Consider the following 72,089-nt stretch of genomic DNA (forward strand, 5'->3'; position numbering starts at 1 on the left):
AGTCTATAATCTAGAGGAAGAATGTGCACACATTAACAGATAATAGGATATGATTGCATGGCAAATTGAGAGTAACAGGAATGCACAGAAAACAGACACTATGCCCCCTTCCTGGAAGATTTTTAATCACCCAAAATTAATAGAAACATCTCCAGCCACAGGCAGTTCACAACTCACCCTTACCTGTCAAACCTTAGAAACAAGATCTCTGCTAGTTTGGTTTTTCTATTTACCCAAGCCACCAAGCTTTTTGTTCTTTATTGTAGGTTTCTTCTGATGGACTTAATTTAAAAATTCTTGCCTTTACCCCCACCCCCACCCCTTGTTTTATGCCATTTAATTTTTTTTTAATTTTTAGTCTTCCTTTGCTTTTATCCTAGAGCATCTTTCAACCTTCATAACAAAGAGTATGAATAAATAATTACATAGACCCTTAGAGACTATAAAATCTGCTTTCGAATCACCGCTAACACTTCTTCCACGGAAAGACTCCCCAGTGCTCTTTCTTGTGGTCCTTAGAGAAGACAGTGGCCTAATCTGCTGGGGTTGCCAGACTTCAGCCTTCCTAATGGGCTAGGAGCCCTGGGGGATCTCCAGATAATCCATTTCCCAGCCTTCCAGGAAAGATGAAAAGTAAGGGTGTGCCAGAGAGAATTAGGTTTCACTGCTGTGTAATAGGAACTGCTGGGGGTTGCAAGTTCTTTTGCTTTTCTAGTTTTGGTTCCCAACCAAGAACATGAAAGTATTACTGATAAACATGACATAAGGAAATCTGGATGAAAAAGACTAACTTGAAGGATTAATTCGAATTTATATAGCAGCAATAGATATGTTTTGTTTTAAAGAAATACATACATTTCATGTAGTAATTTGCAAGTTCAAATGAAAAGCTCTTTACCACATTAAGATACAGGTTTCCAAGGTAAATAAGCCAAAATGTACACATAAGGTACAAGCCACCATAAAATTATATACATTTTGAATCATTTTTGTCACATAAAATTGTATACATTTTGAATTGTTTTTGTCACAAAACATTACAAAAACAATAGAGAAAATCTACAAAATAAAAGGTCACTCATAATCTCATCACCACTTAAAATATTTTCCATGTATTTTGCCTGTGTGCAGAGCTTTTTATTCAAACTTGATTTTTTATTCAAAAAGTTTTGCATAAGACCCTATGTTCCTAAGTTAGTCCTCATGGTATCATATGATATTCCATCTGGTTACTGTGCCATAATTTATTCTCCTATTCTTGCTCATTTAGATTATTTCTGATTTGTTGCTTTCCTAATTAGAACTGATGTGAATTCTTTGTAATTTGAATATGTTCTGACTCATAAGAAATGAAAACATACACTTTTTTTTAAGCTTTTCCTTTTAAGTGTAGGCACACCCTAAATACAGAGTGGGGCAAAAGCAGCTTTACAGTTGTTCATACAGAAACTAATACAGCAGTTAATAAATAATAATACAAGAATAAGCCCTGTGTTTTACATACTCACAACTGTAAACCTACTTTTGCCTCATCCTGTATAGTGCTAAACTCTTTAATTATGTAGTGAGTTCTGCTCCAGCCTGGACCAGACAGCCCATTTGATTTCTAGGCTTTGGATTCTTTTAAAAAAGAAACAAAATACTTTCCCCAGACTAGTTGAAATAGAGGCCTTTAAGAAAGCCAGTATGTTATCTCTGTTGCTCTGCCCCTGCACCTTCCTCCCACCGGCAGAACACACGAACTTGAACTTGAAGAGATGCTTTCACAGCAGCCACCCTGCTTTTTCCTGTACCTCCTGTCTAGACCCAAAGCAGATAAAAGTGAATAATGGGTGTGTGGGCTCAGAGGTACTACCCAGAGCCATTCTTGCCTCAGTTTTGAGAAGATTCTTAGTGGTAATGAACAGTGAAAGAAGGAAAAAAGATAAAAGACACTTAAGCTGCTCCCAGACTAAGATAATGGTTAAAATCCCAGGCTTTGCAATAAGACCAGAAGTTGAAAGCCACCTCTGCCACTCACTGTCACCTGACTTTAAGTAAGCTACTTACCTTCCTTACTCCATCAGCACAACGGGGATGATTAAAAAAACAGTCCCTGCATTCAGGGCATGATTGGTGCTGCATGTAAAGCTCTCAGCAGAGCACCTGACACAGCAAGCTCTCGATGACAGACAGCTTCTTTTGCTGTGTTATTATTTAAACACACCTGAGTCTTGGGTCCTTGAAATCATCCCTTAGACCAGTCCTCCCCAGACTTCAAAGAAAAGTCTGCCCTTTGTCACTTCCATACTCACTTGTGAGGCTGCCTTGCGTTGCTGTCTTGGCTTCTTCAAAGCTGCCTCTGATGTTCATTTCATCCGGATGGTTCAGGGCCAGATAGCCCTGTTGTATCTTCCTCCTGAAATCACAAGGGGGCTTGAGTAGGCTCTGAATGACAGAGGGAATAGCCAGCCATCACCAGCTGTCTGGGAGCTGCCTCCTTGCGGCATCCAGTTGAAAGCGCTCAGGTCCTGTGTCTCCACCAGGGCATGATGGGGGTTTGCCTCCAGGGTTCGGTTTCCTGGGGACTTCTCAATGACACTCTGAAAACCCAGCTCACCTGGTTTGTTGATCCTATTCCCAGATACAGGAAAGTTACCTAGGGCACCTGAAGCTTTCTTCAGACAATAACAATATCCTGGTCTTCCTCTGCGAAAATCCTTAGCGTCTGAGGTCCTGCTTTGTGGTTTCCTCTTTGGGGATGTGGTTCCTGCCTCTGAACCGTTAGCCTTGAAACAAGGGGTCGGCAGGAGGAAGCCAGCCACTGTCAGCCGGAGCAGGGCCTGGATATGGCAGGAGCCCAGCTTCATGGCTGTGGTTTTTGTCTCGAGAGGTTTGGGGTGTGGGGCCAGGCACAGGGAACCAGCCAACACCAGGAACCAAAGCCAAGTACCTGATCTGTGCTTTCAGGTCTGGTTGGTCAGAGTATCCGACACCAGGGAACATCTTTCCTTTCACATTCTATTGTCCTGAGGCTTCAATTACATTCTTGACTCAGAGCCCAGGAATGGGGATAGCGAGCACTCCAGAAATCCTCAGAGTAGTGACTCACTTGCGTTTTCAGTCTCCTTACCTGCTCACCATGCTGCACCCCCACTGGTCTTCCAGGTGGAGGGTCCCAGCACCACCACCATGTGAATGAGCGAGCGTTCCCAGCCTCACAGCTGGCGTTCCGATGGGTCCTGTGGGGCTGTGTGCTGAGTGCATCAGCAAAAGCAGGGCACCCCAAGGAACGAGAAAAAAATGATAGAATTTAATCTTTTATATTCCCTTCCCAAAAAAAGTATTGAAGAAGTCATCATTGGAAAAATTTGAATATCCTTGACCTACTTCCACTTACTTTATAGTGAATTTTAAAATTTTATTTTGAATTACAGATGTGTGAAGCGTGTCTTAAGCAGACTGCACCTCTCTCATCAATGCCATGGCCTGCCACCGTGACGTGCTGGGCTCCCCCATGAGCATGACTCTCCTGGGGACCTCACCCCACCTTTCACCAACACACATTCACACATGTCCACACCAACCAGTTCTATCTTATGTGTTATGTTTCATGAGTTTTTATGAGTCTGCGGCACTGATAAAACCTGGGTTCGATCCCCAGTGCTTCCCAGCCAACAGTTGGGGAATTGAGGCAAGTTACTTGGCCTCTTTGAATCAGATTCCATCTCTAGAAAAGCGTGTCCCTTGTGGTTGTGTTAAAGAATAAAAGATAAAACATGCCAGGGCCTGGCATATGGCAGGCTCTCAGCATATATTAGTTTTGTTAATACCCTTTCTTCATTCCTGGCTCATTCTAAAAGGAAGATAGAGTATATCCCTTCTCTTAAAAAAAAAAAAAAAAAGAGCCACCACCATCCCATAGGGAAACTTGACCCTGTGAAGTAGGCTCCCGAGTCTCCTGCTTCCACTGCCCCAAACTTTTAAAGAGGAGGGGCTTCTCTGTAGAGAGACTTTCCCGAAGGGTGGTGCTGTCATCATTTTCTGAATTCGGTGCCTAACTTTTTCTTCTATTTTGTGTCAGCCATCAGCTAGTGGCCAGGCAAAATGTGTCTAAGGAGTCCTGGGCTGAGCTGTCCTCAGGGAGCGAGGCCCATCTGGGAAAGGGCAGAGCCAGCCCTGAGCTTCCTGAAGTTTCAGCAAGTTGTACATTTTCAGGAACAGGACCTTGCAGTTGTGAAGTTCAAGGGCACCGGCGATGGAGATACAGTAGTGGGAGGGTGAGGAAAAGGTATAGATTTGAGCTTCCCACACTTAAGTGAGCACAGCAAGCACCTAGGGTTCTTGTCAAAATGCAGATTCTGACTATGGTGGGGGCTGGGTGGCGGTTCTGCATTTCTTACCGGCTCCCATCAATGCCAGTGCTGCTGGTCTGCAGGCCACGCTTGGATTGAAGCAGCGAGGCTTTGGATCTGGGGTGTGAGTTGGCTTATGACACTGGCATCCCTCAGACCAGGGCTGTCACATGGGTGGTGGGAAGAAATAGAAACCAACTCATTGAGCTCAGGAATTGCAGTCCAGGAAGGGACGTGTGATGCCCATGCCAGCCTAGGTTCTGGGAGCGTGAGGCCCCAGAGTGTTCCACAAGACTAGATGGTAAGAAAGAAGTAATTCCTCACCAGGAAATAGGGGCATCTTGGGAAGGAAAATTAGGAAGGTATCCCAAACCCACAAATGCCCACTCAAGCCCTCGCAGGACCGCAGCAGGACTTACAAGGAGCTAAGGCACCAGCCAGGACTAGGGGGAGGCAAATAAAGCACGAGGGGCAAAATTTAAGAAGGTGTTCATGCTCAAGGTCCTGCAACTTCTTGCACCTGAACGCCTGCTTAGCCTCTGTACCCAGCAGCCTCCTCTCCTCACCCAAGTCCCAGCCCTGCTAAGGCATTGGCTTTCCTCTTTGCTATTCCATCTCAACCCTCTGTGCCTTTTTTTTAATACCTTCAAGAAAATGAGATAACAAAGTGAAAGTGAAAAAGAAAACCACTTGTATTTTCAGAATTTATTTATCTAGGGACATCTGGCACCTACCCCAGGACCTGGCAAGAAGTAAGAACTCAAAAATGTTTTGTTCAATGAATGGTTGAATCCTATTACTAATGGGAAGGACCCTTCAATAATTAATAGCAGTTGCTCCCTGTGAGAGGGCAGGGGCTATTTTCATCATCTTTGCACTTGGTGTATTCCTAGAATATAACAAAGGTCAGTAAAAGTCTGCTGAATTTGGTAGAGGTGACACTTATTCCCCCTGAAGATAAAGTCAATAGTTGTTTACAAGCTGGCAATTAGGAACCTTCAAAACATTTTCCCTTATTCTTCTTGAAATTCCTGTGTTAAGAATGCATTCCTTTGACTTTCATTTTCCTTACCCACTTGCCTTATTTTAAAGTACCAGAGCCATCAGGAAAGGATTACATTAACCAGAAACAAAGCTGTACCTTCACTGTGTTTTAGCCTTGGAAGTTTTCTAAACCAGGCAAAGCATTGCCCATGGGCCAAACTAACCCACCACCTGTTTTTGTACAACCTGAGAGCTAAGAGTGGTTTCTAAAGTTTTTAGTGATTGGGGGAAAACTGAAAAGAGGAATAATAGTTCAAGATATGTTAAAATGATGTGGAATTCAAATTTATAAATAAAGTTTTATTGGAACACAGCTATATCCCCTCACTTATGTGATGTCTATGGCTGCTTTTGCGTCACAAAGACAGAGCTGAATATCTGTGACAGATATTTATGGTCCACAGAGTTTAAAATACTATCTGGCCTTTTACAGAAAAAGCCTGTTGCCCCCCTACTCAAAAGGGAGGCTCTTAGTCCTCATACTTATCTCATCATCTTGCTCTAGTATATTTTACAAAATCACTAGATATATCCTGATTTCGGTGAGAAAGTGGCACTTGCTATAGGGTAGTTGTGTGTAAGTAGAAATCTTATGAATAAAATCATATTTTAAATATTTTTTTGTATTTCTACTTAAAACAATTATTTAGGGTTAGAGAAATGCAAGTGTTCTCATCCTGGGTTTGCAGGGTCAAATTTTTCTGAAGTAGGCACTGTGTTACCCCAGAATCACCTCCTATCTTTTCACTCACTGCTCATAAATTTCTGGAGTTCAGACCATTGATGCTAGTGCACTCCATACTTAACCTCAGTCTCAGTTTACTGAAGGCAGATTGTTTGAATTATGATCCACGCAAGAGATATTTTTTCCCGGGGGTAGAAAAAGAAGTGATTCACTGGGTACTCCCAATAATATGACAGGGAAATTATCTGCAGCTAAGTAATGTCCATACTGCAAGAAGTAGGGAGTGGGAACACACAAGGATAAGAATTCCAGAACTGGTATTTCTTCCATTGTCCCCCACCCCACTTTCAAGTTTATTGGTAAACATGCGCTACCATTTTGGCCCCCCATTCCAGCCCCCATGTGGACTCTCCCTAAACTTCTGGGTTTGCAGCTTGTCAACTTCAAGGGAAGTCAACTTGGGCTGAACTGGCAGCACGCGGTTTTCAAGTTAGATGTCACCTCACAGTGGGAAAGTTGATGAGGTCTGATCTTGGTATGAAAGTTGTGATTTCCTCTGGCTCTTTGGAATTCTAGATTCTCCTGGATTTGGTCTCACGAATGTGAGTCTTCAAGCTCCCTTTTCCCTTCTCACCTCAGTCAGAGCGCACAGTAGGGTACTGCCAATAGCAGCATGGGAGCCTCCTAGCCACTCTTTGGCTTGCTGGTAAATTATTTAAAAGCCAGCTTCACCTTCAGTGCTTGAACTGAAGGGAGCTCGTGCAAGGCGGCAGACTTCCACTCTGCCTGCCCTGGTGATGTTTGCCATTTCCCCGTATTCATAGTGTAATGTGGTTCATGCCATGACACACCTTTAAACAAAGAATCCCCCAGAGCAGGGAAGAGCAATGGCAGGGAAATGGGACAACTGTAATAGAACAACAATAAAACAGAAAAGCAAAAACAAAATTGAATAAATCAATAAAAAATTATTTTGTAGGTTCAAAAAACAAACAAAGAATCCTCAATCTTTTCCCAATGTGAACAGACTTTCCATTTGCCCAGAATCATGAAATCAAAGTACTATCACACTCAAAACACTTCTGAGCCCAGGCTGCTGTGGCTCAGTGGATTGAGCATCGGCCTGCAAGCCAAGTGTTGCTGGTTCGATTCCCAGTCAGGGCACATGACTAGATTGCACGTCAAGTCTCCAGTTGGGGGCGCGAGTGAGAGGCAACCACACAGTGATGTTTCTCTCCCTCTCTTACTCCTTTCCCCTCTCTCTAATAAAATAAAATAAAGAAATTAATTAATTAATTAATTAAAAAAAATACTTCTGACACCACACATCAAGGAATTCTCTGACACCAGCTGGGTGTCCTACAATTCAATTCAGTTTTGATACTATCTACCTGGAGTTAACAACTGACCCCACAGCTTCAGGGCTCAATCCCACAGGACTACCCCCACTTCAGGCACCTGTACTTCTGACTGACCAGCTATAAATCGGGGTTCCCGTGACCCCCTCCTTGGGTTTCAGTAACTTATAAGAATGGCTCACAGAACTCAGGGAAACATGTTTACCGATTTATTATAAAGTACATAATAAAGCAGGAGCTTCTGTGCCTGTGGAGTTGGGGGTGCACCACCCTCCCAGCAAGGAGATGTAGCACCCAATTACCATGCTATTGGAATTTTTATGGTGGTTTCATGGGGTTGATTATAAACTTCATTTTCTGTCCCCTGCCCTCTCCAGAGAATGGGACCAGGGGTAGGGGCGAGCTGAAATTTCCAGCTTCTTACTATGGCTTGGTCTTTCTGAGGATTAGCCCCCATCCAGGATTCAAGAGTCACCTCATTAGAGCAAAAGACACTCCTATCACTCAGGAAATTAAAAAGGCCTTAGGTCTCTGTCAGGAACTGGGGTCAAAGAGTAAATTTTAGAACAAAAGGTTCTCCCAGTACCCTACTTACAAGAGTTTTAAGAGCTTTGTATCAGAAATGAGCGGTAGATAGACACATAGAAATTGAGATTTCTTTTTTTTTAATAATTTATTTGTTTATTTATTTTTAGAGAGAGGGGAAAGGAGAAAGAGAGGGAGAGAAACATCACTGTGTGGTTGCCTCTCACTTGCGCCCCCAACTGGGGACCTGATGTGCAACCTAGTCATGTGCCCTGACTGAGAATCGAACCAGCGACACTTGGCTCGCAGGCCGATGCTCAATCCACTGAGCCACAGCAGCCAGGAGATTGAGATTTATTATTATTTCACGAAGGAAGACCTAATTTTATGGACATGAAACTGAAGGCCAGATTGTTGAAACAAGTTGCCCAAGATCCTACAGCTAAGGGGCAACAAGGTTCACATTAAAATCCAGAGTCTGCCCTGGCTGGCGTGACTCAGTGGACTGAGTGTTGGCCTGTGAACCGAACGTCAGGGCACATGCCTGGGTTTCGGGCCAGGTCCCCAGTTGGGGGCGTTCGAGAGGCAGCCAATCCATGTATCCCTCGCACACTGATGTTTCTCTCCCCCTCTTTCTCCCTCCCTTCCCCTGTCTCTAAAAGTAAATAAATAAAATCTTTAAAAAGCAACCTAGAGACATGCTGTTTAAAAAGAAAAAAACCCAGGGTCCCTGACCTAGCATTTCCCACTATGCCACGCTGTCTTCACATGGCTGAAGGAGGTTGGGTTGCAGGTAGAACCATGAAGTCAGATAATTAATTGGAAAGTGGGACAAGTCATTAAAAAGAAAACTACTCTATGCCTGACAGAGGTACCAAGGACTGGACACACCCATCTTTGACATAAGCTATTGATATTTTTTTATATTACAAAAAGTAGAAAAACACAGCTTCAAGATATTCAGTACTCACAGCTATATGAACAGGTAATCAACCCCATTTTAATGGATGACAAAATTGAGGCTCTTGAAAGGACACAGCTGGGAAGTAGCAGAGCTGGGGCTGGAACATATGGTTGGCTGTGTGCAAAGCTCAAGCTCTTTTTACCATTTCATGCTGCTTCCCGGCTGAGAAAGCTAACATAGGGGAGGAGGGGCCCAGTGGGGTGCCAGTTTGAGAATGAGCCAGGCAAGGCTCCAAAGCCCTCTGATGGCCTGCCCACCTGTCCTGTGGGGAGCTGTGGGTTGAGCCTCAGCTGAGGTGAAAGTCCAAGGGAGAAAACAAACTTTCCCAGCCAGAGGAAGCTGATCCCCTCCCCACAGAGCAGGGCCCATGGCTTTGCGTCTCCCTGATGCTGAGGGCAAAGCTGTGTACCCATGCCCACTGACTTGATAAGAGATAAAGAAGCAATTTGATCCTAACCTGGGCTAAGTTTCTTGTGGTCGTCCCTTGTCAGGAAGGAAAACAACAGCTCCATATTCTGTGTGATATCTCCTCTTATGGAACATTCCCTAAGAGGACTGGGCAGTGGGACCCAAACCACGCTGACTCTGATGGCAGAATCAGCCTTTTAATTAGTTCATCTGGGTCACCTGGTGGGAGAGATGGCTGCTCATAGTCCAGGAGGTACCAGCTCTCTTACTCCCCTAGCAGCACAACTGTCCCATTAAATGGACTCTCACATGTGAAGTTCAGTCTGGAGACCCCTGCCCACCAGGACCACATTATGACTGCTGTGGACTCTGTACTCTTGCCTTTGTGGGCCCCCTCCCTCCATAAAAAAAATTAAAATTACATTTTAAGTCTGCATTTGTATGAAGACAAATACATTACCATTATGTGTTAAAACATTATCTTCAACCTAAAGAGTTTTGTTTTCTTTTAATTTTTAAAGAAATTAAGGCATTTTTGCGGGTGTCTGAAAGTATCATGGGCCCTGCGCACTGCACCTCCTGTGCCTGATGGAGGAGAAGTTGGCCCTGCCGCCCACTGGCACCCTCTGTTCCAGCCCACCCTCCAAGGCCCTTTTTGCCCATCCAAGCAGAGAGTCTGTATTTGCTGAAGGAAATTCACAGTGCAGTACATTTCTTCCCTGAAGAAAGCCAAGTATTAAAAGACAGTTGTGGGGATTGGGGGAGACACTGAGAAAGTCCAGGACTAGCAGTCCAGAGGCCTGTGTCTCACCTGGGACTTTCCCACTGCCTCCTCAGTTGTCCCAGGGAGATACAACTCTGTCTCTCTGGATGTGTTGAAGGTCAAAGAAGTCAGAGGCAGGACCAGGAGAAGAAGTAAAAATTCAATGAAACTAGAATTGAGATTGGCCTTATTACTTTCTAACGAAGAAAACAAGCAAAGGCAAGCCAAAGCATTGACCTGGGAGATGAAGAGGTCCCCGTCCTGGGTACGTCCAGCAGGGGCAGGAGCTCAGGGTGCCCTCAGGGAATGAGTGCATCAGATAATACTAAGTACATGAGAAAATTCTAGAGGTGCAGGGGTGCAGGCATTCCTGGCACACCTGCTATTTGAGAGAGAAGGAGCCAGAAAAGGGAAGGGGATCAGGTACATCGGCTCCCTGGAGAGCAGGGTGGCCACACTGCTGGCAGAGGTAGTTTGGAGCATGTGGAGTGAGGGAAGGTGGACACTGAGTGGAAAAGGGTGAAAGCAACCACATGGCAAAAGGCTGCGAGGTACATCAGTGACCTCTCTCCATGGCCCTCAGAACCTGTCATGTTACCAGTGTGTCCAGTGTGGTTGAATATTTTGTAGGAGACAATAAAAGAGCTGAGCTTTGTGGCTGTTTTGATCCCAGCTGAAACCAAAACATGAGCCCATATGCAGGAGCAAGGACTCGGCAAAGTGCTGGAAGTGAGGTGAGATGGAGCCAAAACCTTGGGAAAGGGCTTTTAACGGCCACCAGCAAGGCCATCTGGTCAGCAGTCCCCACTGGCACGGACCCCTGGTGCATGAGCTTTTGTCAAAGGCTCGGGAAAACACATGATGAGAAAAAAAATGTAGTGGATCCAAAACACAAAGAGAAAACCATAAAATTTAAAGCGATACATTTTATTTAAATGTCTATGAAACATAATTATGTAAACTTCATCTTAAAATTCAGTGTTATGAATTTTTCATATTTGAAAATAATACTGGAGTTTGATTTTCTCACTCTATAAAAACTCCTGTGAATGAATGATGACAGCCAGAAATCATAGCCAATCATATCATAAACGAATGGCTGGTAGCTCAATAATTTCAAAAGCAAAATTAATAAAACCCTTTTGATTAACTGTAACAGCAAAAAACATTATATTTAATGTTAAATATGGCTATATTCTAGTGTGTTTGACATAATGTGGAATACGGACACCATAATTAAAAGGCCCTGGGGCCAGAAATGATCTGAAACCTGCCCTGCTCACAGGCCTGGGAATTGGGGTTTAGGCCAACTTGAATCTGACCTCTCAGGGGTGAGATGGGGGCCCCAGCTGACAGCAAATTATAACTGAATTAGATGAACTCAGAACCTTCCAGTTCAGAGTCCATCTATACACAAGTACAATACTTTCACCCCTGAAGGACTGTTCAGATGTTTGAGCTTTTAGATGTTGGGTATGAAGCTCTCTGGAAGGAAAAAGCACCTCACAAGCGTAGTAAACTGTTAGGTCTCCGTTCAAGCTAATATAACTCATGAAAGACAAAATGAATGACAGTGAGTGGGTGATAAATTACTGCTTGGCTGGTGGCAGTCTCCTGCATAGGTCAGTTGGCCTGGTGTGAGGCAAGGGGCTGCTGGGGGTTTCTCTGGCCTGTTCCCAGGTTCATACCATTCCCTGCCCTTTCCTGTCACACTCAGCTGTGTTCTCCCCTTTCTCCAGCCCTCCCCAGCCAGGTTTCTTTGAATCTGGGTTTCTTCTGTGAGGTAGCAAAGGAGGCTGGTAGACACCCCCTCAGGACTCTCTCAGGCTGAGTGCAGAGCAGTAAGTGGTGGAGGGAGGAGAGGCCAGACTGAGGAGGAGGTCCAGGACTGACTATGGGAGAATTCGTACTCCTTTCCTCACCCTCACCTCGTGTCCTCAGCCCTGAAGTGACCAAAGAGGAAGTGTCGTAAGGCCACTGGTGTTTGCCTGCTTTCCATTGACTGTCAACCTGGAGTAGGCATTTTAATAGGTCTGTGTGTCTCTCCTCAGTGTCAGTGACCAGAAGGGCAGAGGCCAGAGAGCAAAGGGGAGGAATGACCATCCTGGCCCTCCTTCCCCAAGAAGATCCAGCCCCTCCCAGGACTACCTCCACCACACCCACATATGGTCACTGGGGACCCTGAGGTCTAACCATTTCAACAATGATGAGCTCGCATTCATCTAGCACTTCCCTACTCCCAGAGATAGCTTCATGTTTTATTTGCTCTTGACAGTGACGCTGGGAAAGGCAGGCATCAGAATGATGCCAACTTGTGTGGATGAGGAAACAGTTCAAGGGTGACTGGCCAGTGTTCTGAGGCTGGTAAGTGCATGAGCCAGCTGAGATTGGAATCTGGTTCTTCTGACTCCAACCCCATAGTGTGTAGGCTTTAATATTGAACCAACAGGAAAGCACCAGCTCTCACTTAGGAGCCACCCAGGCAGGCATGAGTGCACATTTGGAGTAAGGGTACACACACAGTGAGTATGAGTGAGCTTAGAACGACATTTTCTGTCAAGGCTCTTTAAATGCCAACATCATGGAAAGCCATTGATCTTTAGAAGGAAAGATCATTTTGTTTATGGCAAGATTCAGTGCATTCATTTATTCATCCATTCATTTATGTATTCATTCATTCAAGTATATATGTTAAGCACTATTCCATGTCCAACAGATACAAAACAATTTGACAAAAATCAGTACACCCCAAACCCAATTTGCTGAGTAATCATTCACTCAATTTACCAACTTAATCAATTTGTCGAATGACTAGTTTATTTACTACTTTTACCAAATCTACCCACTGTAATTATAACAGCTTGAACACTAATGTTTTAACAATTAAAATGTTGGCCAAACAGAAATATGTAGAAAGTAAAAATTTTCCCCATGAAGTGCTACTTTTCCAGGCAAAATTCCAGCCTATAACTATATGACAGGATTGTTTGAGCTACATCTGGATTACTTATGTGTTTTTGAATTTATGAGTATATTTTCAAACTTGAAACATTTGAATGTTTTTTTCATCAGCTCCTCAAAAGTGCTTTAAGCCTAAACTTTATAGAGGCAACGTAAGAAGAGGTTACACAGAAGAGCCCCTGCCTGGTGTGTACGCCAGGCTCTGCACTTTCTTTAGAAGCAGCACCTTAGTCAAGTTACTTGTACATATCTGATGTGCTGTCAGCCATATTACGTACAAACACATCACAATAATAATTTCTGGGTGGAGGGATTGTAACTTCACTTGCCTTTATTATAACTTCACTGTATGTCTTACCTTATGACATCGTTTTAGGCTTCATGTCTGTTGTTTTATTTAATCCTCATAATCAATGCACAAGTAAGATAATATCAGCATTTTACAAAGAAACTGTGGCTCTGAAGCATTAAGTAACTTGCACGTGTCCCACACCTCAAGGAAGTCTGCCTTCCAGTCTGCTTGATGTCAAAGCTTATGCTAATTTTTTCTTCCTCTGCCTCAACCTAAGAGTCCTTTTCTGTTAAATGGGTGTGATATCTGCATCTCAAAATATGGAACGAGGATGGAAAGAGATGATAGGCATGAAAGTCCACTGCAAATGATAGAGCCACTACGAAGACGGGCACTAACAAGTAGCATGAGTTGCAGTCACTGCGCTGCTCTGAGGCTGTGTGCGTATCGTGTTCCTTCAGTCATCTCAATGACCCCATGGGGCAGGTGGTCAGTATTATCACCATGTCACAGAAAAGGCTATCAAAGAACTCCAAGGGTAATATGCCAAGGTCACACAATTGTACATGACATTAATTATCTAGATGGGAGCCTTTTCATTGTAAATGACTTTTGGGCCATCTTTCCCAATCTTCTCCAGCATGCATTCCTCAGGGATACCCACTACAGGAAGACAGGAAGGACCCCTTGCTCAGTGGTGGGTAGAGGAGGGGTGGGAGCTAGGTACAGGTTGACCTTGCTTTCCGGGGACTGCAGGGAATAACCACGAACTCCAACGACACTGCTGCCACCTGCTGTTCACACATTCTGCATCCAAAGCATGCCAGGCAACTTTGGGGCAAGGCCTTTGCTTCCTTGAGACTTCATCTGTAAAATGAAGACAACAGTAACATCTGCTTCATACAATTGTTTTTATGATGAAATAAGATTCTGTTTCTTCCTGCAATCTATTTTCGTACCAGAAAAAAGATATGTAAAAGGCAAGCTAGGATGGGGAACAAATGTCCCTAAATGCCTAATCACCTCTGCTTACATGAACATTTTTAACAATTAAAAAAGCTTTTTTCTTAGCAAAGCATTTCCCTTTATATTTTTCTACTTATTTTGAATTTTTCAAAGTTAAGTCTAAAATCATTTTCTGTGCACTTTAGTAAGAGTGAACCAAAATGTGAAACAAGAAAATGTATCTGATTTTTTTTTTTTTTTAATGGAGAAATCTTTTCTAACTAAAATTGCCCCTTCCATCTGAGACTGTCAGAGTTATTTCCAAGATTCTGGTTCAAAAGTTTTACATCACTTCTTTCAGGCAAGGCGTCTAGCAAATGGGCCACATAAAACTGAGAAAACTGGAGTGGGCTTGTTCCACTCCAGTTCCCTTAGGAACTGATGTAAATAGCAAAGCTAAGAGGCCTGGCTCCCTCTCAGCAGATGTAAACATCACGCCAGATTCTGTTTGCCTGAAAATTCCTTCTGACTGGGTCTAGATGCCAGTAGTTGGATGATAATCAATTTTCACATTGCCAACCTGATATTCCTGACTGGAATATTTGCAATTTACATTGCTAATATTGTTCAGCAAAATTGAAACTTTTCATTGGTGAATTCTGGCAAGTATATGAAAGCTATTTCAGGACTATCCACTCTACTAGGTACTATAGACCTGGATGTGAGGTGGACTTGAAGGGCAGGTGTGGCTGTCCTCATTGTCTGAAACAGAGGTTGAGTACCAATTCACTCTCTTACCTTCTTGGTATGTGCATTATAACTACAGCTATCTTAAGCTATGTGTGCTTATGGTTGACAGCTGGGCTGTAATCGGACAATACACAAAGAGTTGTATTCGGATAGTAGGATTCTGGATTCTTTTTTTTCCAAATTGCCTTTAATATAGTTACATTATAAAAAGAAAAATGGCCTTTCAGGATGCAGGTATTTTCTCTCTCAGCTGAGTCTAGATACTCTACAGAGCATCCCTTTTTGGAACAGGGATATAGTTATGGTCTATTTGAAGAGGCTAGTGATTTTCCATTTCCATCTGTAGTAAGTTGCAAAAACGATTTTTATTAAGCACCACAATGTTCAAATACAATATATTGTAATTTGAAGAAACAAATACCATGCAGGAAAAAAAATGTTGTGCTCCTAAATCTTCACTATGTTGATCTTTGCTGAGATGACACTCTTGTCTAGCCTCAACAGACAGAATCATAAAGTGACAATTAAATATGTCCATGTCTGTCTTACTACCAACTTGCCTTTGACTAGCATTTTACATTTTTCGAAATACTTTCACATGCTTTATCAAATTTGAGTCTCACAACAACCACACAAGTACTACATATAGGATTATTTGATGGGTGGAGACATTGAGACCCAGAAAATTAAGCGATGTGCTCAGCTCACATAGCTAGTAAGTGGAAGAGCTGAAACTAAATATTGGACAATTGTTTTACATATGAGGACATGACCAGCCTCTCAGTGAGTGTCTACATATCAACTCCAAGGTACAGGGATTATGGAAAAAATACTGATTGACTTTTTAAGAGAAGGAAGGACTGTTTTGTGAGACATGAATGTTTAGTGTACCTGGGGAGAAGTACACAATGACCTGTTGGTGGTGAGGCCAGAGTGTGGGACAGTTGGAGGAAGATGATGCAGGACCTCTGAACCCAGAATAAGGAGGCATCTACTAGAGGGAGACAAGGCTTATGAAATGCCAGATGGAGACTTTGGAAAGAAGAACTAAGGGTAAATCTGGACTTAGATCTTTGGTCCACTGTTAATCAAGGAAGCTGAGAGGAAAACATTTCAAACTGAGACCCGGGACATAGAAATAAGAAGAGTAACTCTTAAGATGATATTTAAGTATAGCTTTTAAGAAACTATGATGTAACCACGTAATTGGTGGTAAGAACAGGACACTGCCGTTATCGCCGAGGTTCTTTCCACACGTGGCTCTGGGTCATTGTGCTTGAGCCAGCTTAGCTCAGGCTTCTCCAGTTGGGACCTGCAGACTCACCCTCAGGGTTCTGTGAGTGCCCCATAAGGATTTTCACATTTAACTTTTCATTTGTTGCATACTTAAACTAAGGTTATGTTTACAAGTTTGGGTCATCTGGACAGCCACTGAATACCATACTATGATTTCAGTGTCTACACTGGCACTGTATTTAGGTAATATTGGGGCCAAATAATATTATTTGAATTGTCACAACCAGATGAAAAAGAATAGAGATGCTTATAATTTGTAAATAAGTAGAGGCCAAAGTCCATCACAAAACACTGTATAAAGAAAACTCTCCCAGTAGGTCAACCAGAAAACTAGTAGGTATGCAGAATAATCACATAGTCCATGAGGCATAGACCTGCCAAATACAGAAGAACTCTGCTAAGAAAAAAATATCCAAGAAAGGTAGGCAGCATGTCCCTTCCATTGTCATATAGGGATGAAGAGCTACCTAAGGATGATCTTTTTGGTTTCAGGAACCATTTACACTCTTAAAAATTACTAAGAATCCCAAAGGGCTTTTGCTTGTGTTAGTTAAATATGCTGACCATAAACAAAGTATCAGTCAGCCAGGTAGGTATTTCTCCAGTATAAGTGGGTTTATTTGGGGGGAAAAAAGGAACTGCAATCTGGTACATGAAACCATCCAAGCCACATACAAGTCCACTAAACAAAGGAGAGGAAATTTTTTTTATGTAGAGGGGAAGAGGAAGCTACAAGGGCTATTACAAATAGCTCTCCCTTTTGTGCTTCATGATGGACATAAGGCATGAGAGCTCCCTTTCTGGCCTCCCTCCTTCCCTTTAAATGTGGTTACTGTTTATTAATTTTTACATACTTATTAATATTTATGTATTAGAAATTAAAACTGAGAAATTACTTCCTAATTTATTTTATACCCATTATATCTTAACATTTTTAATGAAAATGTATTTGTATGTTGAGGCTCTAACCCCAAATATGGCTATATTTTGAGATAAGGCCTATAGGGTGGTAATTAAGATGTACTGAGGTCATAAGGGTGGGGCCCTGATACCATGGGATTAGCATTCTCATAAGAAGAGACAGGGGAGACTGCCATGTGATCTAGCCAAGAAGAGGGTCATCACCAGAACATGACCTTATTGGCACCTTGATCTCAGATTTCCAACTCCAGAACTGTGAGAACATTAATTTCTGTTGTTTAAGCCATTCAGTCTATGACATTTTAAACTTTTTTAAGGTCTATTTTATTCTCATTTGAGGAAGAGGGGAAGGGAAAGAGAGAGAGTAACATTGATGTGATAGAGAAGCATCAATTGGCTGCCTCCTGCACTCATCCCAATAAGGGATCAAGCCTGCAACCTGGGCATGTGCCCTGACCAGGAATCAAACTAGTGACCTTTCAGTTATGGGATGATACCTCAACCAACTGAGCCACACCAGCTAGGGCAGTCTATGATATTTTGTTAGCAACAAGAGATGAGTAATACAAAGCACTTGGAGTAATATTTAGTACCCACAATTTATTCATTTGTCTCTCAATGACCTGAGCCTTATTTACATTCTCATTAATTTTGTACCTATATCTCTTAAATCCTCACCATCCAAGTAAGTGGATAATGATTTTTTTTTTAATGTTTTACAGCTAAACTTAAAATAACAAGTTATCCAGATTACAGAACAAAGGCAGAAAAGCCCAGAGCTGGGTGGTCGTATATGAATCACTTAACCTTTCTGTGCATTAATCTCCCTATCTGTAGAATGAGAATCATATTAGTTTCCACTTTACAAATTGCTTATAAGGATCTAAGTAGCTGCCCAAAACCCCCAATGGGAGGTGTAGGCACTGACCAAACAGTTCAGCATCAAGTTCCGGTTCCTGGAAGCCAGAATTAGGGAAAGCCAGAAAGGAAAGAGCCCAAAGGGTGAGTGAGTGTCCATGTTCTGAAATAGCATAAGGTTCCAGTGCTAAGACAAGGTATGGGGACTGGGCTCAAACAGCAAACACGGTTGAGTGCCTTATTGGTGTAGGGAGTGTGCTGAACCAATAGAACAGGTGACAGAACAGAACCTAAGTTGCCACAGCTTGCCTTACAGGCCATCAGGTAAGATACAAATGAGGTGAGTTAGGGTGACTCACATCTCATATGGTAATAAATTAAATCATTACCAAAGGCATTAGTTTGTTTAACACCCCCACCCACCATGATTCAGATTGAGAACCACAGAAGTTAATGTTGAAGTAGTGGGTGTGGTCAGAGTCAGGTGTCAGGTGTGCATAGATCTCACCTATGAGATGCTGGAGGCTTAAATGTATAATTGAACAAAAATAAGTAATGGCCCGGTTCAGAGCCCCCTGGCCATGCTCCTTGTTTGAGAGCCTTCAGCGCTCATCCCAGGGTTCATTCTCCTTTCCCCACTGTCCCTCTGCTGAGCCAGGAGGCCGGTCTCTGACCCTTGGATAGCAGAGTCTTACAAGATATTCCAAAGGGGCCCACTCACTTTAACAAGTGACTTTAATTAGAACATCCAGGTGGTGCCACCAGGATACTTAGGACCAGAGGCTCAGGTTTAAAACCTTGGGATTTCACTTCTAATGAAGCAGCTGAATACCTTGAAATAGAAAAGCATGTTGAGAAAAAAAAAATCTTTATGCAGGTTCTCATTATACCAGAGAGTGTTTCTAACTGAAAAGGGAAAAGGACAGATTCTGAGACATACCCATATAAGACATCTAATCTGAAACAAAGAGGCAGAGATTGTTCTGGACTCCATGGGTCTTTGCATCCTACAGTTATTTGATTTGAATGACTGCCAAATCCTAAAGTTCAAAAGACAGTCACAAGTGGGAAAAGAGATCAGCATTCTTGGGGTTGGATTCCCAAAATTCTCCAGTTGATTATAAGCCTCTCACTCTGAGGTCAGCCCCCATCTCCGCTTGCAGCCACACTAACCTCCAGCTTCCCATCTCTCCCCTCCACCCACCTGATGATCACATTCAGATGGCACTTCCTAAAGAAGTTTCCCTTGAGGACCCCCAATCTAGGGCAGATCTCATTGTTTTAAGTTTTCATTAACCATTTTTCCTTCCTGAAGAGCAATTACCTCCATTTTTAATTACACATTCATAAGTGTGATTATTTGATAAAGATCCATCTTTCCTACTGTTCTCTAAGCTCCGTGAGAGCAGGAACAAGTTTGCTCACCGTGGTCTCTCCAGGCCCTCACCCGTTGCCTGGCACATCATGGAACATTCTTGAAATGAATTTCAGAGAGGTGGATACTGAGAGGGAAACAGACATCTGTGAATCAGAAATTTTTGTTTCTAAAAATCAGCACATATGAGGATAAGTCATTCTCCCAACTTTAAGACAAGGTTATGCATAAAAATCAACACATAATGGATGAGATCATCTGTGCACAGAATGCAGAAGAAAAAGTTTTAACATCTTGTCAAAACCACAGAGAAAGGACAGAGTGAATTTTGGAACTCGAAGTACGTAGTTAAAAATCAGAGCAATAGGGAGAGAAGGGCAGAGAACAGAGAGGTCCTGAGTCGAATGCTGTCTCTAGAGACTGGTTTATGACATGGTCTGTCAGACCACGTTAATGGGCACAGTTAAAGGGGATCCTGGATAAGACAGATCCCATCAAGCAACCATAAAAGCTGATTTGTAAATGTGCCAGGGATAGGGAGTTGGGAGCCACCCGAATCTGTCAGTAAAGAGCAATAACTGATAGTCGGTATGTGGCATCTACAAGAAGGGAGGTCTAAGTGTCAGAAGTCCCATTCCCCATTTGTTGGATACAGGATTGTTGCCCAGCTGGCTCACAATTGGCTCCTGACCCTGTCCATAAAGATCATCCACACCCCAGTGTTCAGGTTTCAGGTCCGCCAGTCAGCCTCTGATCATAGGCTGACCTTACACAGTCTTTAAGGGACAGAAAAAAAAACTGGCCAACTGTGGTAGGTTGAATAATGACCCCAAAAATGTTCACATCTTTTTTTTTAAGTATATTTTATTGATTATGTTGTTACAGTAGTCCCTTTTTTTTTTTTCCCTTTGAGCTCCTCTGCCCAGCACTCCCCTTCCCTCCAGCAATCCCATCCCTCTTAGTTCATGTCCATGGGTTGTGCATATAAGTTCTTTGGCTTCACCCTTTCCTATATTATTGTGTGTGTGTGTGTGTGTGTGTGTGTGTGTGTGTTTAAGTATATTTTATTGATTATGTTGATACAGTAGTCCCAATTTTTCCCCTTTGCTCCTCTCTGCCCAGTACCCCCATTCCCTCCAGCAATCCCATCCTCCTTAGTTCATGTCTGTGTGTCATGCATATAAGTTCTGTGGCTTCACCCTTCCCTATATTATTCTTAATATCCTCCTGTCTATTTTGTACCAACCGATTATGCTTCTTAGTCCCTGCACCATTTCTCCATTTCTCCCCCTCCCCCTTCTCAGCTGATAACCCTCCAAATGATCCCCATACCTATGATTCTGTTCCTATTCTGGTTTGCTTAGTTGGATTTTGTTTTTATTTTTTAGATTCAGTTGTTGATAGTTGTGAGTTTGTTGTCATTTTAGTGTTCATAGGTTTGATCTTCTATTTCTTAAGTAAGTCCCTTTGACATTTCATATAATAATGGCTTGGTGATGAAGAGCTCCTTTAGCTTCACCTTGTCTGGGAAGCACTTCATCTGCCCCTTCCATTCTAAATGATAGCCTTGCTGGATAGAGTAATCCTGGTTGTAGGTTGTCTTTCATCACATTGAATATTGCTTGCCAGTCCCTTCCTACCTGCAAAATGTCCTCTGAGAAATCAACTGAAAGTCCTGTAGGCACCCCCCTGTAGGCAACTCTCCACCTCTCTCTTGCTGCCCACAGGACTCTGCCTTTATCTTTCACCTTTGGCATCTCAGTCATGATGCGTCCTAGTATGGTCCCCTCTGGGTCCAGCACTCTCAGGACCCTCCATGCTTCCTGGACCTGTATGTCCATCTCCTTCGTAAAATTTGGGAAGTTTTCCTCATTTTTTCCAATTCTTGCTTCCTCATTCTGCACTGGTTGACTGTTTTTTTCTTATGTTCTAAATCATTGATTTGAACCCTGGTTTCCTTCCCTTCGGCATTGGTTTTGTGTGGATTTTACTTCATTTCACTTAGCATAGCCATACTCAAGCATCTCTGTCAAGTCTGTGAGCATCTCTATCACCAGTGTTTTGAATTCTGCATCTGTTAGGTTGTCTATCTCCTCATCTGTTAGGTTGGCTATCTCCTCGTCACTTAGTTCTCCCACTGGAACCTTGATCCGTTTCCCCTTTTGGGTCATACTTCTCTGTCTCCTCATTCTGACAGGCTCCTGTGTTTCTTTGCCTCTGTGTCCCAGGTAGAGCTGTCACTCCTGTTACATTGTAAGGGGCAGAGCCTTAGGGATTCATCAGTACAGGGCAACCTTTTTCACCACGTTGTGGCGCTGTATGTGGGGGAGGGGTCCAAGAGGCAACATTGCCGCCAGCCCAGCACTCACCCCTTTTCCAGCACCTCTCTCACTTCCGCAATGAACTGGCGCCCCTCTAGTTGCTGCCCTGGCCGTCGTTCCCAGAATGGGTGGGTCTCAGGATGTTCTAGGACCGTGGAGACCCTTTAAACAAGCGGACTCTGCTGAGACCGGCAGTTTCTGCCTCCACCCCAACCCCCACTGGTCTGCACAGTCAGAAGCAATGAGGCTTGATTTTCCCCGGTGCTGGAACTATGAGCTTCAAGGTCCGGTGAGGAGCTGGGAATGCTCCCCAGGTGTCCCTCCTGACTTTTTAAAAGGTGTGTTTGCACTTTCTGCTAACACCACTGCCACCACAACACCGAGTCCTCTCCGCCCTGGATCCACCCTTCCTACCTGTCTGGATGAGTATTTCTCTTTATATCTTTGTTTGCTGGACTTTCATGTAGTTTGATTTTCTGGAACTTCTGGTTGTTTCTAGTTTTGAGGTAGTTGTACTCCTTCTTAGTTGTGGAGGGAGATGCAGCATGTCTGTCTACACCTCCATCTTGGCTGGAAATCCTCTCCTATATTATTCTTAACTTCCCCCTGTCTATTTTGTATTTAACAATTATGCTTCTTAGTCCCTGCACCATTTCCCCATTTGTCCCCCTTCCCGCCTCCCAGCTGATAACCATCCAAATCATCCCTATACCTATGATTCTGCTCCTATTCTGGTTTGCTTAGTTGGATTTTAATTTTTAGATTCAGTTGTTGATAGTTGTGAGTTTGTTGTCATTTTAATGTTCATAATTTTGACCTTATTTTTCTTAAGTAAGTCCCTTTGTCATTTCATATAATAATGGCTTGGTGATAATGAACTTCTTTAGCTCTACCTTGTCTGGGAAGCACTTCATCTGCCCTTCCATTCTAAATGATAGCTTTGCTGGATAGAGTAATCTTGATTGTAGGTCCTTGCTTTTCATTACATTGAATACTTCTTGCCAGTCCCTTCTTTCCTGCAAAGTTTATTTTGAGAAATCAGCTGACAGTCTTATAGGGGCCCCTTTGTAGGTAACTCTTTCCTTTTCTCTTGCTGCTTTTAAGGGTCTTTCTTTATCTTGAACCTTTGGCATTTTAATTACAGTGTGTCTTGTTGTGGTCCTCCTTGAGTCTAGCTTGTTTGGGACTCTCTGTGCTCCCTGGACTTGTATGTCTATTTCCTTAGCCAAATTTGGGAAGTTTTCCTTATATTTTTTCATTTAAACTTTCAATTTCTTCCTCTTCCTCTTCTCCTTCTGGCATCTCTATGATTCGGATGTTGGCACATTTAAAAGTTGTCCCAGAGGTTCCTAAGCCTCTCCTCATTTTTTTCAATGCTTGTTTCCTCCTGTACTGATTGACTGTTTTGTTTTGTTTTTTTCTTCCTTATGTTCCAAATCATTGATTTGAATCCCAGTTTCCTTTCCTTCACCGTTAGTTTTGTGTGGATTTTCCTTTGTTTCATTTAGCATAGCCTCCACTTATTCCCATATGCGTTTGCCATACTTATGCATATCTGTTAAGCCTGTGAGCATCTTTATCACCAGTGTTTTGAACTCTATGTTAGGTTGGCTATCTCCTTGACGCTTAGTTCTGCCACTGGAAACTTGCTCCATTCCCTCTTTTGAGCCATACTTCTCTGTCTCCTCATCTTGACAGGCTCCTGTGTTTGTCTGCCTCTATGTCTTAGGTAGAGCTGTTGCACCTGTTACATTGTAAGGGGCGGAGCCTTGGGTATTCATCAGTACAGGCGACCTGTTTCACCACATTGTGGCGCTGTATGTGAGGGAGTGGTCTGAGAGGAAACAATGCTGCTTGCTTAGCACTCACCCCTTTTCCAGGCACTTCTCCCACTTCCATATGGAGCTGGCGCCTCTCTAGCTATTGCCCTGGCCATCCATTTCCCAGAGTGGGTGGGTCTGCAGACATTCTAGGACCGTGGGGACCCTTTAAACAAGCGGAATCTACTGAGAGACAGGCAGTTTCTTCCTCTGCCCCAACCCCCACTGGTTTTCACAGTCAGAAGCAATGAGGTTCTATTTTCCTGGTTGCTGGAATCGTGAACTGCACAGTCTGGTCTAGCGCTGGATCACTCTCCAGGTGTCCCTCCCTACTTTTTAAAACATGTGACTGAGCTTTCCGCCCTCCTGCCACTGCCACCGCTGTCCCTACACACACCACGTTCTCTCCATCCCAGCTCTGCCCCTCATACCTGTCTGGATGAGTATTTCTTCTTTATATCTTTGTTTATTGGACTTCCATGCAGCTCCACTTTCTGGAATTTCTGGTTGTCTCTAGTTTTAAGGTAGCTGTATTTCTTCTTAGTTGTGGGTGGAGGTGTGGCGTGTCTAAGCCTCCATCTTGGCTGGAAGCAAAATGTTCACATCTTAATCCCTGGAACCAGTGAATTTATATACCTCCCATGGCAAAAAGTACTGTGCTGAGGTGATTAATAAGAACCTTGAGATAGAGAGATTATTCTGGAATAATTAGATAAACAAAATGTAACCAACCACAAGGGGGAGACAGGAGAGAGAAGAAGAGAGAGACAGAGACAGAGAGACACTGAAAGATGCAATGCTTTGGATTTAAAGATAAATGATGTGTCCAAAGAATGGGGGAGGTCTCTAGAAGCTGGAAAACTCAAGGAAACAGATTCCCCTCTAGAGCTTCCAAAAGGATCCCAGCCCTGCCCACACCTTGATTTTAGGCAAGTGAAACTGACTTCAGATTGCTGACGTCCAGAAATACAAAATAATATATATGTGTAGTTTGAAGCCACTATGTTTGTGGTCATTTGTTGCAGCAGCCATAGGACACATACACTAACTAACATGAATATCTGGTTAACAGATTAGTACCTGGACCATACATGAGTCTCTGGGGGATTTAGTTGTTTTCATTTAGTTCCCCCAGGCCAGATCATTGCTAGGGATGTAGATCAATCAAATTTCTGGATCTGCTGAGAACCAGTGTGGCTGATCTCAACTTTCTTAAGGTCCTTCCACCTGGGAAACCTGGCCTGAGAAACAATGCTGGCTCTTCTTCACAAAAACCACACTGTTCATTGATAGTTACTGATTATATGTAGGCTATTAGGTGAGCTCTTGGGAATACAGTATAGAGTTTGGTACCAGAGAGGCCTGAATTCATATCCCTTCTCTATGCCACTCCATAGTCACATGTTCTAAACAAGTTATTTAACCTTCTCCAGTGATGGTTTCCTAAACTATAAAAGGGAGATGACAACTTCCTAGTTTATAGCATTGTTGTATGGATTCATAGAGATAATGTATGCCTATGTCTAACAACAAACACAGAGCAGGCATCCAAACAAGGTTGCCCACTCTTTCCTTCTTCCCCCTATCCCCATGAGTTGCCCCTGTGCTCCTCTCTTATTATGCCAGACTTCAACTACTTCCTCTACAGCTTCTTAAGCCTTGTGGTGACCCTGTGTTTTGTTAGCCCCTGGACACATTGAATACCTCAGTGATCACACTCCCTGCATCCTGATATTTTAGTTGGGGTTCCCCCAGAAGTGTCACCTGAGATAAGGATTCTAGTACAGGTGGTTTTTCTGGGGGACAGTCCCAGGAAACACTAGTGCAGAGGTGAGACGGGGGAAGAAAAGATGTGTGATCATGCAGTCTACCACTGTGCCCATCTGGAGCTTTACCCCCAGGGAACTCTGGGAGACAGTTATCCCATCCAAGGGCGAGGGAGCTAAGACATACATCTAGTTCTAACAATCTTCTGGTGGTGGGGGCAGGGCATGGTGTTAATGCCCAGATACCTCTTATCTGCAGCACTCATGATCAGGACAGGCTCCAACAGCAGAGACTCCTCAGACCCATGGATGCAGGTGTCAGCAGGTGGAAGGGGCAGCATGGGGATGTCAGCTTCAGCCTTGCCTGAGAAGCATCTTGTAAATTAATGGTCTTCCTGGTCAGAACTTCCACTCTGGTGTTGTCCTTTCCTTGACCAATAGTGAGTTAGCATGTCTATTGCATTGTTCAATACTAACTATTTTGAGTTGCAAACTGATAAACAAAGGAACTTTATACCTGTCTTTTAATTTGGGACAGAAAGAAACACAATTTCCCAGGCAAACCAAAGGCTTCCTTCTCTGATATGTGCTTTCTGTTACACTTTCAAATATCCCACATAACTACATCCATCTGGCAAGTTTTAAAGGAATATATTAAAGTGTGTTTAAGTCCAAGAAAAACTTATCATTACCTTTAAAATCTCTAATTCTTTCCCCCACCCTATCACATATAGGTTATACCCACCTCAGGGTTATCATTATGGCCTTGTTATCATTACCTGAAGATATTTTTAAACATCCAGACAATCAATAACCCTAATTAATAAGAGTCTGGTTAGTAGACTGGTTAAATGCCTGCTGATCATAGGCTGGATAAAGTGCAGAGAGGGGATTTCAGATGTTCCCAGCCCTGAAGAGTCAACTCTGACACCTACTGTTTATTATTAAGCAATATGTAGCACTGTGCTAGGTGCTATGAGGCACACAGAGAGGCTTTAGAAGGTTTCAGAGAAAGAACTTCCCAAGATGACCCTGAGCCTGTTCCAACTTCCACTATTAATGTTTTGGGTTTTTTTTGTTTTTCGGGATTTATCCAGCATCCTCTTATACATTGAACTTCTCACAGGAAGGAATCAAAGTCTTGTACCATATGACTGAGAGGGGCCTAAGTTCCTGTTGGTATACAGATAGAGACTCAGAAGGGAAATAATTAGCCTTAAGTGACCCAACCCATAGGTAGTAGAAATGGGCCTGAAGTCCTTGCATCTTGTCCCTTCTGTCTGCTTTCTTCACATTTTAATCTATTATCTGACCTTCTCACTTGAGAGTGGATTAATCACAGGCTAAGCTCTGAGACAGCTCCCCAAAAGCATGCACTGGTGCAGTGGACTTCACCAGCCGCCTCCACTCTCCACTTTGCAGCTGGTGATCTTTATTCTGGTGAACCTAGCAGACCATCTGCTGCTAAAGCCCCTCTTGAACACACTTCCAGCTCAGCACTGATTCAAAATCCTACAGGAAAACCATTTAAAATATTTGTTTTGGGGCCCTTCCCTAGACCTGCTGAACCAGACCCCATTTCTGGAGCTATGACCAAGGAAACTACAAACATTTCTAACAAACGTTCTATGGACTTCAAATATCTCCGAAGTTTGAGAACCACCAGACTATGAACTAAAACACAGAATGCTCAGTATGACTTACAAAGCCTGTGCCCTCTGGCCCTGCCTCCCTCTGGCCTCACCTCCACCAGCAAGGTTGAGCTACTTACTCCCTATTCTAGAAGCAGGTCTCACAGTGTCAGCTTCTGCACCTTTGCTCACTCTGTTTCCTCTGCCTTGTTTGCCTTATTTCACCAGTTCTACAGGGCAAATTCTTGCTCCTCTTCCAAGGCTCTTCTGAAATGTCACCACCTCTCTGTCACTCCTCTTAATTCCTTCCTTAGCGAGACTTACCTATTCTCTCCTCCCTTCCCATAGCTATTGATATCTGCCTCTATTATAGCACTTAACCTTTTGTATTAATGAGTTCTAAGTTGGCACTTCCATCCAGGGCTGCCAGGAGCACACATTGCTCCTTTGCGCATATTAGAAAAAGGCAGCTCCTACTTCCAGAGCTAGACACACAGCTTGGAAATAGGAGCACAGGCTGGATTTCAGCCCACTGCCCCGTCTCAGGCACCCTCGTGCAGGGCAGAGCATACCTGACCATGTGCAGGGCCTCTCCACCCATCTTCTCTGCTGTGAGTTCCTGAGTGTTTGCTAGTACTTACTTTGTATGTCCCTGGCATAGAAACCAGTCCCCATAGTGACTCTCTGTAAACAGTTCTATAAGCTGAAGTGAATAGAATGCAGCCTGTGAGCATAGGCAGGGTTATTCCACTCACGAGTCATCAAATGCTGTGATTTGCAGAAGGCTCTCAGACCAGCAGGGAAGGATGAATAATATCATCTGTTCTGCTCTCGATGGATTCTGGATTATTTAACATCTGCAGCTGAAAATTGTTTAGAGCTCTGAGACTGAAACAGATGCCTACAGCATTCTGTTACCTCATTCTTTGCTTTGGGGACCTAAAAACAAATTCTTTCCCACTTCCCCAGGAGGCAAATCTATCTGGCGCTAGTTGTTATTAAGGCCACAGGAGAAATTGCCTGACTGAAAGACCCTCCATTGGGTCCCTTCTGCTGCACAACTTGCTCATCAGTGAAGTGTGACACCCATCACACTCCCTCAGCTAATTTAGGAGACACAGTCAGCTGCAGTGACAGCTGAGAGCAGTGTTTCAGACTCCCTGTTGATCTACAGAGATGACAGGGAAGGGCTGCAGGGTTTGGTCTGGGTTCTCAAGAGTTTAAAATCCCCATTGCTACAGTGAGAATGTGTTCATGTATGACTTGATTACTTTTTTTAAAAAGGTCTTTCTGACACTTCAAGACAGGGCTGTTAATTTTCCATCAGTCTCAATCCAGAGGAGACATAGACTGACTCTTCAGATGACAGGAATTAAACTCCTATTTTGTCTTTAATCATTAAAGCAGTGATCAGATAATTAATTGACAAGTTGAGGGAAACAGATGTGGGGAGAAAGAAAAACTGTGCAAGTATAAACTGGAAGATTAATTCATATGTAGCAGGAAAAAAAAACTAGGGACTTTAGTAACTGACATCTTGCTTTTTAACTGAAAATATTATTAAAGGGAGATAAACAGTTCTAATCTCTACTCCTAATGAGCCAGTCTATTCCCTAACTTTATATTTATCTTTTTACAGGTTGAAGCACACTTATTTCTCACAACAAAACTTCAATGTCATTATTATTAGTCCTAACCTACAGATGAAGAAAATGAGGTTCAAAATTCATCACCCAAATTCAAACGCATGACGAACACAAACATGTGACCTGCCTGGGTAGCTCAGTTGGTTAGAGCATCATCCCAATACACCAAGGTTAAGGTTTTGATCCCTCATCAGAGCAGATACAAGAATCAACCAATAAATGCATAAACAAGCAGAACAACAAAACCTCTCTCCCTCTCTCTCTCTCTCTCTCTCCCAAATCAAGATTTTTTTTTAATGTTTAAAAAGCACACACACACACACACACACGTAAGACAAAGTTATGCCTTCAATTATTTGCAATCTAAATCAGAATAAAGAACATAGACAATAATTAGAAAACAAAAGATCCAGAAAGAGGAGAGAATATTTAGGACTGATATTGATCAAAGAAGTCTCCATGCAGGAGGCAGCACTTGAGTTGGGCTTTGGAAATTGTACAATAATCACATTCAGGAAAAGATATGAAAACATTCTGAGGGTGACAAGGGTTTTTGGTGTTTTTTCAGTCAATACCAGAGTAGTGATTTGAACTCACATCAGTACTCATCACTATTTCATTTGTACCCTACATTTTAAAAAATAGACTATTTTCTAGAGATGCTTTAGGTTTACAGCAATATTGAGCAGAAGGTACAGAGATTTCCCATACAATCCCTGCTTATACGCATGCATAGCCTCCCCCACTATAGCATCTCACACCTGAGTAACACATTTGTTACAATTAATGAATTTCATGGACACATCCTTATCACCCAATGTCCATAGTTTACATTAGGGTTCACTCTTGGTGTTGTACATTCTGTGGGCCTAGACAAATGTATAATGGCATGTATTCATCATTATAGTATCAGACAAAGCAGTTGCACTGCTCTAAAAATCCTCTGTTCTCTGACTATTCATCATTTCCCACCCGCTAACCTCTGGCAACCACTGATTTTTTTGTTGTCTCTGTAATTATGCCTTTTCCAAAATGTCACAGTTGGAATCATACAGTAGGTAGCCTTTTCAGATTGGCTTCTTTCACTTATTAATATGCATTAGAGTTTCCTGCATGTCTTTTCACGGCTGATAGCTCACTTCTCTTTACTGCTGAATAACATTCCATTATCTGAATGTACCACAGTTTATGTATCTGTTTACCTACTGAAGACCATCCTGGTTGCTTCCAAGTTTTGGCAATTATGAGTGAAGCTTCTGTAAACATCCATACACAGGTTTTTGTGTGGACATAAGTTTTCAGCTCCTTTGGATAAATACCAAGGACCATGATTGCTGGATCAATGGTAAGAGTATATTTAGTTTTATAAGAAATCACTAAACTGTCTTCCAAAGTGGCTGTACCATTTTGCATTCCCACCAGCAATTGATGAGAGTTCCTGTTGCTCCATATCCTCACTAGCACTTGATGTTGTATAGTTTGAATTTTGACTTTTCTAATGGGTGTGTAGTGATATCTCATTGTTTAAAAAAATATACGTTTTCTATCAACTCATCTTTTCTTTTAGCCAGCAAATGGCCTCTTTTTTTTCCCCCACTTTTCCTGTAGATTGTTAAGGTGATTTCACTTTTTGATTATTGTTTCGTTGCCAGTCTTTCTTAGAAATATTTTCCTTTGTGTTTTAGAAATTTAGTTTGTAGGTTTATTTACTGTGGAAAATATTTTTTCCTTCTCTTATTTTCTTTCTTTCCTTTTCCTTTCTCTTTCTGTCTTCTCACTCCTCTTCCAGTCTAGTGATTTATAATACTTTTCTTCTATCCGGTTTTTGTGGCTTCCAGTCCAAAGCCAGCTAAAATATTGGAGCTCTGGGCTCCTGCCTCATGGTGGTAGTAAAGATCCTGCCAAAAAAATCTGCTACCTGCTTGATCAGGTTGCCTCCTAGGCACTCAATTTGCATGGAGAATATTTATTCTCTGTTACTTTCACAGAAGCCACACTTTGAGTGACCTCCACCTGCTTCTATACACTGGTGGAAGTCCATCCAGACCTTGGCTTTTGCTCTCTATATGCCTCTGTGTTTCTGTTCCATTTCTGACCTGATGAGAGACATGGAAAAAATGCATGAAATATATTGTACAGTTTGTAAAATAATGATAAATCTTTATATTCTTTTTTTCTCACGGTAATAGCTTGCCTCTTGGGGCCCCTAAGATAGGAACCTCGGATACCATCTTGACAGAGTGCACCTCTCCACTCTACCTGAAGGTGGTGCTCCAGAGACCTCTGTGAGTTCCATTGTCAAGTCCTCTGGGTCCTTGTATACCCTGACCTCTTGGGGGTGTGGGTTTTGTGAGCAGCCCCAGCACCTTATAATTATTTAGCCCCAGTATTTTCTGACTATGTGTAGTTACCATTATTGCCTTTACCTCAGTTAAAAGTTATTAGCTCAAGATGTTTACAGCTTCTTTTCCTGACAACAGGTTGTCAATTCAAAGCTGAGAATTCTATATACGTTCCATTTGCGAGAAAAAACAGGATCATTTTATATATTGGGTGCATTACCCCAGTATTTAAAGCCAAGAAGTTTTCAAAAATCTTTTTTGTTTGTTTTTTGTTTTTTCAAAAATCTTTCAGGAATGTGTGTGTGTGTCCCAAAGTGTAAAGAGAAAATTGTAAAATTGGAGTGGACATTTAATTATCTTAAAATTTAACATTATGTCATTAATTATTCAATTAGGATTATACACGGTTTAGATTTTGTAGCAATCTGAGGTTATATTTCTTATTTCACAAGAATATCTGATCATCTAGAGATGCCAAAAATCATGGTTAACTGTAAATTATATGAATTACTTTGTATTAAAATTTTTCAGTGCAAAATTTTTAAAAACCTTTCTTTACAACAAAAAAATTTAATACAAGGGCTGTATGTAACTTAATATGTTTGATGTGGTGTGCAGCTGGACCTCTGGAAATAAGAGACTTTACAAGAGCCTTTTGAGCTGAAATGAGACATAAAAAATGAAAGTGGCAAGAGACAGAAAAGAGGATTCTGAGAGAAAAGAAGATGCTAGGTGCTGTTCCAGGAGCTGAGGATCCAGAGAGGTCACAACCTAACAAAAAATCATATTAGTTCAATGTAACGAAGTGTTAAGTGTTAAGATATGAAGTGTTATTAAGAAGGTGTGAGCACTGGCGCTCAAGGTGCGGCGAGAGCTCCCAAAGGAGTTCTCTGAGGCTCTCTGAGGAGGTAACACTCGATCTGAGGCGGAAAAAGTGGAAGAAATACCTACAGACACGGCAGGGGGTAAAGGAAAGGAGGAAGGACTCGATGCGATCGGTGCTCAGGCCATCGGGCTTCGACTGCTAGGGCCTGAGCGCGGTCGCCGCCCCTTCCACGCCCTTCCCCTCTCTTCCCTTTATTACCCACTGCCTCAGCCGCCCGCCCCGCCAAAGCGAACTCCCAGGCAGCCGTCTCTCTGAGACACCATGTACCGGCTCCCCTCAGCCGTGACGACCCGAACCGTGACCCCGGGGGGCTGGGCCTGGGGATGCAGGCGGCGGGGAGCCCACTTTCACGCCAGGCTGCTGCCGCTCGGCCCCGGCTGGGTCGGGGGCCTTGGGCTAGGGCTGGGGTTGGCGCTCGGAGTGAAGCTGGCGGGCGGGCTGAGAGGCGCAGCCCCCGCGCCGTCACCCCAAGCTCGCGACCCCGAGGTGTCGCTTCAGGCGGAGCCGCCGCCACCTAAGGAGCAACCACCCCTCGCCCCTGAGTCTCCGCAGACCCCGACGCCACCCACCTCCAGGCGCTACGCCAGAGCTATTGACAACAGCCGTGACCTGCTGCACAGGATCAAGGTAGGGCGACGACGGGCGTAGGTGGTCGGGAACACGGCACCCTAACCCTGGCGTCACCCCAACCCTGGCGTCACCCCGGAATGGGGCCCCTCGGTGGTCATCTCCCTGGGCCGAGCTGACCCCAGCCGGGGCTATGGGATGCCCACGGTCAGCTTCCGAGAAAGACTTCCCGTTTTCCGACCGTCCGGACGCGGTCAGACGCTCTTGGGGGGTTGCCCAAATCGGGGTGGAGGTTACCACCCGCCTCGGGGACCGCCCCTTCCCACTCAGGGTGCCAACTGGGCACACCCCTCAGCGTTAGCGCCCAGCCGGCCGCAGCTGGGGTGGGCTGGGCCCAGATAGAGGGGCGTGTCAGGGCGGGGCCTGGAGCACGCCCGGGTGCCAGCGCTGGTGGACGTCTGAGGTATTGCCGCCTGTCAGAATTGTCCCTTTCCCCTTCGCTCTTAGGATGAGGTGGGCGCGCCCGGCATAGTGGTTGGAGTCTCTGTAGATGGAAAAGAAATCTGGTCCGAAGGTAGGCTCAGAAAAGTGTTCTTTAGTAGCTTGTTTTGTGCCAGTTGGTAAATGAAATCTTGATTTTTACTGCTTGGTGTGAAATCTCACGAAATGCTGGTCAGTTTACATAAAATTATCCATGTTGTAGAGGAAATGTATCTAATAGAATAAAGTATCGAGTTTTCTATCAATAAGATTTAAAATGTGACCAATGAATAAGCTGGAGTCTTAAAAATGGCTTGTTTCTACGCCCACTCTTCTACAGAGACTGGATTTATTGTTCTGAAAGTTGTGCATAGAATAATCTGTTAACTGCATATTTGTAGGTAACCCTTATGGGTAGATTAAACGTCAGAAGTTTGTGTTTTTCTTTTTTAATTCAGTCAACAATTTATTGAGTCGCCTATTCTGTAAAAGGTACACGATTCCTGACCTTAACGAGTTTACTATATACTTTATTACTTCTTTTAGTTAGGCAAAACACGCAGCTAGTTTTTGAAACAAAAAATCTAGAAGCTTTGGGAGAGGGATTTCTAATCATTTTATATTTTTATCAAATCATATTTTATAACTTGATTTACTTCATTATCCCACACAAATTGGTCCAACTGGTCATCCTCAGTTTTGAGGAACCGTACTTTTAGGAAATTTTGTCTCAGACATCATTTAAGTAAAGTAGTGCTTATTTACTACTTATTGTTTGGGCAGTACGAAATTGAATTTAAAGAAAAATGATTCTTCCCCTAAGTATGGCCTAATAAATATACCTAATTTATAAAAAATATTGTAACCAAAATTATTCAAATGTCAGCTATGGGTGAGGACTTCGTTTTATGCAAACATTATAGCATAATCCCTTTACAGTTTAAAAATAATCATTGTGTGCCTTTTCTTGCTTTTCAGATCTTAGTTCCTTATATCTCTTAGATTTTCACTTTCAGCCTGTCCAGAAGATGAAATCAAACTTAAAACTTTTTCTAGAAGGAGTATTAAATTGGTAGTACATTGTTTTCTTCTGATTTGCAGCTGAATTGAATTGATAGCTAGATTGGGTTTGCAGGACCTCTTCACATTTATTTTTATTGGAGGCTATTTTAAGAAATTCAGTGGAAAGTCACTCAGAAATCAAGAATAAAATATAATCTGGAGAAGAACAATGATGTTTTCTTTAAAGAATGTGTAAGTAATTTATTTAAGATGTGGAATAACCAAATTGTTTAGATAAACTAAGAAAAATTAGTATTTGAATTAGGTAGAAAATTACTATTGTGCCCAAGGTACAATTCAGTTTAGTTATAAGGTTAAGTTGTTAGACTCACTGTTGTCAGTGTTAAGACACTCATCCCTTACATGTTAGGTTTTCATTAACTTATAGAAGTGGAATATCGCCCTAACCAGAGTGGCTCAGTTGGTTGAGTTTTGTCCCCTCAAAGTGAAAGGTAGCAGGTTTGATTCCTGCTCAGGGCACGTACCTGGGTTGCAGGCTGTTCCATGTTAGGGGCATACAAGAGTCGCCAATATGTGTTTCTCTCCCTCTCTTTCTCCATTCCTTCGCCTTGCTCTAAAAATAAATAAAATATTTTTTAATGGAATATCTTTTTGGATTAATACACAGGATATTTTAAGATAGTGTTACTTAGGTTTTTCAAGACTCCTTTGACTATGAAGCTTATCAGTAATGACTTATGCTTTTTTTCCCCAAAGGTTTAGGTTATGCCGATGTGGAGAACCGTGTACCGTGCAAACCAGAGACAGTGATGAGAATTGCCAGTATCAGCAAAAGCCTTACCATGGTTGCTCTCGCCAAACTGTGGGAAGCAGGGAAACTGGATCTTGATATTCCAGTACAACATTATGTTCCTGAATTCCCAGAAAAAGAATATGAAGGTGAAAAGGTAATGTAACTAACACGCCATTTACAAACGGCACATTTAATAGTACATTAAAAGGTTACATAGGATTTTTTGGTTTGGTTTGGTTTGTCTTCTTTTAAATTCTTTTTTAATTCATTGATTTTTAGAGAGAGAAGAAGGGGAAAAGAGAGAAAGGAACACTGATTTTTCATTCACTTATTTATGCATTAATTGATTGCTTCTTGTATGTGCCCTGACTAGGATCAAACCCACAAACTTGGCATATAAAGATGACAGACACTCTGACTGAGCTAACCAGGCAGGGCTCTTTAGCTTGTTTTTAATTATTGTTAATTTTTTTAATCCAGATGATAAGTGGATATTTTCTGAAATTTGAGGCTAAAGATTTGTACGTTACATATTTTTTCAACAGCAGATTAAAATGGAAAATATTACTGAGGCATTATTCTGAGGATACTTTTTGTTATAGTTTAATAATGCAATTATTTCTCATGTTTTTACAATTAGGTTTCTGTCACAACAAGATTATTGATTTCCCATTTAAGTGGAATTCGTCATTATGAAAAGGACATGAAAAAGGTGAAAGAAGAAAAAGCTTATAAAGCCTTGAAGATGTTGAAAGAGATGGAATCTGACCAAGAAAAAGAGTTAAAAGAAAAAGGAGGCAAAAGTACTGAAAAGAATGACGTTGCTAAAGCTAAGATAGAGCAGGATAATGAAGCCAAAGGCCGGAATTCCAAACCTGTCAAGAAAAAAAATGATTTTGAACAAGGCGAATTATATTTGAAAGAGAAGTTTGAAAATTCAATTGAATCTCTAAGATTATTTAAAAATGATCCTTTGTTCTTTAAACCTGGTGAGTATTCATTTCTTCTCTTAACAACCTCATCATTATTGAAGTGTTAATTTTCAGAAAATCCAAAATATCATCCTGAATGCTTTCGATGTGGTAGGTTATTGTGGTATAGATTTTATTAGTCCAGTGCTTGCCTTTTGTCTGCACTTCTTTTTTTTCTTTTAATCCCTCACATGGGGCCTTTTTTTTTTTTTTTTTTTTTTCCATTGCTTTCAGAGAGAGAGGAAGGGAGAGAGAGAGAAACATTGATTGGCTGGCTTTTCATATACACCTCAAATGGGGATTGACCCCACAACCTGGGTATGTGCCCTGATCAGGAATTGGAATTGTACCCGCGACCCTTAGGTCTATGGGTGAGCTCCAACCAACTGAGCCACGCCAGCCAGGGCTTTTCTGTATTTTTTAACAATGGTTAAGAATTTAACACGTAATTCCTGCCTAGTATCCAGGTAGCTAGTTGAGGTTTAACATCATAGAGGCTACCCAGTCATTTAGTGGATTCTATATATCAAGATATTTGTGGAAATATTATGCAGAAATGTTGGTCCAAACAAAATCTGGACCAAAGTGGACATAATAAAGTATTGCTAGTATTTTAGCATTTAGTTAGAATTTAAATTGCTCAACTTATTTTGCCATTATTCCTTAAAGAAATTAGTATTCATCAACTTAATTTTATCTCCAAGAAAACTAATTTATAAAAATAACACTCTTGTTTTTGTTTATCTTTTGGTATGATGCCTACTGAAACCACTTAATATCTTCAGACTTCCCATAGGTTTATTTTCTTTTATTCCATTTTCATTTTAAAAGCTGTTTTACCACGAGTAGCTATTATATAGGTATAATTAATAAGGGCAAAGACATTGATATATAATTATGGATTTTGTCTTTAAAAATAAGGTTCTCACCCATTTTTAGTACATTTTAGTACATTAGAACCTAAAATGAGAAAAAGTTAATATTCGAAACAATGCATATATTTGAATATATCTTTGTATTTTAATGTGTATTTGAAAAAAGTTTTTTATATCTACATATGTTTTGTTAAAATAACTTGTACAACTCCTTATACCTTCAACAATGCAGTGTGAGTATATTTAGAACAAGACAGTTGACTCAAGAATCCAAATTTGCTTTTCTTCCTCTTACTATTTTGTTCCCAGTTTTTAGGATTTTTTCTTTTTATGTTTGAGGGAAGATTATTTATTTCATTATCATAGAAAGGAGTAGATTCATGTGAAATTTTAAGTATATTGATCATCATTTATTGTGTTAGGGGCATGGAATAAGCAGGGCCATTACAAAGCTGACTAAATTTAATATATCATCCATGATGGTTTATAAATGCTGAAGTGAAATATCTGAGTTTTAAAGTATATATCAAATTTCAGTGGGAAAATGTTTTATGTTTTTAAATAATAATGCATCTTTTTATTTTTTCTTCCCTCCCTGCAATGATGTCTCAAGGTAGTCAGTTTTTGTATTCAACTTTTGGCTATACCCTACTGGCAGCCATAGTTGAAAGAGCCTCAGGATATAAATATTTGGACTATATGCAGAAAATATTTCATGATTTGGATATGCTGACAACTGTGCAGGAAGAAAATGAACCAGTGATTTACAATAGAGCAAGGTAAATGTTCACACCTTAATGTTATGTTATCAGTTAAAACTCAAATTTTCCTTATCTCCTTCCCAAAATTAACTTGCCACATTTGGGGAGCTTTACTGCATGTCTCTTTTTTCATTTATAAAGTGTGTTTGTAAAGTACTCCCAAGATCCTTAGATGATAGGCAGCAATAATAATTTAAGCACATGAATAATTAAATTGAAATTGCACCTATTATGAGCTTTTATAATTTGCTCTTTAATCATTCCTTTTTCTTAAATGTTTATAAGCTAATGCTTTGTTTGTTTACCTTTTATTATTTTTAATTGTTTTAATTATTATTTTGAAATTGTTTTATACTTAACAGAAAAGTTATAAGAATAATTTATTCTAAAAATGTAATAGTATGGCCCTGGCCACCTAGCTCAGTTGGTTCAATACACCAAAGTTGTGGCTTCAGTCCCTGGTCTGGGCACATACAAAAAACAATCAATGAATACATAAATAAGTGGAACAACAAAGCGATGTCTTCTGTCTCCCCTTCTCTCCTCCTCTCTCTCTCCCTCTCTCTCCTCTCTTTCCCTTTCTCCCTCTAAAGTCAATTTAAAAATAAAAACAAAAAGTTATAAGAATAAGTTAAAAGTATAAAGAATTTCCATATACTCCTCACCCAGATTCTGCAAATGTTAACACTTTACTACATTTGATTTATCAATTTGTATGTTTTTGGTGTTTTTTTTGTTCCTGAACCATTTGGAAATAAGTTGCAGACATGGTATTTATTCCTTTACAGATAAATACTTAGATGTATATTTTCTAAAAACAAGGACATTCAGGAAATTAACATTGACACAATGATTTTAACAAACCTACAGACCTTATTCAAATTTTGCCAATTGTCTCAATTATATCCATTATAGCAGAAGTCTCATGGTGTCAATTTGTACCATTATTGGTGATGGTAATTCTAATTGCTTTGTTGAGGTGGTACCTGCCAGGTTTCTCCATGTAAAAGTTTGAAAGTCATTTCATTGAAATATAGCCAATGAAAAATATATCATAATTTTTGCTAGTAATCTGTAAAAGGGGCATTGGGAGAAAATTTTGAAGCCAGTGGCTAATAAGAGTTTTACAGTTACATTGTTTTCTTTCCCATTTTACTGTATTTGGTTTGTTCGAAAGGTAACATATAACAAATCTGTTACCTGTTTCCATTAGTACATGCTTTAAGTGGCTTAACAGTACTTAACAAAGATGAAGTGGTGGAATTTTAAAAATTTTATCTTCCTATCTCCACACTAGTTTTGTTTAATCTTCTGTGATATTTAGTTAAATTACCATTTTAAAGTTATCAGCTTACTTAAAGGAATTAAATGTGCATTCCTAGTCAACCTGATTCTTTTGAACCTAAAAGAAATTGGGTTAGCAGCAAGCAATGAATTTTAATTTTAAAATCACTTTTAAAGAGTGAGAGGGAGGGGAAGGGAGGAAGAGGGGGGGGGGGCTCAGTTGGTTGGAGCGTCGTCCTGTACACCAAAAGGTTGCAGGTTTGATATCTGTTCAGGGCACATTCCTGGGTTGTGGGTTTGATCTCAGGTTGGGTGCCTATGGGAGGCAACTAATTGATTTTCAATGTTTCTCTCCCTCTCCCCACTTCTCTTTAAAAGCAATAAAAACATATCCTTGGGTGAGGTGGGGGGGGAGTATTGGCATCAAGTGGGAGCTTGTTAGAATTGCAGAATTTCAGGCCTTTCCCTGCCCACTGAGGCAGAAGCTGCATTTTAACAAAATCCACAGATGATTCATATGGTGCTTTGAAATTTAAGAGCTTTCCAACAAGACTGTTAACCCCCTGAGAGCTTCCACAGTATGTGGTTTAACTTGTCTCCAGTGCCTTGCAAGATGTCTCCATTCAAATATTTGACTAACAGATGGTGTTTTCATTTATTCAATGTGACTAATGAGCACTTGCTGGATGGCAAATACTATTCTGGGTAGAGGAATCCTCATTGCACAAGGTAGATGGGAAGAAAAATAATTTAAATAAGAATTTCAGATATTGGTAGAAGATAATAAAACAGGGCAATGGGAGATGGAGTAACGGGGAGAGGATGAGGGGGGTGGGATTTATTTAAAATACATTGTTTTTTAGGCCATATTAGTTAAGTCCAGACATGACTGATAAGGAAAGCTAGTTTGCTTTGTTGCAAAGTATGTAAATAAGTCTGGCATGAAAAAAACTAAGCAAGGTGTAGTAAGTGATGAAATCAAAGAGGTAACCAGGGAATAAATCATTTTGGATAGTGAGTTTCAGTGCTGCTGTTAGACTCACTGCCCCTTAATTTAACAAATGTTTTATAATACCTTCTTTAGTATACCAAAATGAAAGGCATCAATCATGTACCTACACTCAATACTCTTAACTAGAATACAAAGAAGAAAGGAATATAATTTATAATAAATCATCAATATTTCGATATGTTAAAGTTTACTCATGACATTAGAAGACATAATAAAATCAGATACAGCTTAATAAAGAAAAGCATTATAAATGTGACAACTGTAAATACAAACAGAAAGTTATATTGTATTGGTGCTTCAACTTATGCCCTTGGTAGCCAATGCTGGCTAAAGTTTTGAGCAAAATAAAGTGCAGTCTTTCTTCAATTTTTTCATTAGTTATGTTGGTGGTGATGTCTGCTCTCAGTTCATGAATTTGGCAAAGAAAGAATTCAGAGTCAAGAACTCTAGCGCAAAGGAAAGTTTATTTAGCAAGCAAAGTGAAAGTACACTCAAGAAGAAGAAACACGCAGGCTGCTCAGAGAGCTGCCTTGGCCTTTTAGAAAGAAAGCCACACAGGCAGAAGTGAGCCAGCTGGGCTGCTGGGACTCAGGAAACAAGTTAGAGAGTCAGAAGAAGGGCCATAAGAGACAGGTTCATGGGGTTAAATTAACCCAGGACAAGTCTCTGCTGCCTGCTGATACAGGCCTGAGGAAAGAAGGGGTGGCAGGAGTGGGCATGCTCCGGGGAGAGTACAGACTGGGTCCTTTGTCTTAAGGGCTTTTATCCATCTCTAAAGGTGGGAATTTTAGGGGAAATCTCAGGGGAGGATCTCAATAGAATATTCATCAGCCTTCCATGTGTATCCTTTAAGGGTGTGGTCTCTATTCATTGGTCGGTTCTAGGGTAGGGGGTCACTGGTCGTTGCACCTGGCCCTGAGGCCAGTCATGGAGTTGCTTCATCAGGTTTTGCTTGGCCTGAAGCTGAAACATAGCTGAGGCCTAGATATTATGTCTGGTTTGACCAAAACTCTGTCTCTGTGGTCAGCTGACCCAAAGCTTTGTTCTTAAGACTATATGATGCTGATCAGAACCTCATTGTCCTGAGGGTTTAGTGCTTCAGGGAGTGGTCATGCAAGGGAGGAGGCAGATGAGTCAGGGTGCTGGATGAGGCCAATTTGCATCAGCAGTCTGTCTCAGTTTCCCCATTCCACTTGCCAAGGAATTTTCCTAGCTTCTTACTATCCTGCCTCAGTTATATTCAAGAAAAATTTATTATAAAGTAAAAATGTGCAAAAAGTACTTTGTGTTTATATATAAAATGGAGAGTGTTCTAGGCTCAGCTAGTTAAAAACACATTTTACTTACATGAATATCTGGTGTGATAGTTGAAGGTTTGCAGCATATGGGACAATGGACCATTTTGTCGGACTTTCCCATACATCATGAGACATTTAGGAACCTTGGGCCCCTATCTACTTAAAGTCAGTAAGAGCCCTCTAATAACTGTGACAACTAAAAAAAAATGCCTCCAAAATTTTTGCATATGGGGTTGTGGTACTGCCCCTCTTGATTGGGTTGTAGACCATGGTAAGAAATTTGGAGTTTATTATCATTACATGGTAACCATTGGAGGGTTTCAAATGGGCGGGAGAGGGAGGAGACACAATCTCTGGCTTCTGCATGGAGAATGGACTGCAAGGAGATAAATGATCGAGGAAGTATAACTGGTGGAGCAAAGTTGCAGAGGCAAAGATGTAGGTAGTGGAATTAACCTTAAAAACAATAGGAAAATTTCTTAAGTGACTAGAGAGAAGGAAAAAAGAATGGATGATGATATAAACGCACTTTGAGATAAAGATAGGAGTTTCTAGCTTCCTTTGGATGGCTTCAATCTTCTCAGTAAAACAAAAGAAATAGTTATTTGCTGATTGGGTCTGAGGTAGAGGACTGAGGGTGAAAGAGATTAGGGACAGCTATTAGGAAGAATATACCAGGGAATAACCAGGAAAATTAAAAGATTTGATAAAAGCAATGAAGACCCTTAGCAAGAATATGAATTAATATCAGTCACCTTTGTTATATGAATTTCTGTAACCTTTCTTGGCAGGTTACAGAATGGAACCAAGGAAAAAGGTGCCTATATGTACTCAGGCTTAGGCAGAAGAGTGAGGAACCTAGAGGTGCTAGTGAGATAAGACCTGAGATAGTTGAAGTGGCTGATGGTTTAGTTCAGGCTAGAACAGAAAATCAGATGAAATCATCAATAGGAACCTGGGAAAACTGGGAAGAGTCAAGGGGATTAGATGGAGGTCACAGTGAGGGCAGAGAGCAAGTTCAATTGGATAGCTGGAAGAATTGGAAGTCATAGAAACAAATTCCTGAGTTTGAGACCTTGGAAAGAGAACAGTTTAAAGTGATGGTGAGATTCAGGTCTGATAGTGCTTTGAATAGCTAACGTAGAATGAAGATGATGATCATTAGCGGCGAGGCAGTCAGCAAACTAAAAAGCTAAGAGCATCATTTTATTGATTATGTTGTTACAGTAGTTTCAATTTTTTTCCCCTTTGCTCCCCTTTGCCCAGTACCCGCCTTCCCTCCAGCAATCCCACACCCCTTAGTTCATGTTCATGGGTCATACATGTAAGTTCTTTGGCTTCACCCTTTCCTATACTATTCTTAACACCCTCCTGTCTAGTTTGTACCAACCAATTATGCTTCTTAGTCCCTGCGCCATTTCTCCATTTCTCCCGCTCCCCCCACCCAGCTGATAACCCTCCAAATGATCCCCATACCTATGATTCTGTTCTTATCCTGGTTTGCTTAGTTGGATTTTGTTTTTATTTTTTAGATTCCATTGTTGATAGTTGTGAGTTTGTTGTCATTTTAGTGTTCATGGTTTTGATCTTCTTAAGTAAGTCCCTTTGACATTTCATATAATAATGGCGTGGTGATGATGAACTCCTTTAGCTTCACCTTGTCTGGGAAGCACTTCATTTGCCCTTCCATTCTAAATGATAGCTTTGCTGGATAGAGTAGTCCTGGTTGTAGGTTGCTTTTCATCACATTGAATACTGCTTGCCAGTCCCTTCCTGCCTGCAAAGTGTCCTCTGAGAAATCAGCTGATAGTCCTATAGGCACCCCCTGCAGGCAACTCTCTGCCTCTCTCTTGCTGCCCCCAGGACTCTCTCTTTATCTTTCACCTTTGGCATCTCAATCATGATGGGTCCTGGTGTGGTCCCTTCTGGGTCCAGCTCGCCCAGGACCCTCCATGCTTCCCGGACCTGTATGTCCATCTACTTCCCAACATTTGGGAAGTTTCCCTCATTTTTTTCAATTCTTGCTTATTCTGCACTGGTTGACTCTCTTTTTTCTTCCTTATGTTCCAAATTATTGATTCGAACTCCAGTTTTCTTCCCTTCAGCATTAGTTTTGTGTGGATTTCCCTTCATTTCACTTAGCATAGCCTTCACTTCTTTTCTTATGCTTTTGCCATACTCAGGCATATCTGTCAAGCCTATGAGCATCTTTATCTCTAATGTTTTGAATTCTACATCTGTTAAGTTGTCTATCTCCTCATCTGTTCAATTGGCTATCTCCTTGTCGCTTAGTTCTGCCACTGGAACCTTGAACTGTTCCCCTTTTGAGCCGTACTTCTCTGTCTCCTCATTCTGACAGGCTCCTGTGTTTGTTTTATTTGCCTTCATGTCCCAGGTAGAGCTGTCACTCCTGTTACATTGTAAGGGGCGGAGCCTTAGGGATTCGTTAGTACAGGGTGACCTGTTTTACCACGTTGTGGCACTCTATGTGGGGAAGGGGTCTGAGAATGCCTGCCCAGCACTCTCCCCTTTTCCAGGCGCCTCTCCCAACTCTGTACTGAAGTGGTGCCCCTCTAGCTGCTGCCCTGGCCGTCGTTCCCAGAGTGGGTGGATCTGTGAACGTTCTGTGACCATAGGGGCCCTTTAAACAAGCAGACTTTGCCAAGACTGGCTGTTTCTGCCTCCACCCCAATCCCCACTGGTCTGCACAGTCAGAAGCAATGAGGCTTGAATTTCCCCGGTGCTGGGTCTATGAGCTGTGAGGTCCAGTGAGGAGCTGGGAACGCTCCCCAGGTGTCCCTCCTGATTTCTTAAGACTTGTAACTGCGCTTTCTGCCAGCCTGCTACTACTGCCACTGCTGCCACCACCACACCACATTCTCTCTGCCCTGGCTCCACCCCTCCTGTCTGTCTGGATGAGTATTTCTTCTTTATATCTTTGTTGGACTTCCCTGCAGTTTGATTTTCTGGAACTTCTCGTTGTTTCTAGTTTTGAGGTAGTTGTATTCCTTCTTAGTTGTGGAGAGAGACGCAGCATGTCTGTCTATGCCTCTACCTTGGCTGGAAGTCGAAATCAAAAGATCATTTTATTATGAATCTTGAAAGAAAGAATTCTCTTGAGCCAAGTTTCATTTCTGGTTTAATTATTTTGTGACTAAATTTTATTTACCAATATTTATTTTATAGTCTCCTTATATTAGAATAGAAACCTCATGAGGTCAGACACTTTGTCTCTTATTTAACACTATCCCAGCATCCAAACAGTGCCTGGCACATAGTGAGTGTTCCATCAATAATTTTTGAATGCATGAGTAAACGACAGCTATCATTTATTAAGTACCTGCCAGAAACATGCAAAGAGCATTTTACATATATTTTTAACCCTGCAAAGTAGTTTTTTTTTATTGTCCTCATTTTACAATGAGGTAGGATGCCGAAGCCGAGAGCAACATAGAATAGGGATGCCAGACTACCTGGGTTTGAATTCAGCTCTGCCACTCACAAGCTGTGTGTATGTAGATAAGTTATTTATACTCTCCATGTTTGGGTTTCCTCATCTGTAAAACAGGCATTATAATAGTACCTATGTCCTAATTTTGTTACAAGAACTGTGTGTTTGTTAAATAAAATAAGAATGGCTAGAAATGGGGTGAGATTTGGGGTTCAAACTGGGGCTTGGTAACTCCCGCTTCTTTTACTACACCAAGAAAGTACCATATCACATCATTATACATGGTATTTCTATGGTATTTTTAGCCAAGATATCTAATCTCCTTACAAATATTAACCTTATTTCTAAATATCCAGATGTGAACTCTTTCATTGGGTTGGCCAAAAAGTCCATTTTATTTTTTATGTTAAATAAAAGACACATTTTTCATATCCACCAATAACTTTATTGATTTGGATGTTTTGAGTATGTCAGCTATTTCCTGCATGGTATAACATTAATTATTCTCAATTAATATCTTCATTTGATTGCTATCAACTTCAACTGGTCTACCCAACCATGGAGCATCATCCAGTGAGAAATCTCCAGCACGAAACTTTGTGAATCACTTTTGACGTGTTCCATCAGTCGCAGCACATTGAACATACACTGCATAAATCTTTTTTTGCATTTCAGTTGCGTCTTTACCTTTCTTGAAATAATGAAGCATAATATGCTGAAAATGTGCATATTCTTCCATCTTCAATATTTAAATGACTAGACAAAATTTACCAATTTTGATGTTTGTTTTTTAATGCACGTTATCACAATACAATCTAACAAAATTGTTTTGAATGAAGTTAAAGACAGCCAAACACTACTAGAGCCATCATATGGAAAAAACCAAATGAACATTTTGGCCCACCCAATACTTAAAAAACTCACTTGTGGGATATGATTCATTATGCTGAAGGAATATTTACCAAACTGTAGGTGTCTCTATATGCATGGGGAAAATATATCATGTGTAATCTTAATCATTAAATTTTTGCCGTTATTAAAAGTTTTATACACTCAGCATGAGCAAGCCATACCAATAGAAAAACCTACCTACCTTTGATGCTTTAATTCAGAAGGTAATTAGACTAGCTTACTCAGTTATCTATAAAATTAAGGTTTGAATCATACTGAAAATTAATGGTTAGTTCCTGAGAACATACAATTACTACTAAATTGAAATTCAATCTTTCTCATGTACATTTTCCTATTCATTTTCATGTGTAAAGTCAATAATAGACTATTAAATTTTTAATGACCATTCTCATTTTATTTCAGATTTTATGTTTACAATAAAAAGAGACGTCTTGTCAACACACCTTATGTGGATAACTCCTATAAATGGGCTGGTGGTGGATTTCTGTCTACAGTGGGTGACCTTATGAAATTTGGAAATGCAATGCTATATGGTTACCAAGTCAGGCTGTTTAAGAACACAAATGAAAATCTTTTACCTGGATATCTCAAACCAGAAACAATGGTTATGATTTGGACACCAGTCCCTAACACAGAAATGTCTTGGGATAAAGAGGGTAAATATGCAATGGCATGGGGTGTTGTGGAAAAGAAGCAAACATATGGTTCCTGTAGGAAGCAACGTCATTATGCCTCACACACTGGAGGTGCAGTAGGTGCCAGTAGTGTCCTGCTGATCCTTCCTGAAGAACTGGATGCAGAGTCTCTGTATAACAAGGTTCCTCCAAGAGGAATAGTTGTTTCTATCATATGTAACATGCAGTCTGTTGGACTCAATAACACTGCTTTAAAGATTGCTCTGGAATTTGATAAAGACAGATCAGACATAGCTTAACATCACAGGTGCAAAATGAACTGTTTTTTTTAAACATTAAAGTTCCAAAATACATGAGGTTTTTAAGAATAAATTTGTAATATAAGTATATGAATGTAAAAAATGTACCTCTAATTGCTTAATTTTGTAATTGTCTTATTGTAGGATAGTCCTTTATACTCAGGGAAGTAACTATTGTATTTACTTTTTGGGAAAAATAATGTTAACTCTTGAAATAAAACATTCTGATACAAAATGTACTTTTTGAATGTGTAATATAGAGAAAATTTCATTCAACAGGAACCCCCAAATATTGTTTTCCTTTTTTTTTTTTTTTTAACCCAGCCCCTCACCTCCTCCCTTTTAGTGTCATCAGCTTTTCCTGTTTCTATGGATCTGTTTGATTGGTTTATTCATTTTGGTTTTTTAGATATGTGAAATCATATTGTTTGTCTTTTTCAGTGTGATTTATTTCACTTAGCATAATACCATCTAGGTCCATCCATGTTGCAAATGGCAAGATTTCATTCTTTTTTATTGCTGCATAATGTCCCATTGTATGTATATGTGTGTGTGTGTGTGTGTCTATATATATAAAACTTCTTTATCCATTCATCTATCAATGGACACTGATGTTGCTTCCATATCTTTGTTATTGTAATGAATGCTGCCATGAACATAAGGGTGAATATATCTTTTCAAATTGGTGTTTTTATTTTATTCAGATATATAGCCAGAAATGGAATTGCTAGGTCACATGGCAGCTATATTTTAAATTTTTTGAAGAATCTCCATAGTTTTCCATAGTGGCTACACTGATTTACAGTCCCACCAACAGTGTGCAAGGATTCCCTTTTCTCCACATCCTTGTTATGTATTTGATTTTTTGATGGTGGCCATTCTGACTGGTGTGAGATATCTCATTGTGGTTTTTATTTGCATTACCCCAATCATTAGTGACACCATGCATCTTTTCATGCCTGTGGGTCATCGGTATGTCGTCTTTGGAGAAAAGTCTATTTGATCTGCTACCCTCTTTTTTTAAAAGATTTTATTTATTTTTAGAGGGGAAGGAAGGGAGAAAGGGAAACATCTTCAATATTAAAATAGCTGCACAAAAACTTGCCAATTTTTTTTTGAATGCACGCTATGACAGCTGTCACAATACAAACTAACAAAATTGTTCAATGGAGTTAAAACAATTAAGCACTGTTACAGCCATTGTACAGAAAAAACTTAACAAACTTTTGGGCCAACCCAATACTTCTGAACAGTTACATCAAGATTGCTTGGGCTTGCACTAACATTCTCTTCAAAGTCCTTCAACTTCTATTTGTTCACTGTTCATTCCAAATCCACAGTTGCTTTTGTTACAGCTACACTCTTCTTCCAGTATCAAAGTCTATTAAACATATTTCAGGTATAATTCACAGTTCATATACCATGAAACTCATCCTTTTAAAGTGTAAATTCAGTGGGTTTTAGTGTATCCACGGGGCTGTGAATCCATTCTAGAACACCTTCACTCAAGAGAGAAATCTTATACCCATTATTCCCATTTCTCTTTCCTCCCAGGCTCTGAAAACTATACCAATCTTTTTGTCTTTTTGTATTTGCCTATTATGGACATTTCATATAAATGAATTCATACAATGTGTGGCCTTTTGTGTCTGGCTTCTTTCATTTAGTATAATGTGCGTTATCTATTGCTGCATAACAGATTACTCCATCTCACAATTTCCATGTTTCATAAGTCTGAGTAGGAGAAGCTTAGCTGAGTGTCTCCAGCTCAGGGTCTCTCTTGTGATTGTAGGAAAGATGTCAACAGGAACTTCAGTCATTGGAAAGCCTGACTTGGGGTAGAGGATCTGATTGCAAGATGGCTCACCCATGTGGCTATAGGCTAGAGGACTTTATCATCACATGGGCCTCTCCATAAATATGCTTGACTATCCTATGCCTTCCTTCAGATTGAGTGAAGCGTGCTCAAGACAAAACCACAATGTATTTTATAATCCAGCCTTGAAGTCATATACCATCATTTATGCCAAATTCTACTGGTCACACAGGCCAACCCTGATTCAGTTTGGGAAGGTCTACACAAAGGCTGAACACCAGAGGTAGGGATCTTTGGGAGTCATCTTGGAGACTGATTCCACAAATGGCTTACTGTAATGAACATATTGGGAAATTTTGTTGTAACAGCCATAGAAGGTATATATTGGAGACTGCACTGAATTCAGAAAATTCAAAAAGAAATCAAAATTTTTATACACGCTAATAAAAGGTTTTTCTATAGTTCTGAGTCCTAAGCCTGTTTCTTCACTTTCCACTTCAATCTATAAAGGTAAATTGATGGCTATCTCGGAGTTGATTGAAATATAAAGCAGCTTTTATAAACAGATCCATTTCATCTCATTTCTTTCTCATTTCTCCTGATCTCTAGATCTTACATTCATGTTTGTAAAGTTTTTCAATCCATGTTCTTTTTTTGTTTTTAATTCTCACCTGGGGACATGCTTTTATTGATTTTAGAGACAGGAGAGAGTGGGGAGAGAGACATCAATCAATTGCCTCCCATATGTGCCCTGACTGGGAATCGAACCTGCCACCTTTTGGTTTACAGACACTGCTCCAAAACCAATTGAGGCACCCTGCCAGGGCCAATTTTCTACCCTGCAAAAAACTTCCTATAACTCAAACCCCAAATAACAGTCCTAATTATGACTTCTCTCCACTTGTAATTATTTAGCCCCATTCATAGCAATTTGGAAAAGGACTGAAAGATCAAATATTTAGGGTTTCTACTCCTGAAATGAAGCACAAACAAATCAGAATACATTTTTTAAAAATTTAAAGCAAATTCACATACAAAGTACATATTAATGTATAACATGCACACATACTTAGGAAAAAAAGGAAAAAGGAGGGATTTTCCCATAATCAAAACTTTATTGAAAAACTGACACCAAAATAGGAGGTCATTGTTGTATACTTACAAAATTAAATGTAATTACATTATCTTGGTAGTTTAACTAGAATTACTGAACAGATAAGGCTTTCTGTGATATAACAGAAATTCAGGAAGCTGTATGGATCATTAGTGTTGCTTTCTTCTAAATGAACACCCTGCAATGGAATTACAAAAGCATATTAAACACAAGTTTATTCTATCTTTAGTTATTTTTTATTTTATTATTTTATTTTTTAGAGAGAGGAGAAGGGATGGGGAAAAAGAGAGAAACATCAATCGGTTGCCTCCTGCACACCCCCAACTGGGAATCTAGGCATATGCCATGACCAGATATCAAACCAGCAGAGCTAGCGACCTTTGAGGAATGATGCCCAGCCAACTAAGCCACACCAATCAGGGCAAAATTAGATTTTTATATTAACTATTAAGTAGTTACTCATAGATATCAAACCTCTAGCACTTAAATTTACATATTATCTGTTACTTAGCAATGGTAAAAACTCTCTTAAGTCATGATACATACGAAACAAAATATTTACAAGAGAAATTTTTTAATCTTATGTTTAAAAAAAAAAGTCCATGTCCTATTGCATGTAGTTTTTCTTTTGCTCCATTCTGATCTGTTTAATATTCCAAGTTAGGCAACCTAAGTGACTAAATACAAAAGAACTAAGTTTTCCAAACTAAGAAAAATGATATTCAAAGGACTTCTTTGCAAGGTCAAAAGTATAAACTTATCCAATTAAATAGGGCACTCTTTACTGAAGGAGTACACAGTGAATGACAAAATTATTTTGGTAATCATGAATTTAAGATTTCTTTTAAACTGGTTTTTAGTAAAGATAGCAGCATTTACAATCATAAAATCTCGTCACTGGGTTAGAAAATGCACAAATGCTATACCTTCTGTGAGTCTAGCCTTTCCTCCTGTTGGCTGGCACAACACTGTTGAACAACCTACACAAAGAACCACCGTCTGAGCATGGCTGAAAACCGTGGTGATCTTGTAGCAACCTAAAAAAGGGGCAGTGTGAGAAGTGACAAGCAGAATACATGGCACTCATTCAACATATTTCTAGTGAAGACCTTGTAAAAGACTAATTACGTAAGTGCTGTGCAATGGCAAGCCACATATGTAACAAACTTTTCTAGCAGCCACAAAATTAAGTATTATCCTTTCAACATGTAATCAATAACGTGAAGGGGTTTGTTACAACTTCACAATCCGGTGTATATTTTACACTTAAAGAATACTGACTGTCATTTTGACCAGCCACATTTCAAGTGTTCTATAGCCACATACACAGCTAATGGCCACATACTGGGCAGCACAGCTTCACAATAAAGAGTCAACATGCTTTTCATTGCATCATGAAAAAGAAAAATCATCTTATCAGCCTAAAGACTTAGTAAATCAAACGTCATATTCCCTTTGGTGCCCCATGTTCACATTTCTTCCCCAAAAATGTTTCTACAGTGGTTTGAGTAAGTTTATAGTTTATTATGAAAAGGTCCAGTCCTGTTATCCCACTTCTACTCAACATAGGATCTTAATGCATTAAATATACACACCACACTATAGATATTTTCACCAGGAAAGGAATTATCTGAAATTTTACCTGGACATTTTACATCCATAAAATACGAATTTGGACTTTGAACCAGCCGTTTCTTTTTATGTTTTTTCTTTTCCTCTTCCAAGGACGGATGTAGTAAATCTCTAGCCAACTGAATAAAAAACATATTTATTACTACTAGAATGAAACCACAATGCTGGCAGATTTAACCATATGTGAAATATACATGCAAAAATAAGGTATATTCAGCAGAGGCAACATATTAGGTGTCATTTTTTAAAGTTTAACTTTCATCAATCATTTTTATAATGCTCGCGTTCTTCCAGTCCCGATAAAGGGGCGCTCTGACGATCAGGAAACATATGGTACCGTTAACCCCGTTCTTCCTGACTCAACTGAAGAACAGTCTCCAATAAAAACAAAACTGTGGTGCTAAGTAAGAACGTGCCCCCCACCCCGATCCCGCTGAGAGTAGAAATCGCTGAGGTAGACCGAGATTTCTGCCCCTTCAGGGTCAACATCTGATCTGACAGGAGCTCGGAGTGGCTTAGGAGTCACAGTCCTTAAAGGAGTTAATGTGTAAGATGACTGCGAAGCCAGTTTTAAAAAGGAAACAAGAAGAAAATCGCTTCGGAGAGAAGGCAGACGGGGCAAAAACCACGAAACTCACGGAGAGCCAAAAACACTACAAAGATCACCGCCTCGTGGGCCCCCACCAAAAACCCAGACGGCTAAGTTCCCGGGGAAGCTGTCCCCTCCGAGCCACCGACTCCAGTTCACAGATCAGGGCGGCCCCAGATCTCCCCACTCCACCCACGCCCTTGCAGGGCCGGACAAGTCACGCTGCCTGGGCAAGTCCCAACAAGTCTGTCAGGCGCCAAAGAGCTGCGCGATCCCAGCCATGTCGCTAGGTTCCGCTGGGAGCCCCGGGGGCCCGCGAAGCCGTCGGGCTAACCCGCCCCCGGCCCCCTGACACACTGAGAAGCCCGAAACAAGCCTGAAAGTGAACCCACAGGCATGTTGCTCCTTTCGCAAGGCAAGCTCCTCGAGATCCCTGAAGCGACACCCTTACTACGCAGCACGCGATCAAGCGCTCGGCATCAACTTCCGGGCTAGAGGAGGCTGGGAGAGGAGGAGCGGAGCGGCGGGGAGGGCGAGCTGTCCGCTCTAGCCGCTCCTCTCGGTGGTGGGGGTACGGCTCTGGCCAGGTTTGCAGGTTCCAGGGGGAGGAAGGCTGGGAGGGTCATGCCAACCCGAGGGCTCAGGTTCCGCCTCCACGGCTGGGGCCTGCGGCCGTAGGGTTCCGCACTGGACCCGCGATGCCCGGGGCCGGGCTCACGCCACTGTGTGTGCCCGGCCGGGAAGCTGCCTCGTGCGTAGGCCGCGGAAAGGGAGCGCGGGGGCCATTGCGGAGCCCCGCGGGCCAACTGGACGGGCACACCGGGCCGTTGGACGGCCGCCATCGAGCCCGTCTGCTCTCCTTTCGCTCGGCCACTGCCTTCTGTTCTTCTGTGTGTTAAAAACAATATTATTAATTAAAACTATTAACATGTGCCGGGGAGATTATGGAAGAGGCAACTATACTTGTGCATCCAGGCTTCCGAGGCACTGCTTATTAAATTATTTGTGGGATGAGGCTGTGCCTTGGGTTTGCTCAGCCCTAACAAAGTTTTTAAGAAGCATGGATTCGCTTCCATACTTAGTTTTCTGCCAGGGTCCTTCCGGCCCTATGGGGAGTATGCGAACTTTCCAGAGCGGACAACTCCAACCTGAAAAAAAACGGCGTCTCGCGGATATTAAATATTTTTGATGAGGAGGACAAGCTTGAGGGATGAGTGTAAGGGAATGTGATCTAAAGCTAAGAAACCAGGGAGACACTTGACCAGAAAATTGTCCTTGGTAGACCTTTTTAATCATCTATTTATGTTTGCAATATTTTTTTTTTTGAAAACTCAAAAACAGAAAATCAAAATCACCGTGGAGAGAGAAACATTTAACATTTTGACCTATGACCTTCGCCACACTTTGACTCACTTACATACAGGTTTGTTTTGGGTTTTATTTAACATAATTGGTATCATTTTGTGCATATTGCTTTTTAGACCTCACCCCCCCACCCCAACTTAGTGTATAATGAACATTGCGAGGGTTCTTAAAAGTGGAAGAGGACCACAGAAAAAGAGAATCAAAGAAAAAGATGTTCTGATGGAAAAGCCAGCTATGCTGCTGGCTTTGAAGATGGAAGAAGGGGGCCATGAACCAAGGAATGTGGGCAGCCTCCAGAAGCTAGGAAAGGCCAAGAAATGGACCCTCCCCTAGACCCTTCAGAAAGAACAGATTCCTGCCAGCACCTCAGTTTTAAGGGTGAGACCTGGGTCAGACTGAACTAGAGAACTATAAAATAACAAATTTGTGTTGTTTAAAGCCCAAACTTTATGGTAATTTGTTACAGCAACAATAGAAAACTAATACAATAAAGGAAAACCCTTGTACCTACGACCCAACTCTGTCAATCTTAACAGTCAATACTCCCAACCCCCAATTTTTCACTATTGAAATAATACCATAGCAAACATTCTTGTAGATAAGTATTTGTGCATATCCTTGATTATTTCCCTAGGATAAGTTTCTAGAGGAGGAATTGCTGATTTAAAAGTTATACACATTTTAAGGTTTATAATATAAACTATCAAATTACCCTCCAGAAACATCAAACCAATTTACATTCCAGATGGAAATGTTTGAAAATTCCTGTTTTGCACCCTTCACAACATTGGATATTATGTTTTTTCCTATCTCAGTCAACCCAGAAAAATGATATGGTATTTTCTCATTTTTCACTGATGAATTATTACTTTCCATATGCTTATTGCTCATTAACACTTTGCTGTTGGGATGATCATTTATTTCATCCTTATGTGTTTTTCTATATTAAGGATATTAACCAAATATTTTCCGAACTTGTTTCCTATTAATTTTATCCTATTTTATTTTTTGGTGATTTAAAAATCATACAGTAAATTTTAATTTATATATACACACACATACTGTATAATGCAGAGATACATTGTTCTATCACATCTTGCTTTATTGTGCATCACATGTGTCACATGTTTTATAAATGGAAGTCAAGGCCTTCCACTAGCAAAACGATTACACCTCTCCTTAGTGCGATACTTGCTTTATTACAGGGGTCTGGAACCAAACCCGCAGTATCTCTGAGGTATGCCTGTGGATTTTAAACCTATTGGTTTTCCCTTTTTTAGACAGTCCTTGGCCATCTTAGTATCAGCTAAATATTTTCCTATACAGTACTCTCTTCCAATTCTTTTGCTGCGATATTTAATCTTTAACTTTTTCATTAACCTGGAATTTATTTTGGAACGATGTATACTAGGTATCAGAACAACTTCTAGTGATCAGGCCTAGTTATTGCTTCAGTTCCTTAAATAATGCCCAGAATAGTGTCAAGCTCTCCAACTTCTGAGAAACTGGGTAGCATTAGAAATAAAACTCAAGAGCAAGAAGACCTTAACTCTATTTATAACTCTGCCTTCCCCTCCAGAGCCCAGTTTCTCCTAAAATGTCCCCTGACTTTATGCACTGATGGCAGATGAAGGAACATGCAAACAGATGCAGGGACCCAAAGTCCCTTTGCTTGATAGACTGTTCTCATGGATCCTGCAGGAGGAGCTCCCACCAGGCTTAAAGAACCATGAAATGCCAGGTGGAGTCCTGTTTACTGCCTGAGAGCTGTCCAGCTGTTCGATCTGACCAGGTCTAAGAAGCTGCTGCTGAACCCTCCCAGTCAGCACCCGGATCCCCTCACCTCAGAAGCAGGCAGCCATCTCTCCCTTCCCCCTTTACTGACTTCAGACACTGGGAAAACTCACAGGTGTTTGGGGGTAAGCCAGGAACCCAACTTGAACTAAATTTCAAGCCAGCCAAGACTGGTTCTAAATAGGTCAGATTCCACTTACCTCCGGGGTATAGTTCCTCAGGTTTGGGCCCTTCTTTTCCCAGAAAGATGGTCAGAAGTTTAGTTTAGTTTTGTTTATAAGAAACTTGGGGTGTGAGGTGGAGCCCTAAGTAGCTTTTCACACTTCTGCTTTTCTAAGCATTTTTTTTTCTGAGAAGCTCAGAGAAATCTATCATTAGCAAACTATAACAAGGCCACATTCTTTTTTCTCTTCTATTGTTCACCTGTTGGCAGGTTTCAAGGCACATGTGACTTAGTCTCAACACATTCTGAAAGTCCACCTCTTCTCCAGACACCAGTTCTTCAGTGGGGTCACAACCATTGTTCCAGAAGCTCCATTGTAGGCATTCACACACCCCTGTCATTCATGAAGATATTTGACACTCTCAGGTAAGCTCTTCTCTATAAGGGGTAGGAAGGGTAAGAGTCTCAGATGCTGACTATGCTGTCATTTTCTTTATTTTCCATACCAACTTAATTTCTGACTGAGGCTGAATGCTTATTGAGCTGGTGCTATAGACTGAATGTTTGTGCCCTGCCCCCCAAATTCATATGTTGAATCCTAACCCCCAATATGATCATATTGGGAAGTGGGGCCTTTGGAAGGTGATTAGGTTATCAGGGTGGAGCACCATGAATGGGATTAGTGCCCTCATAAATGAGGCCTCAGAGAGGCTCCCTTCTGCCATGTAAGGACACAGTGAGAAGGCTGCCATCTGTGAACAAGGAGGTCGGCTCTCTCCAGACACCAAACCTACTGATGCCCTTGATCTTAGACTTCCCAGCCTCCAAAAACTGTGAGAAATAAATATCTGTTGTTTAAACCAGTCAGTCTGTGCCCAGGAGGCTGACTTTGATGGGCTAAGCAGTTGCGTTCCCTTGCCCTCTGGTTTCTAGTTGGGTTAGGCCAATGGGAGGCATCAGTAGGCAATCATAGGGTTGGCGAAGAGCAGTACTGGGGTATTTATTCCCATGGATTTATCCTTGATGGACCGTTTTTCTCCCAAGTGGCTATGTTTCTCTAACATAACAGTTGCTTCAGGTCTCCCTTTCCCACAGATCTCATGGAGCTCTAATCACCACTTCCTCCCCTTTTGGCCCTTTTGCCTGAGAGGTGGTACCTCACAATCTTTTGCTATTTTCTGTTAACCCTGCCTCAACCTTACAAATAGTCCCTACATGAGGCTAACCTCAGTTGCCCATTTGGAATGGGCCATCTGTGATCTGCTGGAACCCAGACATGGGGGTCCCCTGCCAGGATGTGCTCCTTTTTAGCTTGGAAGGCTTTGCAGTTGGAGTCCACCTGCTCCTCAGTCATCAATCCAATCAGGTCACCCTAGGGATGTCCATTGTCCCTGCCTGTGGAACCCTTCAGACTTAACAGGTCATGGCTTGAGATGGATATGGGAACCTTAACGGAGACTGCCTAGAGTCCTAGCCACGCAGCTCTTTGCTACTTTGTGGACCATCAGCATTGGGAGAACCTAGGAATTTTTTGGGAATGCAAATCTTCAGGCCCCACCCCAGACATTTTGGGTCAGAATCTGAGTTTTAACAAGATCCCCTGATGATTCGTGTGCACATCCCAGTGTGAGAAGTACTGCTCTAGATATACCACATTGCCATTCTCTCTGGAGTCTTCCTCCCTCCCTCTGTGAGGCTGTCAGGGAGTCAGAATCCAGATTCCTGCTACTCCAGGATAACAAATCAAGGCTATGTAACTAAGTTGGAGCAAGGAAACTCTCCTTTTCCCCTGATTCTCAAAGACATTTTGTTCATTCCAGCAAATCTCATCCTCTCTTACTATGTCTAGGAATCCCTTAAATCAGTGATACTCTGACTTCATTGTACATTAGAACCACCAAAAGAGCATCCTAGGTCAATGAAATTAGAGAATTTGGGGATGGGACCCCAGTCTCAGCATCTTTTAAAACTCCCCAGGTGGTATCATGAGGAGCCACTACTGCTCTAAGTTCTCCTGAGGCCACATAATTTTCAAAAGCAAAGCCCAGAAGGAACTACAGGCTACTCCTGCTTAAATGTAGAAATAGGGAAAAAATAATAATTAATATGCAGACTCAGTAGTCAGGTGAGCTCTCCCAGCATTGTCTGGCTTGCCTTGATGATCAGGTCTCTGGTCTCCTTATCTCTCCACCTATTGCTTCCTGCAAATCCTCTCACTATCTGCCTGAGTCTCCAGGGATGAAAGTGAGCTACTTAGAGGCCAAGTGCTCTCTCAAACTCCATTGTCTTCTCATAGCTCATAGTGAAGATGTTTTGTGAATATGGTGGGGTAAGGAAAAATGTATGCAAATGTAATCTCTCCCTTTTCTGAACTCCTGTGGCACTTATGGCCTACATTACTCATTGCTTAATAACCATTTCTGTCTTGTGCAATTTTTTGTTTTATGCTCTTGTACTATACTGTAATTTCATCTCCTTTTGTTTGTGTATCTATGTCTTCTCTAAAAATTCACAACCTTCTTAAGATCATGATTTAGTCTCCTCTCCCCACATGCCTAGTATAGTGCATAATGAGTGCAGGAATGTGTCCACTGAGTCCCGTATTCAATGTAACTAACTTGATGCTCATTCTTTGAGGACTAACTATTGCACCTCTAGTTTATTTATAGCCCTTCTATTATAGTTGTATCTTTACTAGGTTCTTTGTGATGCATGCCTTTGACCTCTCCTCTGCCTCAACCTGGTGTCATGAAAAAAACAAAAGACCACTTAATTCTGTCTGAGCCTCAGTTAACTTGTTTCTAAAATTGGGAAAATAATCCTAAGTCATTTTAGAGTTGGTAAGATATTATAGTGAGCGCTTCCCTTGGAAAATGTGTTCAGGCAAAATAAATGAAATCATTCTGTTTTACCATTAGATAAAACTGATTAAAAGGCTAATGAACCAAAGGGTTCAAAGTATTAAGAATAGTATTTTATTTATTCACGTTAAAACACTTATTCAGACTTCCAGCCAAGATGGAGGCATAGACAGATGCGCTGTGTCTCCCTCCACAACTAAGAAGGAATACAACTACCTCAAAACTATAAACAACCAGAAGTTCCAGAAAACCAAACTGCATGGAAGTCCAGTAAACAAAGATATAAAGAAGAAATACTCATCCAGACAGGTAGGAGGGGCAGAGCCGTGGTGGAGAGGACTCGGTGTGGTGGTGGCAGCGGCGGCAGCAGCAGCAGCAACAGCAACAGCAGTTGTGGTGGCGGCGACAGCAGCAGGCCGGCGGAAAGTGCAGTCACAGCTTTTAAAAAGTCAGGAGAGACACCTGGGGAATGTTCCCAGCTCCTCGCAGACATTGCAGCTCACAGTCCCAGCACCAGGGAAAACCAAGCCTCATTGCTTCTGACTGTGCAGACCAGTGGGGCCTGGGGTGGAGGCAAAAACTGCTGGTCTCAGCAGAGTCTGCTTGTTTAAAGGGCCCCCATGGTCCTAGAACATCCACAGACCCACCCACTCTGGGAACAATGGCCAGGGCAGCAGCTAGAGGGGCGCCAGTCTGGTGCGGAAGTGGGAGAGGTGCCTGGAAAAGGGGTGAGTGCTGGGCAGGCAGCATTGTTCCCTCTCAGACCCCTCCCCCACATACAGTGCCACAACGTGGTAAAACAGGTCACCCTGTACTAACGAATCCCTAAGGCTCCGCCCCTTACAACATAACAGGAGCGACTACCTGGGATGCAGAGGCAAACAAACACAGGAGCCTGTCAGAATGAGGACACAGAGAAGTATGGCCCAAAAGGGGAAATGGATCAAGGTTCCAGTGGCAGAACTAAGTGACGAGGAGATAGCCAACCTAACAGATGAGGAGATAGACAACCTAACAGATGTAGAATTCAAAACACTGGTGATAAAGATGCTCACAGGCTTGACAGATATGCTTGAGTACAGCAAACACATAAGAGAAGAAGTGAAGGCTATGCTAAGTGAAACGAAGGAAAATCCACACAAAACCAGTGCTGAAGGGAAGGAAACCGGGGTTCAAATCAATGATTTGGAACATAAGGAAGAAAAAGAACAGTCAACCCGGTGCAGAACGAGGAAGCAAGAATTGGAAAAAATGAGGAAAACTTTCCAAATGTTGTGAAGGAGATGGACATATAGGTCCTGGAAGCATGGAGGGTCCCGGGCGTGCTGGACCCAGAAGGGACCACACCAGGACTCATCATGATTGAGATGCCAACGGTAAAAGATAAAGACAGAGTCCTGGGGGCAGCAAAGGAGAGGTGGTGAGTTGCCTACAGGGGGGTGCCTATAGGACTATCAGCTGATTTCTCAGAGGACACTTTGCAGGCAGGAAGGGACTGGCAAGCAGTATTCAATGTGATGAAAAGCAACCTACAACCAGGACTACTCTATCCAGCAAAGCTATCATTTGGAATGGAAGGGCAGATGAAGTGCTTCCCAGACAAGGTGAAGCTAAAGGAGTTCATCATCACCACGCCATTATTATATGAAATGTCAAAGGGACTTACTTAAGAAAAAGATCAAAACTATGAACACTAAAATGACAACAAACTCACAACTATCAACAATGGAATCTAAAAAATAAAAACAAAACCTAAGTAAGCAAACCAGGATAGGAACAGAATCATAGGTATGGGGATCATTTGGAGGGTTATCAGCTGAGAAGGGGGAGGGGGAGAAATGGGGAAATGGTGCAGAGATTAAGAAGTATAACTAATTGGTACAAAATAGACAGAGGAATGTTAAGAATAATATAGGAAAGGGTGAAGCCAAAGAACTTACATGCACGACCCATGGACATGAACCAAGGGGGTGGGATTGCTGGAGGGATGGGGGGTACTGGGCAGAGGGGGGCAAAGGGGAAAAAAATTGAAACTACTTTAACAACATAATCAATAAAATATACTTAAAACCTTAAAAAGAAGAAAAAAACTTATTCAAGTGTGGAATGTCTACTACATATAAAGCAGTAAGTAATATAAACCCTGTTCCCTAGGAGCACAGAAACTTTTTAACTCTGATAGCCACTTAACCCCTTTAACTTGTTTTTCCATCTGTAAAATGAAAATATTTACACTTGTTTCATAAGGTTAAAGGAATATAAAGTAAGATAATGCTTTAAAGTGTATAGCAGCATATTGCAAGTGTTCAATAAATGTTCAATTGTAATTGTAAAAGCATGTTGATGATGTAGAAATCAGTAGGCTCTGGGAATCTTGGGCTGATGGCGATTTCCTTCGTAATGACATGTAAAATGCAATGTTTTTACAATAGTTTCTGCCTTAAGGAATATTATGAACACATTCCATCTGCAGAAAATGTTTGCAGGAGTCTTAGCTTTGATAAAAAGCTGAGAGATTGTTCTTGCAAAATCCTAAAGGTGGCACAAGAAGCCACTTGTTGTGTAGGGCAAGCACTGGCAAGTAGAGAGCTTTATCTCTCTGCTTCCAGAGGACCTTTGTCCTGGAGATGCCTTCCTAGTCTGCTACATGGTCACTCCATAAGTAGCCATGCAGACCATGGTTATCATGGGTTTTCCTAAAGGTAAAAGAGATATGGCCTAGAAGGCAGTGGGAGATGATTCTAGTCTTCCCCTAAATATCCCACTCCTCTGGAACTATTTAACTATATTAAGCTACTTACATTCCAAATTGCCCTTACATAAAAGTAAATACCATTGGCTCTAAATATATGTTTTTATAGAGACATATAGTCCAAAAATCTATAGAATATCTGTCATCATTAATCATGCCAGCTTGGTGGTCATTGTGTACCATAGACTCAAGCAGTAGAGCACTGGGAAACAAGCTGAAGGAGAGCTGTGTTGCTGATCTGTCATGTTTACTAATTTCCCTAAATGTTGCCTCCATGGCCAGTGTCAAGTACTAAGATGAGGTCACATGACTAAAATGGGGACAAGATGAGCACAATCTCGTGTTCAGGTGATGCCATAGTCATATTTTAAGAATATTTTCACTACCATCAGAATTACTAATAAACTATCCACATTGACAGTTTTGGGCTTCCTTTTCTCTTTCCTCAGATCAAAAAGCAGAGAGTTGGAAAGAAAAATAAGGGAAAGACCGGACTACTAGATAAACCCAAACAGGATGACCTTGAATAAAGAGGAGTTGACCTATTGGATCATTTTGCCCACCTGAGCACAACGTATTACAGAGTAAGAGTTCTCTAAGACATTGCTCTCTGACTCATGAATAAAAAGGTTTATATTAAATATAGAACTTCAGGTTAGGAAGGAATCATCCATTGCAATTTTAGACAGCTCGAATTGTTCCTTCTTTTCTTTAATTTAATTTTTATCATTATTATTTTTTAAATCTTCACCCAGAAATATGCTTATTGCTGTTTTAGAGAGAGAGGAAGAAAGAGATTAGATTAGAGAGAGACAGAAAGAGAGAGAGAGAAAGAGATTAATGTGAGAGTGAAACATTCATCAGTTGCCTCAGCCTGCAACCCGGGTATGTGCCCTGAAAATCTGCTTGGTTTTTTGTTTTTTTTTTTTTTATCTTCACTTGATGATATGCTTATTGATTTTAACGAGAGGGGGATAGAGGGAGAGAAACATTCATGTGAGAGAGAAACATTTGGTTGCCTCTCACATGCGCCCTGACCAGGGACCAAACCCACAACCCGGGCATGGAGCCTGACCCAGAATTGAACCTGTGACCTTTAGGTTTACAGGACAATGCTCCAACCAACTGAACCACACTGACCAGGGCAATGTCTCCTTGTTTTTAACTTAAATTTAACTTTTGAGGTTCTTGCCCAGGAAGGGAACATAAAATATAGATTCATTTATTTTCCAAATGACATCCCCAGGGCTGATTGAGGATGGCTTTACTTCTTTGGGATGAATATCACAGGCTCCTACAAACAGTCGTACTTTCTCATCACCCTTTCATGTTTCTCTGGATGTGGTCCAATTAGTCCATGTTGCATAGGCCCAATGACTTAACACATTGCCAACTCAGAATAACATGGATCCATTACTTGTCTTATTCTGTGAATTATATGTGTATCAATACAGTCCAATATCACATAGGCTTTTGGGCAATTCAGTGGCATCACACAGTTGATTTATATAATTTATAGCTGATTAAAATCCTTAGTCTTTTTAACTGTTATTAAACCTCATATACCTTATGCTATGATTGCATTTTAAGAAATCTAAGTCCAGTGACTATACTAAAAACCTTTGAATTATACCCTTTAAAACAGTGAGTGGGCTAATATGTGAATTATATCCCAATAAATCTGTTAAAACACACACACACACATACATAAATACATATATAAATATGCAAAAAAGACAGATGTATCATATTAAATACCAAATTTTGTATCTTATTAAACAACTACTAAATTTTGCCAGACACATTATCTCATATACCCCTTTCAACAATTCTTTTGAGTTCTGAAGGAATTAAGAAATTTGTGCAAGTAAAGGAACAAGGATTTGAACCAGATCTACTTAGGATGCCCAAGCTCATGTCATGCTCATTCCATCACACCACACTGTCTCCCTGTCACTCTGCTGTGTGCTAGGTTTCGTAACTGGTGACCAGACCAGACAGAGCTGCAGGACCATGTAGATACTTAGAGTAGTCACAGGTGATACAGGGACTTAGAGAGATTCAGATTTAGAAAGACATGGAAGGTAGCAAAAGGCAGATGTCCCATAAGTGGAGCAAATGTGATTACAGCAGTGGTGAAGTGGGGTGGTGGAATGGTGGGAGATGTTGGGATAAACAGTGTAAGTGACCCAGGCTGGCAGTGTGGGTCAGACAGGACAAGGGACAGGTGGCAAGCTCCCAGCGTGGTCTGCATTTCAGGTGTGTTACTTGAGAAGAATAGATGTAAGCAAATTAGTGTCCTGATTGTAAAGAGACCAGGGTCTTTGACAGGTTAAGGAGACAGGAGCTGAAGCCTGAGCAATCAAGGACTAAGGTCCTGCAAGAGGGAATCAGAACTGAGACTCAGTGAAGGCAAAAGTCCAGAAGCCAGAACCAGGGTATTTGATCAGAGCAGGACAAGTCACAGGGTAACCTGTGTCCCCTAAACTACCAAAACAGGGCTTCTCAGAGCCTTCAGCTAGAGACAGGATCTGTCACTGAATCTGGTGCAAGATGAAAGCCGTGGTTGAGTGCCAAGTGGCCAGCAACGGGGACTGACAAATCATTAGAAGAAACCAGTGTTCATCCAGTGTTTTTTTGTTTGTTTGTTTATTTTGCTGCAACATGCATGACCAATGACAGCCACAGGCACAGATAACCATGTAGAAGTATTTAGGGTTGGGCAAAATCTGGGTGCACCATAAGGAAGTGACTGAGAACTTTCAGGAATAAGTCCGAATTTGTTCTATTCAATTTCATCATCAGCGAAAATTACTTGTGTACATGTCTAACTTTAGCAGGCCAGTGTGATTGGACCACTCAGGCGGTCCTCATCAGGCAGACCCTGCCTGTGTAACTAGAATCCCTGGCTTAGCCTCTCTCTCAGTGCCAGCTCACTCACTTAGCCAAGGCTCCTTGGGTTTCATGTAACGGATACATCCAAAGCTTGCCTGAGCTAAAGTGGACAGGAGCGTACTGGACCTGGGCCAGGGCAGGAAGGGTAGTTGGGCTTCGTGGGGGTCAGAACAAAGCCCTGAGAGGCCACTGGGAATGGAGATGGCTATTCCTTTGCCACCTCTCTTTTTCTCTCAAGGGTGACCTGGTTTCTCATCTCTACTTCTCCCTGACACTGTTTCAGTCTCCTTTGTCTACATCCCAGTTTTTTCTGCCTCCTAGAGCACATAGTGAAAATGACCATGCCAGCTCCCCGTTATATGCTGTCCTAGTTCCAGAGCCAGTAGTGACTGACCAGAAGGCCTGTGTCCCAATTCCAGATGCCCTGGAAAAGAATCTGGTTGTCTCAGCTTGGGTCAGGGGTGACTGCTCTCATCATCTCTGGGCACTTGGGGTGATAATGACTCCTGGGGCCCACTCTTGTGGAAGGGGATGGGAGAAGCTCTTAGGAAAGGAGGCATAGGCTGAATGGAGACCTCATAAGGCTACGTCCTTCAGTGGTCTGATTCTTCATCCTTCAGGCTGCCTTTCTGTTTGGTGTTCTGCCTTCCCCTTGAGCCATTGATCATAAACTGGACATAATCTGTTACCTGTAAACGCCTTCATGAGTGTCAGCAAATTGGTGATGAATATATGCAACAAAAACTTTTTTTTTCATGTAGAATAGTCAAATTTAGGGACCAAATGTTGAGAAGAGAAGCCAGTTTAAAATAAAAACATCCAGGTATGTTGGAGCTGAGCCCATTTACAAGGATCCACACTACCTAACAATATATTTTAAAGCAACAAAATTACTTATGCATAGACACACGTAATTAATTTGCAAAGTGCCTTTTAAACAGCCTTTATATTACATCTGAATGAGAACTCTCTTATTCATACTTCATTAACTATAATCTGAAATGAGGGACTAGAAACAGAAAATCTGGAGGTTCTTACCTAACTTGGCCATACTTCAGATTTATAAGATGGCATTAATGGAACTGTGGGAGCAGGTTGTTAAATATGAAGGATGTCCTCTTCGGCTCTGAAAGCAACCAAGACTCCTTCTCCTACAATCTGTAATGATGATGACAATATCATGAGCACTTGTGCCAGCCACTGTGTGAAGCACTTTACATGGATTATCATTTAATCTGTACAGCATCTCTATAAGATAGTGTTATTATCCTTATTTTACAGATGTGGAAACTAAGGTACAGAGCCAGTCAAGTACCATTCCTGAGGTCGCACAAATGGTAACTTGCAGAGAACCAAGATGTAAGTCTAAGTCTGGTTGAAGACATTGATCTTAATAAATATAATATTCTTAGCTCCTCCAACAAGACGTTAGTAAAATAGTCGAAAATGAATTTCTCTAATGGGCATTAGGCCTTCCTCACCGTGCCCTGGTTACTCACTCTGTGCTCCATTCCGTTACTATTCCTATCATTTCCAATCACTCATTAGGTCTTATTTTCAATGTATTTGAACAAGTGTTTGTGTGTATGTATGTGTGTGTCTCCTATAAGGAAAGCACTGATGTCAAGGGCAATGAGAAATGATTAAGACCCTCTTAGGATTTTCAAGGAGCTCAAGGTCCTCTAATACTAAGGAGGAAGCTGTACAAACATAGTTATAATACAACAGTGAATATTTTACTCCACCCTAGGAACACAAAGGCTCCAGGAGATTAAGGGAGGGAGAGATTATGTGTGCTAAGTATATAAAAGTTATGATTTGCTGCATATGAAAGTTTTAGATGAATTGTGTTAAGAGAGACAGAAATCCCATGTGAGCCAAAGTAATCAACAGTTCACAGGTGTGATTCTCACCAGTCTGGGTATGACTTCTGGTAAATCACATAGCCATGTCTTTAAGTGAAGTGTGGAATGTGACCCCTAAGAGTAAGACACAAAACTTTAAAGGAAGGAATGGGTCACAGACAGGCTTGATCCACACTGCCCCCGAAGAAATCACCTTTAAAGTGAGCTGTCAGCCAGCAAACCACGACAGGGACAACAGAAAGAAGAGCAGGGGAGGTCTTTGGGAAAGAGCTCTCCCCTCAGTGTGACACTTTAGAGCTCAAGAATCTTTCCAGGGCAGTCCTAAGAATAAATGGGTACACCTGATCTGTCCTTTGTACTTTGATGCAGAAACCATTCCATCATCAGCCACCAGCTGGACCCCATGGAGCTTGGTGCTGCCAGAAATCTGAACCATGCACTGATGACTCACTCTGCGCTCCACTGCCATTACCAAACCCTGCTTTCTGTTCAGGTAACGTGGGCCCGACTCTGCTGTTCAGGATCCCTGAAGTCTGCAGGAGCCTGTGATCAGGACTTAGAGGCTTAACTATGGCAATGGAAAGCAGGATGCACTCCAGACTTTGGATAAAATAGCTCCAGTGCTCCTTTTTCATTTATATACAACTTTACATTACAAAGCCCATCCCAATCATCATTAATTAAACCTGCCACTCTGCGGTAGGGCTGAATTAGTCTGCTCATTTTACAGCTGACAAAACAGATAGAAAGGCTTAGGGATTTGCTGAAGTGAAGTGGTGTTCAATCAAGGACGCCTAGCCCAATTCCCCTTCTAGTTTATTCGTTTTTTGCTTAGAAGAGGCCTTCAAAGTACCCAGCGCTTAACTCCAAGCAGCTTAAGGAAGTCAACTGGTGAGAGTTGCTTGGCAAGGAAACAGCAATACATAATCTAAACCAGAGCAGCAGTGTGGGGCTTGAATTATTTGAAAATACCTAAGTTATATTCTTCTGGTTCTTAATGGATGTTGAATAGCCATATGCACATGTACACACACACACACACACACACACACACACGCACACAATATCTCCTGTCAGGCCAGGGAGCAAGGCCAGGACAATGAGACATAGTTCGAACATTGCTTGGGAGCAATGCTACATTTGACCTGGTGGAAAGCAGCCCACCCATTACTCCTACTTCAAACCTCTGTTACCATATCCTTTATATAATAATTTTAAACAAACTCCAAATCAAACCTATTCCAAGAGCAGGTCTAGTCCCGTATTTGTGGGGCCTGGGACAAGAATGAAAATGGAGGCCCACGCACCATATTTCTAAATACTTAAAAGTTATAGCTGAAGCTAACAATCTAGTTTCCTACCTTGACAGATATATGTTTATATTGACCTAGAAAATGGGTTTGATTTAGAGTATTCTGGCTCCTCAGAGCTCCACACCGAAATGTGGTAATTCAAAGAGAGCAGCCTGGCCTGGACCGATGTCCTTCTTTCCCACCTCCAGGCCTGGCCCACATCATGACGGGCCTCACACACACATGATAAGGATCCCAGCTGAAGCGCTCAAGTTCTGGCCACATCACCACCCCCTTTTGGCCACCCCTGGGACTTTTGGTGCCATATCAATGGCCCAGTATACCCTTGGAAGGATAGATCATGAGGCCCACACCAGTCATAGAAGCAGGGCTTTGGGCAGGAATTCTGGGTGCTGGGTACCCAGAGTGTGGCCTAAGAGTAGGGTATGGCTCTGAGCAAATAAATCCATCTGGCATGTGGACTCCTTGCCCAATGGGAGGACTGAGCAGAAGAGGGCAAGGGTAGGGGTCTCTAAAGAGCGGTCCCCAGCAGAGGGGTTCGTCTTGCCAAGACCTAAGAGCAAATGATATCTAGCCAAATAATAAATAAGCCAAAAGTGTGACTTAATACTGGAACCTGTACAAATCTAGATAGCATAAATAATTGTTCACCTATAAAACACAGAGGCATGAGCTGTTTCAAGTGTTTTGTCTGCTGCCCCTCACAGATAACTTACTTATTCTGGGCAGTAGGCATGGTCTCTATCTGGCAGGCGTAAGGGCCAGAAACCAAATGAATAAACTCCGTACTTAAATATTTAACTGGAGAGGTTGAGTTCCCATAAAAAACAGATAGTGATCCTAGGGTAGGTACCCCTGCTGTTGTCTCCCCCAAATGGACCAAGTTAGAGGAAGAAGAAAAGTATGACTCTCTGGGCCACCAGGTAGATATGTGCTGCCTTGCTCTTTGTAGAGGGGTCCTTGAGTCAGCCCGGGTTCCAAGGAGCTGTGGGAAAAAGCAGATCCCTTTGTCCTGTCATTTCCCTCAGAATCAGAGTCATGATCACAGTCCTGGCTTGACATGCAAGGAAGTTAAAAAGATGAGCTTCCTTATTAATTCATGTCTCAGTTTTGTTTAAATCAATGATTTACAACATTTAATTTTAAAAGGAACTATGTCTGCATAAAAAGTATTTTTATCATCAATTCTCAAGGCAAAGATGTCAGTAGGAAAATGTATAAAGTTTATACTTTGATGCTAGTTTGTTGCTGTGTTACGCTAACATGTGTATATGTTAACAATGCTAACAGAATTGAATTCTGGATTCTTGTCTCAGACAAAGGCTTTTTTAGTCCAACCTTCTCTGAAGGCATTGTTCCTAATATATAAAGGAGGTATTTCTGTAATGATCTTCGCATGTTGGTTATATAAATTAATTCCTTAAAATATTTTTGCTTTCTAAATGGGGATAAAAATATAGCCCAAATCAGAATAAAAGAGTCAACCCACAACATCAGGCAGTAGTCACTTCTGGGGTGTTGACAGACAGGTCTTTCTCCTACCCCCATAGACTTCTCCCCCACAAATTCACTATCAGCGCAGTCAAAGCTACTCTGCAGAGCCAGGAACAATTTATATGCCTATACTGACCCCATTTCTGGTTGTCACTTGACAACTTGGCCTGTCTACTACTGTGTTGCTGACCACACAAGCATCCAACTTCCTGAAAGCATACCCGCAGCCTCTCCACCACAATTTAGGTTCTCACGTCGATGTGATTCATTTTCTTTGCCATCCAGTTCAGGGGCAGTATACATCTAGAATAAGTGACTTTAGTGCTGGTCAATAAGCCTTGCTGAGGTGACCCTGTCCTGCCGTTTAATAAGAAGCATGGCTCTTGGATGATGCTGATGACTGCTAGTAAAAGCTAACATCACTAATACCAAGTGATGTAACCTTCCATTTATCCAGAGTAGCTAGGGAACCAGGGAGTCCTAATACACTGGGTAATCTGCTTAACCGTAGGCTGGCAGTTTTGAAAGAAAAAAATAAACTGATTTTGAAAGCACTATAAACTAACCCAATAGCATATTACTGGCATATCCTAATTTTACCCAGCATTATAATTATTTTCATGCATGCCCCACCTCTCCTTCAAGACCACAGGCTTCTTAAGGGATGGTCCATATCAATTTCATTTTTATTTCCTTATAGCACCTAGTGAGTTGCTTTATATATTACAGGTAATAAAAAATGTACTAAATGAATGAAAATATAGAACACAAACTAATTTACCAACATAACTTCATCCTTCTTTGATGACTCAGAAGGCCCTCCAGGATCACACATCTTTTTCAGGATCATTTCATGTGTGATAGCTCTAAGGATGTTTAATACAGTCCAAGTGGCTGAAAGGGGAATTCTACAATGACTGGAAATTAGGACTCATTATCTAGTGACTTATTCCAATTTGAATGTGCATATGTTTAAAAGTCAAATATTGAAGTGAGTTCATTTGTTATTACCCGAAAGAAACACCACATTACAGTGCGATTGTTTATGAAAATAAAAGATTACAATAAAGTGTGTTAACCAGCTTATAAATCTTAACCAGGGCAAGGAATTTATCTTTGCAATTTTTGAAAAAGTAGTATATTATTAGTACTATTATTATTATATTATTACCATTATTTTATGAAAGTCCAATCATCATATTATAATTTACTAATTAATGCAAACATATTTATCACTATATGCCTAATACATACCAAGCTCTGTGTTAGTCATTAGGGATACAATGTGAATATAATTTATGCCTTCAAGAAATTTAAATAATTCATATTTAAAAACATTTTATTGTGCAGATCATTTTACAGAATGTACATGTCACTATAGGAAATTAGCCTGGGTGTGACGTGACCCTCTAACATACCCTACAACTCACTCAAAATACAGAATAATACAAAAGAAAAAGTGAATGTTAGCTTAATTACTTAACATTAGTGTTTTTCTCTGAAAAGAAAACAAAAATATAGTATCCAGAATGTTAATTTAAAAATCTAGTTTTTTGCACTTTCAGAATTCTGGGTAAATATGCTTCTGCACATTAGGTGATTTTCACATCAGTTTAGTACAATGTTTCCCAGGCCTCCAGGACTTGTGGGTAAAGCAGCTGCCGCAGGTAGGGAGGAAACAGCCATTGTGGTGTCCCCACCCCCTTGACTGATTTTTCTATGGGTACAGTAAGCAACCAACTGAAGCAGCGTGAGGGAGCCCTGCTCTGGGATTCAGGACAAACCCAGGAGGCAGGAACAGGTGTTCTGCGTCCAGTTTGTCAGGAACTCTGGTAGTGGATGCTGCCTCCATTCCAGACAGCTTCCTGTAAAAATGCTGATGCTAAGGGTTTAGATTAAATCAGAGATTCTCAACATATATTCTGCAGGACACAGGTTCCATAAGATGCTTCATCAAAGAGGGCCCTCAGGCAGGATGTGGGGGAAAGTGCACACCGCACCCAGTTGTGGAGTCACAAGGCATATCAACATATTAAAGGTTCTGAGCGGCTGTACCATCAGAACACTATAACAGCAGCATTTCTCAAAAGCGTTTGACCATGAAACCCTTTCCTCTAGTTTCACCTACTAATATCTGCTGATTCACTTAATATGCTAAGGTGTGAACTTTGGAAGCATTACAATAAACGATCTCTATATTTATTGGTTCTATAGCACCATAAAGCAGAAACTAGTCTAAGAAATCAGAGGTCAGTGAGGTAGGATCTCATTGCTAGTCTGGCCAAACTAAGTCCCTTTCTTTTGTCAAATTCTTACATTCCATATGCTAAAAACCCCAATGAGTGAAATTTTACTGTGAGGAGGGCTAGAAAAATCAATAATAGAAATTTACAGATAATCTCTAAGCTCTAAACTGTGTTATTTGAAGTTACTTCTGATTAAGCAGAATTTATGCTGTGTATCCACAGGCTAATGGAGATGTTATTGAGCAGAGAATTATCCACAACTCAAGAGGCTAATGAGAAGGGAGAGGAGAAACAAGTGGCACAGAGTCCAAAGCCCAGGTTATTAGCTCCTGGGTGACTAAGACTAAATTACCTTTTCTTTGATACTGAGTTCAAGGAGATCCTTTAATTATTTTTTTTTTAAGTATTGAGTCATATATTTCTTTGGTCGGAATTATGAAAGGAGAACTGATGCTTGCTACACTGACCTTCAAGTCCTCTGTCCTAGTGTTTCCTTAATGCCAACTTAAAAAATTAATCTCATATATCATTTCACAACGGTCTTTGCCTTTAGTTAAAAAAGATATTAGGCTTCAATTTCTTTTCATGCCATTTGCTTGTAAAGAATTCTTTAAGTTGGGGCCTAAGTAAACAACAGTATTCTCCCAGCAGTGAACTGGCTGTCCCACAGTCCCAACTATCATATAGTCTAACCTCAAGGTAATTAAAGAACCAAGCAATTGCATTCTTTTTTCAACAAAACTGCTCTTGTGTAGCAGATGGCAAACACAAATGTTTTGCTCTAAAGACATATGGAAACCTCTCTGTTTCCTAAAAGCCTTAACGAATATTAAATGTCAAATGATGCCATTCATTGCAGAAATGAGGTGTTGTGAAAGTCTCCCAAATAGGCCCAATTAGATCATATAGCTACTGAGTTTCAGAAAGTAATAGGTGGGAAATTACTTTGTGATTGGGATTTCATAAGCAGTTTTTCTTAATCTGAATATTCACCATTGCCCCCAAAATCACCTATTTGGCTTTATTTCTTCAGCATTCTATTAGATTATCACCATCATTTAGAACTGTAAATCTTAAAAATGAGTAATCAAGGAGTTCTGCTTGATTTAATATTAACTCTTCAGTTCTGCCTCAACAGTGAGAGCAAGGAATTTCAAGAGAGATAGTGTGGTTTATCATAATTATCATTATTTCTAGAGCATTCAACATGCTCTTTGATTAACTCCATCTATAAGCCCTTGCTGCTTAGTTAGGAAAAAAATAAATCTATGTTTAAGGTTATTCAGGAGAGATTATTAAGTAGTCAATTGAGGCAGGAATCTAATTGGATATAGTTCTAAATACAAAACAGAATTTCATTTGTCTCTTAACCCTATAGATTGGCAACCCGATAAATTATTGTTGCCATCACAGGGGGACTGAAACTTGTAAAGAGAGAAGTCCTGATAACTGAGTCATAGGGTGAACTGAATGCTGTTTAGAACAAGGAACTAAGTGTCTTGGGCTCCTTTCCCAGCACCACACCCTGCCTGGTCTCCATGGGATCCACTAAGCCTGGACGCTTTCAATAAATCCCCTTGATTCACCACAGTGTTTGGTTTGTCTGTAAAACCAGAACCCCCATGGCAAACCTCAGGTCATTTGTTATGGAAGCTTTGATTCAAGAGTCAAAGGATTTTATAGACGTGAAGGGATTATCTAATCCAGGATTCCTTCCTTTTACAGATGAGGAAACTGAGGCACAGAAAGGTTGTTGTTCTTTTTAAGGTCACATAGTTAGTTAGTGGCAGAGCTGGGAACAGAACCCAGGTCACCAGATGCTTAGTGCACTCCTCTTTCCATTACAAAATCCCAGGACAGACTTGACAGAGCCTGAGAGAGAGTTTACAAAGTTCAGTGCTGCAGGGGTATTTAACCTTAGCTGGTTGCTGAAGTGGG

The 72,089-nt window shown here is 41.3% G+C and overlaps 2 protein-coding genes across 4 annotated transcripts; one reads left to right on the forward strand and one right to left on the reverse strand.

Moving 5' to 3' along the window:
• Positions 1-32,050: 32,050 nt before the first annotated feature.
• LACTB (lactamase beta) lies at positions 32,051-48,529 on the forward strand. Of its 3 annotated transcripts, XM_090270724.1 has the most exons (6): positions 32,064-32,518; positions 32,966-33,032; positions 34,718-34,908; positions 35,395-35,743; positions 37,214-37,379; positions 45,721-48,529. In XM_090270724.1, the coding sequence occupies exons 1-6, from the start codon at positions 32,153-32,155 to the stop codon at positions 46,250-46,252; spliced, it is 1,671 nt and encodes a 556-aa protein (XP_090126850.1). In that variant the 5' UTR covers positions 32,064-32,152; the 3' UTR covers positions 46,253-48,529. The 3 variants fall into 3 exon arrangements, with proteins under 3 accessions (XP_090126852.1, XP_090126851.1, XP_090126850.1); XM_090270726.1 differs by lacking the exon at positions 45,721-48,529 and having other exon boundaries at positions 32,051-32,518; positions 37,218-37,328; XM_090270725.1 differs by lacking the exon at positions 45,721-48,529 and having other exon boundaries at positions 32,053-32,518; positions 37,214-37,383.
• A 631-nt stretch (positions 48,530-49,160) lies between these two features.
• Positions 49,161-51,884, reverse strand: RPS27L (ribosomal protein S27 like). Its single transcript, XM_090272025.1, has 4 exons — positions 51,796-51,884; positions 50,825-50,933; positions 50,109-50,219; positions 49,161-49,360 (listed from the first exon to the last, which is right to left on the reverse strand). The coding sequence occupies exons 1-4, from the start codon at positions 51,799-51,801 to the stop codon at positions 49,332-49,334; spliced, it is 255 nt and encodes an 84-aa protein (XP_090128151.1). The 5' UTR covers positions 51,802-51,884; the 3' UTR covers positions 49,161-49,331.
• Positions 51,885-72,089: the final 20,205 nt, after the last annotated feature.

Source organism: Furipterus horrens, unplaced genomic scaffold, assembly GCF_987537825.1.
Source record: "Furipterus horrens unplaced genomic scaffold, mFurHor1.1.pri manual_scaffold_3, whole genome shotgun sequence".
Lineage (NCBI taxonomy): Eukaryota > Metazoa > Chordata > Mammalia > Chiroptera > Furipteridae > Furipterus > Furipterus horrens.

Bases quoted from the DNA above. Each gene is read 5' to 3' on its own strand.
- LACTB (XM_090270724.1), top strand. From the start codon at position 32,153: ATGTACCGGCTCCCCTCAGCCGTGACGACCCGAACCGTGACCCCGGGG. The intron at 33,033-34,717 runs GTAGGCTCAGAA...TTTTCCCCAAAG, and splicing joins AAAAGAAATCTGGTCCGAAG to GTTTAGGTTATGCCGATGTG. The intron at 35,744-37,213 runs GTGAGTATTCAT...TGATGTCTCAAG, and splicing joins TCCTTTGTTCTTTAAACCTG to GTAGTCAGTTTTTGTATTCA.
- RPS27L (XM_090272025.1), bottom strand. The intron at 50,220-50,824 runs GTAAAATTTCAG...CCCCTTTTTTAG, and splicing joins TATGGATGTAAAATGTCCAG to GTTGCTACAAGATCACCACG. The intron at 49,361-50,108 runs GTATAGCATTTG...ATTCCATTGCAG, and splicing joins AAAGGCTAGACTCACAGAAG to GGTGTTCATTTAGAAGAAAG.